The sequence below is a fragment of the Dioscorea cayenensis genome, chromosome 7 (assembly GCF_009730915.1).
Source record: "Dioscorea cayenensis subsp. rotundata cultivar TDr96_F1 chromosome 7, TDr96_F1_v2_PseudoChromosome.rev07_lg8_w22 25.fasta, whole genome shotgun sequence".
NCBI lineage: Eukaryota > Viridiplantae > Streptophyta > Magnoliopsida > Dioscoreales > Dioscoreaceae > Dioscorea > Dioscorea cayenensis.
Genome location: NC_052477.1, coordinates 4,900,228 through 4,956,662, shown reverse-complemented (window position 1 = coordinate 4,956,662; position 56,435 = coordinate 4,900,228). Strand labels below are relative to the sequence as shown.

Sequence of the window (56,435 nt, the reverse complement as noted above, 5' to 3'; positions counted from 1 at the left end):
GTGGTGCAATAACATGTTATATAAATACTTATAAGTAAAATACTAATAAGACTTATTTTACTATATTCGTTTAAAAGAAGAAAATAAGAAGAGAAATACAATATTGATGCACATAAATTAATGTGAAAGAATGGCACAATAAAAGAATACCAAGAGCAAGATCCATATATATATATATATATATATATATATATATATATATATATATACAAACACAACATTCTATAATAACACATAAATATACAGATAATATATATAGATGACTAGAAATCTAGGAACGCCCCTAAATTTAAAAATCTAAAGACGTCCCATAACAACCGTTAGATCATCATCTAACGATGATTGTTGTTTTATTATAAATATAATCTAGGAGGTGGGGTTAGCATCATTAACCGCACCTCTAGAATTAATAATGAAACAACAGTCGTTAGATGGATAATTTAACGAAGATGTTCTAAAAAACATATTGTCTATATATATAAAATTAAAATCCTTCAGAGTGCTTGGCTTCATCCTTTGTAGCTGAGACGCCTGCATGAATGGTTCCTATGCAAAGAAGTTGTGTGCCACTTAATATTATCATCAATGTCTCCATTGCCCTCTGCACTCAACCAATTTATTTATTATTTTCTGATTAAGATATAAATCATATAATAATTTTTTTCAATTCTGAAAATTTTAAAAACTCAAATAATTTTAAATAAAGAATATTATCTTACCAAGCTTGCAGGCCTATCACCAATGCTGATTTCCTTACATGCCAACCTACACAATTTAATAAAAAGATTAGTTTATCCAAACTAATTTCACCTTAAAATAATTGGAAGTTTTTATTTGGATTTTGATTTTATATTTTTTTAGAGTTTATTTAATTAATTATGTATAATTATTAATTAATACTTCAAATAATATTAATAAAAGTTTCAGGTAAAATTCTATGTCAAAACAAATTCAAATCAATTTCAATAACTCAAATTGATTTTTTTTTTAAAAAGAAAGTTAAGAAGAAAAAAAGGTAATTTTGTCATTTAAAAGAAATGAATTTAAACTTTTAGAATATTTTTTCTGAGAATATATACATAATTACTCATTTTCATAAAAAAAAAAAAAATACTTAGTGCCCTATATTTAAAAATTTTAACTTCAAATTCTATAAAAGAAATAAAAAACCCAAATTACCTTTTTCCCTCTCCCAACATACATGAAAAGTAGACATATGGAAGGGTAGTTTGGTCTATTAGATTTTTTTAATTTCAAATTTCAAATGATATATAAATAAATAAACAAAATAATTCATATGAGTTTATATGTAAACATGAACTCTACTTTAAATAAATAAACGATGACATTAACCTGAGTCAAAGTAGAATCACAATATTGAATAGTTCCCCTTCATATTGTTTATAAAACCATTTATTATTTTTGTTTTATATATTTTTTAAAATTTCTCAAAACATTATAATTTTTATTTTTATTTTTATTTTATAAAGAAAAAAAATAAAAATAAAACAATAATAATAATAATAATAATAATAATAATAATAATAATAATAATAATAATAATAATGATAAATGAGTACCCCATTGCAAGGAGAGTGAGAGCCCAAGCAGTGAGAGAAGAAGCAGCGGCGGATGACAAGCTTGATGGCTTCCATTCCAACACATCATAAAGCCCTGAAAATGATGATGCTATTCCAACAAGACCAGCCAAAAGTGACAAAATTACAAAAAAACCAGTGGCCAAATTCCCAATTGGGTAATATATTGGGAATATCTTTGCTGGCACTGAAAGTCCTTTCACTGTCCAAAAAAGAATAAATAAATAAATACATGAAAAAAAACACCTTTTCATATTTGTAGTTATTGATATATATACTTTATAAAAAATGATATTTTTAATTAAATATTTGTAAAATGATGAAAGTATTCTTGTCTATTTCTCATTAAAATTATGTTAAAAAAAAAATTCAAGGATCAACATGTTCTATTATAAAAATTTTAAGTTGATTTTTTACTTAAAAAATATATAAGCAAATAAGAATGTCATACAAGATTATGCATTGACAATTGTCTACTTTTTTCTATAGGGCTATATATGTAACTTTCTTTTCAATTAACTAGTTCTGAAAATAAATTTGCATATATATATATATTAAAATTTTGAAACATATATATCCAGACCCTACATTTTAACCTAAATTTTATTTCATGCAAACCAAGCACTTTAAAGGCATTTCATATATTTCTATTAATTTTTCAAAATGCAAATATTATGTAAGATATATAAAAATAACAAAATAAGACTTGTTCATGCACACCCTCACTAAAACCTTATTGCATATATATTCTTGTAAACAGCTATAATTACACAAACTCCTCTAAAACCATTATTAAAAGAACACTCAATTATTAACGTTTACATATATAAATAATCTTATAGGAGGATATATATTTTTATTCCATAAATACCCTTGTAAACAATTGTAATTGCATAAACTGAATCAAATTCATAACTTTCTCAATATAATTTTTTTTTTCTATTTTGATTATTTGAATATTCAGCTAAACCTATTTTCTTTCTATTTTACATAAACACAAAAATAAAAATTTTCTATAAATACAGATATACCCAATGCATGGAAACTCATTGTCCATGAATACAGATATACCCAATGCATGGAAACTCATCTATATACATGCAAAATTATCATTAAAAAAAAAAAGTACCTGCTTCAGGGGTTTCATTGATGCCATAATTAAGAGCCCAAGCAGCAAGAGCCAAGACAATGGCATACATGAGCAGGTTAATAACAAGGATAAAGCATGTCAAGGGCTTGGTACCTTCTGAACTCATTTTCAATGCTTCCTATTTCTACTTCCATTTCAAACAAATGCATATATGTATATATATACATATACTAAGAGAAAGAGGTGTGATTCTTTAGCTCAAAGAAAACCTAGGAATCACTTGTTGTTCTAATGAGAAGGAAAAGAACTCATCTCCTAAGAACAAAATGCTGAGTGAAGGCATACCCATGCTTGGATGGAAGGATGTAATTTTACCTGGATGTGTGGAATAATTTTTGTTCTGATTTAATACCTATTTTATTAATATTTAACTAAAAAAATTATGTATGTTTAATTGTGTCCCATGCTTTATGTTTTTATTCTTTTGATAATTATATTTTCAGAATATTTAATATATATAATTGTCACTTGTGATACAATCCATAACATATAATTATTTTATCCATTTTTTTATTAGTATAAAATTTAGTGTAGCAGGTGTAGGGGTTAACTACAGTGGAAAAGGTTAATGTGCTCTCTAATTCACAAGGAAAAAGCAAGGCAATTAGGCAAATCAACATTCAACAAATATACAAGATTTAACGTGGTTCGACTTAAAGCCTATGCCCACTGTCAGAGGTGGCTAGAAAATTCCTCTGTAATGTTGAAAGATGAAAAGTACAAGCTTTACAAAGTTTAGATCTATTTGTAGCTTCACAAACAAGAAGAGAAATTATCAAAAAGCTTAAGTATGTCGTACGAATGCTGGGAGGTAGTTAAAATTAGTTTCTGGAATAAACCTTACTGGAGAAAAGAAAGAGATGGAAGGCTCTGAGGAATTAGAATTAGTTTTAAAACCTCCATTTAGCCTCATTTCCAAACCACCTCCAAATAGGGTTTTGGAGGTTTTGGGTAAAATTATTTTTGCTGACCAAAAATACCTTGGTCATTTACAAGAGACTGTCGATATTTAATTTAAAATAAATAAATATATCAATTTTAAGAATATTAAGAATATTTAAAAAGGGGTATATAACCAATTTCCCCTTTTTATAATTGTGGAGAATGAGATATTAACTAAAATGCTCAATGTAGTATTGTAAAATTTTTGTTGTAATGGAAGACAATTTTTTTTTTTTTTTTTTTGGTAAATATGATGCACCTGTTGATAGTAAGTGAAGTATTCATGGACACCATATAATTGTAAAGAGCCTCAACCAATATTAATTAATTTTAAAATATAAAGGAATATTAATTAATATAGCAATTATCAAGGAAGAAGTTTATGTAAACAAAGAGAGAATAATGTAAGTTTCATGTAATTGTAAATGAAGTTACAATTTTTGTTTTTTAAGATAGAGGTAATTTGGTAATATTACTATAAAATCTTACCTCCGATTACCTTCAAACCAAACACAACAAGGTTTTAAAACCTCCATTTATCTTACCTTACCCCAAGCAAGGAAGGGTTTAAAAACTTCCTTTTACCTCCCATTACTTTATTTTACCTTATTTTACAAACCTCCCAAAACCTCCATCCAAGCAAACCCAGAAGCATAAAAGACAAGCATAATCTTTCTCTTTCTTCACTTCTACTAATAATCAAACGAAGCATTTTTGGAGTTGATCTCAAACGAAGCCTCTATTAAAGACGGTCTTGAACATGCATATGTATACTTGAAATAATATACAATACAAAGTGAAAATTTGAAGCCACATTAACAACAAATAACAGATGTGACATAGTAGATCAAAAATAAAATAAAGTTAAAAAACACATTTATCTTTAAAAAAAATAAATTGTTGTCTTTGTCAATTCTATTGAAGAAGATTTGTGAAATGTCCAAAATAAACATTTTTAATATTTTGATTATTTTGTACCCATGAAAATTTTGAAATATATTTTAAAAAATTTTAAATGACAATTTATTTTTTAGTTAAAAATACATAGTCTTCAATTTTAATAAATATATTTATTTAGGTAATCAAAATATTCCTTAAAAGAAAAGGTGTTTGCTTGACAACCCCAAGTTTGGAATTTCTTATTTTGAGAATATTGTAAAAACTTTGATTAAGAAAATGTTTACCATCTTAGATATATTTTCTGAGTTTACATTTGATACTATTGTTATTTAAAAATAATTTATACGTAATAAATTTATTATTAAGAAAAAAAAATCTTACTCTTAGAAAAATATTAGCTAAAAGTTTGAAAAATTGAAATGCTATCAAATAATTTTTTTCGTAGCAAAATTTTCATTCCAAATATCACACACCAAGAATTGGAATCATTTTTCAGTCTCAACATTAATTCTTGTTTAACTGCATGTTTGAGATTCCAACTTTAGAAGTGCCCATGAAGAAGAGAAATTTCACATTTTTCTTTCCTATATTATTATTATTATATCTAACTTGGAGCTAGAACTTCTTTGCAGCCAAAGCCTCGTCCTCTAAAGTAGGCTTCCAAAGAATAGTTGTCTCCGCCAGCAACGAGGTCATCACGAAGGATGAAATAACTAAGCTTTGATACCATATTAGATACACACAAAACACACATATTTCTTGCAATATACGTTTGCCTTATGCCCCACACAAATTGAGCATCCACTATTCATCACTACCTAATAATCATATCACAAAAGAAGTTCAGCTGGAGCAGATTAATGAATTCTCTAATGGGATTTCATAAGGGTGTGTCCAAGAGAATATGTCGTTGCTAGCAGTCTCGTGCTTCTCGTTCAATCTCTTTTCGTTTCCTTATCCGTATGCGCTAATATATATATATATATATATGTTCTTTGTGGTGAAGGGATAAGTTGAGAATAGCCTTCTTAATCACATTATAACCGTAGTCTTCGCGCATGATCTTGGTACTACATAACAACATTTTACAATAGTTTGTATATATTTGCACATATTGAGGAAAAATCAGTAAAGCAAAAGCCATATTGTAATAGTGATATACATTTAGTAAGCCCCAATGAAAGAAATATCAATCAACTTAAGCTGTTGTATTTCTTTTTCTTGATCACTAATTTTAGGATCTTTTAAATTAGCATAAAATCTATCTTTTTTTTTCTTCTTCTTATATTCTTGAATTTTGTTCAAAGATGCAATCAATGTGTTTCTAATGCACTCCCACCATTATAGTAGACAGAACACTCCACCAACAACTCAGCCTATATTTAGATGAAATAACCAACGGAACAAGCAAAATAAGGGAATCAGGATCTTGGTGCTAATCCCTAACAAGCAAAATATGGGAATCAGAGGATCAGATGATTCTGGTGATAATCCCCATTACAACTATGTACACTGAAGGATTAAGCAAGAAGAGAAGAACAACGAGATGAGAGAAAATGCACTAGCGTTCATGATACCCCTTTTCTTAAATGATAATCGCCTTATAATACCCCACTTAACAAGCTTGCCACATCAGCAATGTACAACTATTGAATTATCCATCTGTTCTAATTACATACTAGTATTTCACAAGGGATTTTATGGTAATTCCCCTTTAAATTGCATCAGTCCCTCCCTCTCAAACTAATCCTTGCCCTCAAGGATTCAGTAAGCAAAATTTTGGGAAGTTTTTTTTGCAGATCCGTGTAATACTCCCAGGTTGCTTCTTCAACTGGGGCATTTGACCACTGGACCAACATCCTTACGTCAGCTTTATTGAATCTCTTGACTAGTTGCTGATCTAAAATTGCCTTAGGCTCTCGAATAACTATTTTGTGGACTGAGCAAAATTAGGAAGAACAGCTGATGAAACATCCTGATGGCCCATCTTCCTTTTCAACTGTGATACATGAAAGGTGTTATGGATTTTAGCATCAATTGGTAGCTTGATTTTGTAAGCTACCTTTCCCACATTTTCTTCTACCTCAAATGGACCAAAGAACTTAGCTGCAAGCTTATGATTTTCCCTGAAAGCCACTGACTTGTGACGATAAAGCTGTAGTTTTATGTAGACCAAATCTCCCACTTCATATTTACTATCCAATCTCTTCTTATCTGCCAACAATTTCATTCTGTTTCTAGCTTTAGTTAAGTTCTCTTGGAGAGATTTCAGTATAGATTCTCGAGCCAGCAAGCTCTTGTCCAGTATGTCAAACTTCAAACTCCCAACTTGATAAGGCAAATGCATAAGGGGCCCTTTCCATAAATTTCTTTATAGCTAGGGACTAGCTTTAATAGAGGAGTGGAAGCTGGTGTTATACCACCATTCCGCAAGAGGTAACCATTTCACCCAATACTTGGGTTTATCCCACTCATGCATCTCAAATATTGTTCTAATCATTGATTAACGACCTTGGTTTGACCATCCATTTGAGGGAGGTAAGCTAAGAAATATAACAAATTGATCCCCTGCAATTTAAAGAGTTTTCTCCAAAACTTACTTAGGAATATAGGATCCCTGTTAGTAACTATAGATTTTGGCAATCCATATAATCTATATATGTGATCCATGAATAATTACGCCACCATTAGTGCTGTGTAAGGATGGGTAAGAGCTATAGAGTGAGCATATTTTCTTAATCTGTCAACCACAACCATAATTATGCTCTTTCCTTGTGAAATGGGTAACTCATTAATAAAGTCCATGCCAATTTCATCTCAAATGCCTGAGGGAATTGGAATGGGCTTCAACAACTCATCAGGTACAGTATTTTATGATTTATATCTATGACAAGTATCATATTCCCAAACAAAGTTTTTGACTTCTTCTTTCAATCCCTTCTAATAAAAATAAATGATAATATCTCTTTCTTGGTCACTTCAGCAACTGAGTGTCCTCCAATGGAACTGCAATGAAACTCCAGAAATAATTGTTGTCTCAGCCTTGGGTCATTCTTAACGACGATCCTTCCTTTACTTTTTAATTGATTGTGTTCCCATACATAGTTTGGTTTACTCTGTGAATCTTTCTACAATTGTTCAATTATATGTGCAACCTCAGCATCACTCTTTCAACTGTCCTGAATTCTTCCCCATTTTTTTGAATTGACTATAGAGATGGCTATTAAGCTGAACTCCAAAGACAGTGCATCAACCATAATGTTTTCTGATCCCTTTTTATAAGTAATTTCAAAGTTATAACCCATCAATTTGGTTAGCCATTTTTGTTGTGTCTGTGTATATATACGTTGTTTCATCAAGAACTTTAGGCTATAGTGATCTGTTTTCACTTTAAAATGTCTGCCCAAAATATAAGGTCTCCATTTTTGGATGGCCATTACAATAGCTAACATTTCTTTCTCATATATAGAAAGGGATAAATTCTTGTTGGATAAATATTTACTCATAAATGCAATAAGTTTGCCAAGTTGAGATAGTACTACTCCAACTCCTGAGAGTCTTGCATCGGTCTATAGTAAACTCTTCTAAGAAATCTAGCAAGTCTAGAACCAGGGCACTTGGATGGCTTTCTTCATCATCTCGAATGTTATCATACTAACTAAATTCCTGTCAAACTTGTTTTTATTGAGTAGGTTAGCTAATGGTTTTAACAACTGCCATAGTTCTAGATAAACCTCCTATAATAGCCGACGAGACCCAAAAGACCTCTCACTCCTTAATAGTTTTTGGAATTAGCCATGACATAATTGCTTCACCTTGTGCTTGTCCATTTCTACTCCCTTTTGGCTTATTATATGCCCCAAATAGTCAACCTTCCTCACTGCAAAAGAACATTTTGCTCTGTTTTTGCATACAGCTGTTGGCTCTATAAAACTATAAAAACTGCTTCAAGATGCTTCATATGTGATTCCCAAGTTTGAATGTATAATAATATATCATCGAAAAACACCAACACAAATTTCCTCAAGTATAGCCTAAAAATTTCATTGATCACACACTGGAAAGTCGAGGGGCATTAGTCAAGGCAAATGACATTACTACGAACTCATAATGACCATCATGAGTTCTAAAGGCAGTCTTCATTACATCCTCTTCCTTCATCCTACTATAGTGATATTCAAATCTTAGATCAAGCTTGGAAAAAAAATCTGCACCATGTAATTCATCCAGTAGCTCTTCAATCAAAGGTAGTGGAAACTATTCTTTAATTGTCCTGTCATTTACAGCTTTATAATCCACACATAATCTCCATGTGTTGTCTTCTTGACTAAAACCACAGGTGAAGAGAATGGATTATTGCTAGGTATGATTACCCTTTTTTTCCAACATCTCGGCTATCAAACCTTCCATGATCTACTTCGGGTACACTGGGTATTTGTATGGTCTCACATTAATAGGATTCGTTCCCTCTTTGATAACAACTCTATTATCATAATTTTTGATTGGAGGTAATTCCTGATTCTCGTTGAATATTTGCTTATACTTCAACAACAACCTCTCCAACTGCAACTTCTATTATGTACTCCAAGCTTCTTGTACCTTTGAATGATCTTGTATTGATCTTCAGTCATAATTTATGGAGAGCACAACTGGCTGGAGAAAAATTGAGCTAGTAATTATAAGGCCTTTACTAAAGTCTTACCTTGCATCAACTATAACCTGGGCATTAGAGATCTCCTCAGCACATTTTTTCTATTATCAACATCAAATTCCATTCTTAGTTGTTGAAAATTCCACTTTATTATTCCCAGCTGAACCAACCACTGAATACCTAAAACCATTTGACAGCCTTCCAGTGGCAAGATTAAGAAGTCTATTTGAAATGCTTGCCCTTGAATTTTCCAAACCAACCTAGCACACATCTGATTGCTCTGTATTTTGTTGCCATCAGCCACTATAACAATCATAGGTGGATTACTACTCATCTGACAATCCAACTTCTGAGTCGTAATTGCATCAGTGAAATTGTGAGTATTTCCCGAATCCACTAGGATATGAATTTTTTGTCCATTAATACTTCCTGTGACCCTCATGATCTTATAATCCACCAGGTAGGGAATTCATGCAATTGCATTCAAGTATATTATAGGTGTTAGAGCTTTTTCTTCTTCTACAACTTCTAAGTTTTCTTTATGATCATCTCCTTTCATCTCTTCAGAGAATACTTTCTTCCACATAGACATCCAACTTGTTTAGTTACTTTCACTTGTATTAATGTCCATGCACATACTTTTCATCACATACATAGCATAAGCCTTTTTTCTTTTTGTTTTCATGCTCCTTGCTTGTCAATTCTTTAAAAGGTCTCCCAACCATGTGCTTGTTTCCCCATCCTCCAACTTTTTCCAGTCTATAATTATTCGCCTCCATAATAGGTTTGGGTGTAGGTAAAATAACATTTGAAGATGGATTCTCTGACATGAATTTCCCTTTTTTCTGCAAGGTTTCCATAGCCTTTTCCTGTAATTTGGCTAGATTAATATCATGTTTTAGTGTCTGTAGAGTGAACATTTTCACTGAACATTGAATCTCATCTTTTAATCCATCTAAGAAAAAACTTACAGTATGCTCTTCAGAGAGATATACATTATTCAGTAGCTTATCAAACTTGTCTAAGTAAGCTTGAACTGACCCTACCTATTTAAGATTCTTTAATTTGACCACAAGATCAACATGTAAATCACTTCCAAATCAGGTTAATATAGATTCAATATACTCATCCCAAGCAGGTGGACTCTTACTAAGCTTGTTCCTCATAAAATCACCCAAGTTGGTGGACTCTCACTAAGCCTGTTCCTCATAAAATTTTGGTGCCATTGGACTGTTTTTCTTTCTAGATGAATGAAAGCTATCCTGACTTTCATACCATTTGGAGTTTCATCATACTCAAAGTATTGTTCACATCTATAGATCTATTCATTTAACCTATCCCCATTAAATTTTGGGAATTCAAGGTGTGTAAGCTTTGGTTGTGTAGATTTAACATTTGCAATATCCCTCACTGATCTAACAACAGGGGAAGAACTTGTATTGTTTGATGCTGAATTATTAATAGATAGTTGTAATTAAAGTAACAAGGATCTCACCTCCCTAAATCCTTCCCTTGTCGATCACGTAGTTCTTGCATTCCCTTTTCTTATTTCTTCGCCAACTTTTCTTGTTTGTCTACCATCTTATCTGTTTGCTCCTTCAAATAGGTTCTCAAGGTCTCTTAGATTATTTTAAGCTCCTGACCCTTATCTCCATGGAAGATTAGATCCATCTTTCTCTGATACCAATTGATGCACTTCCACCATTCTTGGCCACTTGCAATGCCAAAATAGATAATAGACAGAACACTCCACCAATAACTCAGTCTATATTTAGATGAAATAATCAACATAACAAGCAAAATAAGGGAATCAGAGGATTGGATGATCCTTGTGATAATCCCCATTACAACTACACTGAAGGATTAAGCAAGAAAGAAGTAAAATGAGATGAGAGAAAATGCACTAGAGTTCCTGATGCCCCTTTTCTCAGATGATAGTCACCTTATAGTACCCCACTTAACAAGCTTGCCACATCAGCAATGCACAACTACTGAATTATCCCTTTGTTCTAACTACATACTAGTATTTGACAAGGGCTTTTATGGCAATTCCCCCTTTAAATTGCATCAGTTTGTTCATCTATCAAATAACATCTCATTTTCCAAAACTAAGTGTATTTGAATCAATAACCATATTTGCTGAAGATAATAATAACAATCTAATATACTTGAAGTTGGTATGACATTCTCAAAGGCATTCGATATTAACTGCGCTTGAGGATGATAATGAAGACTAGAAATAAAGACTTTGTTTGCTTTCCTTATGAATAAGTCATTTAAAGAATGAATTAACATTAAAAACTTTGGTGTTCTTTTGTTGTGTGTACTTCTTTACTATAAGGGCCCGTTTGGTGCTTTGCAATGAAAGGCTTTCCCTGTAAAGTCTTTCCCTACAATTACTTTCCCTACAAATTAACAATACAATGTTTGGTATGTATAATAAAAAATATAATCGAAATGAATGTAAAGTTAATTCCTTCATTTGGTATGAATAGATTTCTATGTAAAGTTATATGCATTCTCAATTTTGCCCTTAATTACTCTAGTTAATAAAATTAAAAACATATATATAAAAGAAGTTAAAATTCTATCACCAAACCATTGCAACATAAAAGGAATTCATTAAAACCATACAAAAAGCCAAAATCTAATTCCAAAAACATAAAATTTTAAAAAAACATTAAAAAAAAATATATATATATATAAAAAATCTAATAAGTGATCTCTCTTGCCCTAGAGTTTTGGAAAGAAAAGAAAAATGAAGGAGTTTTACTCTAGGGTTTTTTAAATCAAGAAAAGATAAAGAAAAAATATTATTTAAATAAGGATAGTATCGAAATTTCACTCGCTTAATATTTTCACAGCCACTATGTAATCCTTTTCACATCCTCTCACCTATGAATTATTTTCCCTAGTCAAAGGGAAAGTAATTACATGAAAACCGTTACTTTGCATTGCTCATATTAAAATCAAACGTGTGAAAGTTTTTCACAGCTTTACTTTCCCTTGTAAAGTTGTTATTTTCCACATACCAAACGGCCCAATGTTGAGGTAAGTATTGAGAGGCTTGTATTCTTGTTTATCCATAACTATTATTATTAACCATCTGATGGATAAATAGAGTAACCTTTTTAAGTCACATATTCTCAGGCTCTCTTGGTTGATTTAAAGGATTTCATGTACTTGTTTGCATTATTTGATAGGGAGGGTACCCACCAAATAATAAGAAGAAGAAGAAGAAAAAGAAAAAACTATTTTTTCTGTGTTCAGTTGGAGGAAAAAGACAATCGGGAAAAATTATGTGGGTGTGTGTGTGTGTGTGTCTTGACAAAGGTGATAAACGCCATCAAAAGAATATAGAGGTATGAAAGTGCACTACTTCAGTGGCTTAACGGTATAATAGGAATATGCCATATGGGACATGTAGGCCAATATATGATGGCCTAAAACATAGCCCCAGATGATATATAATAGACCATAATCCCATGATGGTAAATCTCTCCTACCATGCAAGTTAGAATGATAGAGAACACAGTTTTCCCACATAGGACCCAATGATAAATTTTTTATAATATTTCTATGGTATTATATAGTGTTTATACAGTGCAACACAATACCAAGCCAAGGGGTTTTGATCCCTAGGTTGTACATTCACCATTCTAATGATATACCAATAGATTATCGATGATTCTCAAAAAATTATATTTGCATACAAGTATTTATAAAATTAGTATATTAAAAATTAAGTTACAAATATTATTAAACATATTGCTTTGGTCACCTCACCAATAATCTAGTGATTTAGAAAATATGAAATACAAATAATAATCATTTGGGGTGTGTATGTATTTGGGGTGATTTGTTCAAATTATGAGGCATAATAATGAAAGTAAAGAAGATATTCACCTCAACTAGTGCCAACTAGTGATGTGAGGGGGCATTTTGCTCATGGATTTATGCCTTGGGCGTGGGAATGACATTCACCCATGATGCTTAAACCCATTTGACAACCATGAAAAGAGTGAATAGTGCATTGTCATGGGAATGTGATGCATGCATGTGGGGCATTTTCAATCATCCCAAAATTGGGGGATTTGGACTCCTTAGTATTGAAATCACTATTATACCTTTCTTTTATAATAATAAATAATATTAGTTATTTCTTAATTTAATAAACCAACCATTGTTAAATTATATTAATTGGTTAAAATAGTTAATTACAATTTGAAGAAATGAATAACATATTAAAAATATTAAATAATAATAAAACACATTATTTATTTATTAATTAATATAACTAGGCCTGGCAACGAACCGAACTCAAACGAGCTGAGCCCAGATCAAGTTCAGTTCAAAATTCTAAATTTTAGCTCGAGTTCAGTTCAAGTTCGAAATTCTAATCTCTGTTCAAATTCGGTTTGAGTTCGAAATTTTAATCTTCAGCTCGAGTTCGGTTCAAGTTCGATTCAAAAAACTGTAAATATGCTAAATTCATAAATTTGTAACAAATCACATAAACTTGGAACAAATTACACAATTACTAAAAAAAAGTACTTTTAGAGAATTCATTCAACAACACATTTCTCTTCTTTTCCTTTGAGTGACTTCTTATACAAACAATCACTGGACTTGTTCTGAACTGAGTGTGATGAAATGAATGATACCTGATCAAAAGTTAGAAATCATTAGCAACAAAAACTTTACCATTCAAATTTAAAGATTAAGGATTCAAAAGAAGAACAACTAATTAATTAACGATGATACTTACAATAGTGAAGAGCCAATGAGGGGCAAACTCAAAGTTACAATGTCCCATGTTGTTCATGAAGTCAAGATACGCCACATAGAAAAAAAGACCAAGAATTGAGCTTGTTATGGTGTAGAATCGGATGGATGCATACATTGGAACTGCATAAAAAATGAGCACTAGTTAAACACTTTATTTTAAAGGTGAAGTCTCCATAAATCATGCTCAATATTGGTGAAAATCAAAGAGTACAAAACAGAGTGTACATCAATGAGTGATAAATCTTGAAAGTTTCACAAATTCATCCATCTATCTGCTATATAAATGATTGACAAGTTCTATGACATCATTCCAACAAGGAACCAAGCAACAACTTTCTATACAATGTCATCAAAAAACAAAAGTAGAGTTTCGATTACAAAAGCACACAAGCAAATAAAACACCAACAATCCATAATCCAATTAATAAACTTGAAACTAATACACATGGAAGCATGAAAAATACGAGCCATTTAACAATGTTTTAAGGTTGCAAACAAAATCCCTAACATCAACACTCTAGGAAAATTTCTCACTAAAAAATTCATATATTTCAATTCTCACCCAAGAATCATCAAAAGAAATACTCCCAAAATTCCATAATTGAGCACCTTGACAAATAATCCAATCTTAAAACAATCAAAAGAAGCAAAAAAAAAGAGAACAACAAGTGATGATTGTTCCTTTTCTCAAAAGCAATGCAAGATTCAACCAAACAATATCACAATTAAAAAAAAAAAAATCAAGGTCTCAAAGTTATCAAAAGCAAAACCCTTATTCGAATAAAATCAAGCAAAAACAAACAAGATCCGAAGCATCAAACCCCAAGTATAGATTGTCACACCCACCCCTTCTACCGAGGTAAATGTGGCACCCATCAGTTAAAAATTCCTTTTTAACTGGAAACCTGACACCTCTCAGAAACCAAATCAGAGTTACAAATTACAATTTATAACTTTACACCAACTGCAGGATTCAAATACATAAATACAACAAATATAATAACTCAAATTTGTGGGTACAACCGCTACAAGATCACGATACCAACAAATATAAAAGAAAAGTATGGGACCCACTGCGAGTCTTGGACTTAACCCTCGACTAGCTCTAAACTTGAGCAGGCAATCTAGGGTCTTGCTCCTGCGATTCATGACACATTCGATTGGTCGGGTAGTGGCTTAATAATTTCAAATATTCAAATACGGTATATATATAAAAATATATAAATACCAACTTCTCAAATAATTTTCCAACTTTTCCAAAAATACCGAATTCTAGCAAAAATACATTTTTAAAGAACTTTTTGAAAACATAAATTCATCACAAATCAATATCAAATCAATTTTCTAAGAAAATCCAAATTGTTGTGAGAGATCGCCCTCCTAAGAGCGGCAATGGGCTTCGCCCCTCATCACAACCCAAAATAACAAGTAATATAAAAAATCCATTCTCAATTCCACACTGGAAAAACTCTCCCCAACTTAGCGCCGTCGCGACTAGGGTTTGGGAGCCGCCAAGTCTTCGCACCTCGAGCGTTGGCCCATCGGTCCCATGTGGTGACTCTAGGATCCCGATGTATAATCCAATCGTGGCTCTACGCTCCCACCGATCCGGACAAATCAACACTCGAGTCCCACCACGCCACCTCTAAAAGGCGGCCCGTGGGAACCCACTCTCGCGATGAGTCGAGCCTTAGCCCGCCGTCACCATCCAAACCAACATGTAAATGTAGCAATAATACAATCTGTATAAATCACATCACATGGTCCTTATCCAGGACAAGCATTCACATCACGAAAATAAACATCATTTCCACAAAGCCAATGTCAAAAGTATAACAATGCATAAAACCAAGTAAAAATCCGGATCCACGATACCATTCCTATTCCGGGAATGAAAAACCAATTCCACAAATATTGTTGGTAAAACATTTTTAAAAATGCTCACATGATTTCACAAATCATTCTAAATCAAAAACATATATAACCATCAAAAATAAATACATGAATTGAATAATTAAATCACATATACATGTATTTTTCACTATTCACAAATACGTATAATTATACTGAAACCCGATGTATCAATACGATTGTCGGGGAACATCAACTGCAAGTAAATATACATATATTTTAACCTTATACGCAAATTAAACATGATAAAATGAAATACTTAAATAATTATTTCCAAAAATACTAGTTATTAAACAATTATTTCAAAAATAATAATAATAATTAATATTAAAAAAATAATAGCCACTACCAACTCACCTGTGTCCTTGGGTTCCTTCCTAGATCCGGAACTCCCTCTCAAGACCGAACAACACCCTAATGTAATAATATAATAAAAATAAATAACATATTTAAACTCAAAAAGAAAAATACTAGAAACAATAATAGACTCTATCGGGCCCACTCACTCCAATCGGTTAAAACCCGACCTTGATAGTCCAATTGCCTTTTCGGGTTGTATTTAAAACAAACTCGGTCAGAGCTAAACATCTCGAATCAATCCGAACCAACCTTAATTGCACTCGAACCAAACTTAATTTCACCCGAACCAGACTTGAACCAACTCAATTCTTATTCAAAAATCCATTGAACCAACTTGGTTCAGTCCAAAAACCCTTAACCCAAAAATCAACTCGAACCAAACCCAACCCATCTCAACTTGATTTGATCAAGCCCAACTCAACCAAATCAACTCAACTCAACCAAATCAATTCAACTCAATCAATTCAATCCAACTTGGTTTGATCTAATCAAATCAATTGGACTAACTCAACCCATTTCAATCTAACCATTATCATTAACCTCCTAATCATCATAATTATCAACTTAATTAATCAAACCAAACCCTAATCTCGGTGCTACAGTAATACTACAGTAAATCCGGCAAACTCACCTCCATTTCAAGCAAATTCCAACTCAAATACAAGTGTTTTTCCAACCAAAATTGAAGCAACAACTCTTATTAACAATAACTCATCATTTTTTTCATCATAAATCCTTCTTCTTTCTCAAGAAAAAAATTACATTTCTCAATCCAAAAAATACACACACATACATTCAAGTATACCAACAAATAAATCATCAAAAATACTTTACCAAATAATACTTCATCCATTCTTCTCTCCAGAATCACGAAAGCTTTTATCTCTTCCGATTTCTCTCCAAATCTCTCTCACTCTTTTTCTAACTCTCGGGTTCTTGTAGCAAAATGGTGGAGAAGAAGATGAACAATCATCAAAAAGTCTAGATTTTTTTCTCAATTAACTCTTCAGCCGAAATTCACTTTTTAGTCCCTCAAAAACTTAACTTCTTACAAACCAGTCCCTGAAAAAAACTCACAAATGGTCCCTGGATTATAAAAATAATATTCTCAAAAGGTCCTTTCAAATTATCCAATGGTCCTTGGATTATAACACAATATTTCCAAATGATCCCTTCAACTTACCTTTCAGTCCTTAGTTTTCACAAGCATTTCATATCAATCCTTTTTCTATTACTCTTTAACCCAAAATCTTTTAAAAACTTTTACACTTAAGTCCTTATTCAGTCCCACTTGGGGTTTCTCAACAAGATTACTCTGTAGAAAAATTCTTCTCTGACTCGTAGTAATACCACGAATATATTTTTTTCAACTGATTATCCACGGGTTCGTGGGTATTACAATCCTTCCTCCTTAAAAATTTTCGTCCTCGAAATTTCCTTAGCATACATCAACTCGATATCATCTGAATTTCACTCTACCGGGTCCAAGACCTGTTTCTCTTGTTACAAATCTGCTCAATAGTAAATAATCACACTACAAATCACTATGTATCAGTCGATAAAAAGCATGCCAAACACCTTTCTTTGGCATCTTTAAGTTAACTCATTTTGAATAAAACCAATTCAGAGCAAATATCTCAACACATGATCCCGATCACGATGACACTACTCGACTCTGTCTCAAATGTCAAAACCTACTATCCAGTCCTCAATCCCAATATGCAACTTAGGTTTTAACCCGATTGGAGACTCTAAATACTTCTCTCGGGCCCTTAACTGCTACGTCTAATCACTACTAACCCTCTAAGTCTAGACATGACTTCTAAACTTAGGCTCAGATCACAACCCGTGATCTCTACCAACCAGGGATATCTCAACCTACAGCTCTGATACCAAAAGATGTCACACCCACCCCTTCTACCGAGGTAAATGTGGCACCCATCAGTTAAAAATTCCTTTTTAACTGGAAACCTGACACCTCTCAGAAACCAAATCAGAGTTACAAATTACAATTTATAACTTTACACCAACTGCAGGATTCAAATACATAAATACAACAAATATAATAACTCAAATTTGTGGAGTACAATAGCTCTGAGATCACGATACCAACAAATATAAAGAAAAGTATGGGACCCAGCTGCGGTCTTGGACTTAACCTCGACTAGCTCTAAACTTGAGCAGCGATCTAGGGTCTTGCTCCTGCGATTCTGACACATTCGGTTGGTCGGTAGTGGCTTAATAATTTCAAATATTCAAATCAGAGTATATATATAAAATATATAAATACCAACTTCTCAAATAATTTTTCCAACTTTTCCAAAAATACCGAATTCTAGCAAAAATACATTTTTTTAAAGAACTTTTGAAACATAAATTCATCACAAATCAATATCAAATCAATTTTTCTAAGAAAATCCAAATTGTTGTGAGGGACCGCCTCCTAAGAGCTGACAGTGGGCTTCGCCCCTCATTACTAAACCCAAAAATAACAAGTAATATAAAAAAATCCATTCTCAATTCCATGCACTGAAAAACTCTCCCCAACTTAGCCGTCGTCGCGACTAGGTTTGGGAGCCGCCAAGTCTTGGCGCCCCTGAGCGTTGGCCCGTCGGTCCCATGTGGTGACTCTAGGATCCCGATGTATAATCCAATCAGGGCTCTACGCTCCCACCTGATCTGGACAAATCAACACTCAGGTCCACCACGCCACCTCTAAAAGGGTCGGCCGTGGGAACCCACTCTGCGATGAGTCGGGGCCTTAGCCCGTCGCCCATCCAAAACCAACATGTAAATGTAGCGATAATACAATCAGTATAAATCACATCACATGGTCCTTATCCGGGACAAGCATTCACATCACGAAAATAAACATCATTTCCACAAAGCGATGTCGAAAAGTATAACAATGCATAAAAACCCGATGAAAATCCGGATCCATGATACCATTCCTATTCCGAGGAATGAAAACCAATTCCACAAATATTGTTGGTAAAACATTTTAAAAATGCTCACATGATTTCACAAATCATTCTAAATCAAAAACATATATAACCATCAAAAAAATAAATACATGAATTGAATAATTAAATCACATATACATGTATTTTTCACTATTCATAAATACGTATAATTATACTGAAACCCGATGTATCAATACGATTGTCGGGAACATCAACGGCAAGTAAATATACATATATTTTAACCTTATACGTAAAATTAAACATGATAAAATGAAATACTTAAATAATTATTTCCAAAAATACTAGTTATTAAACAATTATTTCAAAAATAATAATAATAATTAATATTAAAAAAATAATAGCCACTACCAACTCACTCGGGTGTCCTTGGGTTCCTTCCTAGATCCGGAACTCCCTCTCAAGGCCCGAACAACACCCTATGAGAATAATATAATAAAAAAATAAATAACATATTTAAACTCAAAAAGAAAATACAGAAACAATAATAGACTCTCTATTGGGCCCACTCACTCCAATCGGTTAAAAACCCGACCTTGCATAGTCCAATTGCCTTTCGGGTTGTATTTAAACAAACTCGATCAGAGCTAAACACTGCTGAATCGATCGAACCAACCTTAATTGCCTTTGAACCAAACTTAATTTCACTGAACCAGCTTGAACCAACTCAATTCTTATTCAAAATCCATTGAACCAACTTGGTTCAGTCCAAAACCCTTAACCCAAAATCAACTGAACCAAACCCAACCCATCTCAACTTGATTTGATCAAGCCCAACTCAACCAAATCAACTCAACTCAACCAAATCAATTCAACTCAATCAATTCAATCCAACTTGGTTTGATCTAATCAAATCAATTGGACTAACTCAACCCATTTCAATCTAACCATTATCATTAACCTCCTAATCATCATAATTATCAACTTAATTAATCAAACCAAACCCTAATCTCGGTGCTACAGTAATACTACAGTAAATCCGGCAAACTCACCTCCATTTCAAGCAAATTCCAACTCAAATACAAGTGTTTTTCCAACCAAAATTGAAGCAACAACTCTTATTAACAATAACTCATCATTTTTCATCATAAATCCTTCTTCTTTCTCAAGAAAAATTACATTTCTCAATCCAAAATACACACACATACATTCAAGTATACCAACAAATAAATCATCAAAATACTTACCAAATAATACTTCATCCATTCTTCTCTCCAAATACCGAAAGCTTTTATCTCTTCCATTTCTCTCCAAATCTCTCACTCTTTTCTAACTCTCGGGTTCTGTAGCAAAAATGGTGGAGAAGAAGATGAACAATCATCAAAAAGTCTAGATTTTTTTCTCAATTAACTCTTCAGCCGAAATTCACTTTTAGTCCCTCAAAACTTAACTTCTTACAAACCAGTCCCTGAAAAAAACTCACAAATGGTCCCTGGATTATAAAAATAATATTCTCAAAAGGTCCTTTCAAATTATCCAATGGTCCTTGGATTATAACACAATATTTCCAAATGATCCCTTCAACTTACCTTTCAGTCCTTAGTTTTCACAAGCATTTCATATCAATCCTTTTTCTATTACTCTTTTAACCCAAAAATCTTTTAAAAACTTTTACACTTAAGTCCTTATTCTGTCCACTTGGGGTTTCTCAACAAGATTACTCTGTAGAAAATTCTTACTGCAACTGTAGTAATACCCTGAATATATTTTTCAACAGTTATCCACAGGTTCAGGGTATTACATAGATCTTTTGAGAAAAGGAAGAGGATAAGAAAGGAGAGTACCTTGGGGCACGTGGCCAGGGATCACTGACAAGCAAGACGGATGACGAAGAAACCCAAACGAAAAGGGTTTGATGTAAGAGTGAAAAGAAGCATCGGTGGGGGCGGTGAGGCTGGGAGTTTTGTGATGCGTCAGGGTGGGATCGGCGAAGATCTCTCTGTCTCTGTCTCTTCTCTCTCTCTCGCGGAGGAGAACGGAATAGTTTTTACAATGGTTTTCACGCCAACTTTTACATGGATCTTTCTCTAGGGTTTCAAGATGGTGGCGGCGAGGATGTGGTATGTGGGGAGACGGGGGAGTGGGGACTAGGCAGTGGATTTATGGTTTCAAGATGATTTTTTATAATTTCAACCGTTAGATCAAATGATCCAACGGTTAAGAAAAAATACTTTTAAAAAATGTTGTATTTTAAATTAATTTTTATTTTAAAATTAAAAATAAATTAAAAAACACAACCAATAATAATAATAATAATTATTATTATTCTTATTATTATTATATATAATATATGTATATATTCGAACTTCGAACCGAACTCGATCAAGCTGACTCTAGCTTAAGTTCAACTCGTTTATCGTTCGAGCTCGAATTTGAGTTTAATTTCAGTTTGTTATTAAAATAATCGAATCGAACTCGAACCAATATCAAACCGAACTCGAGGTGCTCGCGAACAGTTTGATTGTTTGCCAGCCCTAAATATAACAAACATGTGTTACATTATATTAATTAATTGTAATATTTTATTTTAATTAATAAAAATAAATAAGTAAATATATTGTAAATACTCAATAATAATAATAATAATAAATCATGCTAGCTAATTATTTATTATTTAAAATAACAAATTTATTTTAAGTTATATTAATTAGATGAAATATTTAATAACAATAAATAAAATAAATAATTAAATATATTAGAAATATTTAATGATGATCATGTTGATTATTTACTATTAAATATAAACTATTGTTTTGTAACATGTCATCTTATTTATTTAAAATGGTATAAGTGCAATTTTACTATATTTCTCTCTCTTATTTTTCTCTATTCTTAACTCCTATTTACTCCATCATCATTATCCCTCCATTTCTCCCTATTCTCATTCCCACTCTAATGAGTACATCACGCTCATGCCAACTACACCACCTATAAATAGTAATACTTCAGCTAGTATAAAAGAGGAAGCATATCAAGAACCAATTATACAAAGCCGTGCTAAACAAATCCAAAACTAAGTGAACACTAACTTAAGCTTATTTTTAAATTATATTGATATGGTGGTGTTTCCAATTTCTTCTATCTTAATTGTACCTAGGTGTACAGGAAGTGAGGACATAATTCCAGACTTAGTCAAACAAGAGGATAGCAAGAGAGAAGCATTTGGAGTTACGTCCAAGAAGAAAACTGTGCCTATCTTCACTAGCCCCTCGTAAACAAAGAGAGATGCGGTTTTCTTTTACAACAAATCAATCCAAAATATCTCTTTCCTAAACCAACCCAATTTCTGGAAGGAAATAAAATCAAATCCCAATCAACCGAGAAATCAAGTATTCATAGATTAAAAAAAGAGTGGAGAGATTCGCTTGCCATCTTCACGTGCGACAATACTCATAGGGTACTATTCCCATATTTAGATTGATTTTCTAGCCAATTTTATTTTCCTATTTTTAGATTGTTTTCCTAGCAAATTTTTATTTTCTATTTTTAGATTGATTCCCTAGCCAATTTTAATAAGATAATTTTCTTGTATCCCAAGTTTAAGTCGTCTATAAATAGCCTTATACATTTTTTTTTAAGGACAAAACTTTGATTATTATTCATGAAATAAGAGTTATCTTACTGCCATTGTTCTTGTGAGTTCTCCCTGATTCGCGAGAGGAATGTTTCGGCGTTCTCCCAATTTGTGCTCTACGCTCTTGGGCATCTTTTGTGGATTAGTTTTGGTTTGTGGTTCAGCTATTGTTCGGACACTGTGTCAAAGTTCTTGAAGCTTCGTATCGTCTCTCCCCAACGTACGGGTCGCATCCATCCGTTGTTGTTCATAGCTAGTTATCCCTCAACTTGGATCCTACACCATGAAGATCTAGCCATCATCTAGACCTCCTTCTTCTTCTCCAAGTTGGAGCATATCACACTCCTCCCTTCGCATTCCTATTTCGCAATTAAAACGAGTAAGAGTAATGATGTGAGAGGGAGTTGATACCTAAAACTGTCGGTAGCTTGATAAATAAAAGAATTACCATTCTTCTAATGTGAAAGTCATATAAAAAAATATTTTTAATATTGAACTTTATTTATTTATTTATTTATTTTTGAGTAAAGTGAATAAAAAACAAATTTATTAAAAAAACTGAACATTAATAAAAAATATAATACAATAAACACACATAACAAGATAACAAAATAAACAGAAAAAACAAAGAGAGAAATTACAACACAAGAACTAAGAGCCAATTACCAGATGTGAAACTTTCATGAATACATCAAAAGAACACATGAACATAAACACACACAAAAACAAACAAACAAACAAACAGTTGAACTAGCAATGTCCACCTTGGAGTAACAAGGTGCTTGCTTATACTGCAAGGATGGAGTGGCTCACTCCAAAGGGGATGTGGAGTTAAGATATTGGCAAGTTCTTCTAATCCAATGCTCAAGAAATCCAACAAGCATTTGAGGTTTTGAAGCAAATCACTTGGAAATTGCTGGCATAGGTCTTGATCTGCAAAAATCTAAAAAAGAAATATATAAATAGTGTTAGTACTGCCGGGGTGGTTTGTGGGTTTAGATAACACTCAAACACTCAAGAAAATTTCACACAAATTAAACAAAAGAAGACACTTGAAATTAATAACCCAGTTCGGTATCCACTTGCCTACGTCTAGGGGGTCAAGTCTAGAGATAAATAAACCACTAAAATAGGTGAAAATACATGAGTACCAACATTTTGTTACTCACACTCATAAATAAAGATCATTATCATCTCTAGATTGTCTAGTGCACACCTTCTCTCTGACTTCGGTGTCACAACTAATCTCAGAGCAAGGTAGCTTATATAGACGCCTCAACATCCCAAATATAGTCCATCCCTCTTTTAGAATCTCCGAGGCTACTAACTTTAGAAACTTTTCAAAATTAGTTGTTGCAACTCCTGTCGTAACACAACTTGCAACATGGCCCTGACTGCTGACTTGACTGAGTTCTGGTTCCATTGCGAAGCGACCTCAAGACCCATCAACCTTCCGGTAATGGTTAGTTCAAGTCGATGCAGTCAGATCTCCTGATCCTGACTACCAGTAACTAGCCTACCTCCTCAGTTTCTCACCACTCTGTCCTCTCACAAGGGGTGCACGTCTTTGTACATCTTCATGAAACTATCCAAAATTAATCTTCAATTAACCCAAGTTTGTCCTTCTAATCTTCCCAAAAAAAGATCTTCAATCAATCATGCCAATCATACCAACGATAGGCATGTTTTCAATCATACCCTTAATAGTCTCCAATCATACTTATTAAGGTTTTTTCAAATCATAACTTCAATAACCTTCAATAACCTTCAATAACCTTCAATCATACCATTGATAGGTATTTCTATAATTAAACTCCATCCATATTTAGTATCCAATCAAATCTCTCTCAATATGGTCTTAATATGATCTTGCCTTCAAGTTGTAACACATACCAAAAATAGTTTCACCAAGATATTCAAAGATATTTGCCTCCAATCCAAGACTCCTTGCCATGTCACCATATTATATATGTCATAATGATTGCCACGTCACTTTGTCTTGGTATCAAATTATGCCAATTAAAGTGCATTTGCACTAACAAATAGCTTTGAACAAACTGAAGAATAAGGAAGCACATTCATCATAAAGATCCAATGACCTTTTGAGTGTTAATCCCACAAAAAAGCATTATTAGGTCTTTAGTGTTGGGAGAGGTCTAGGTCTCGCATAATGCCTCATGGCATGTATGCAAAGCAAGGATTTGCCACTAAAAAAATGGCAAATGCGCTGTGAGAAAAGATGCGCTTGAAGAAAAGTTTATCTTTTGGTCATAATGTGGCTATAAGAACCCCATAGGAGAATTTTGTGTTTTGAAACTATAACCGCATGAAACTACGTTATAAATAAGAGATTTGTATGTGCACCATAATTCAATTATACTAAAACCATTGAATATATAGCACCTCACACTATAACAATGTCATAATAATATTGTGTTTTATTAGTGACATGGTGCAAAATTATGTGATCTAAATACTACACAAATTATTTTACCATATTTATTTAGAAAAAGAAAATAAGGAGAGAAATATAATATTACATTAAAGAAATTGATATGAAAGAATGACTAAATAAAAGAATGACAAAATAAAAGGGCAAGATACGTGTACACACAAACACAATATTTTTTTTTTTAAAATAATAGGAGACATGCATCCTTTTTTTATGAATAAAGCCTGGATTTTCAGTATATGTACAATACAGAATAATATAAGAATCTCGGGTGAATAGTGCATGAACAGTACATGAAACAGTATTGTCAAAGGAGGGATTTGAACCCATGATTTATGTTCACATATTAAATATAATATTTATATTTGTATTTATATTATATATAAATATAAATAATTAAACTCAATTTAACTCTACTGGGATAAGGGGGCACGGGCTTTCCAAAAAATAAGTCCGGTTAATTGATTTATTAGTGTGGGCTGGTTACAGGTTGGATCAGTCGGATTTGGGCAGATTGATAAAAAAATCTTGTAAAACCAAATAATGGCTCCCATTAGGATTGAATCTGTATCCTCAACTAATAATTCATTTGACCAGATTGATTTTTTTTATCTTGTAAAAACCAAATAATGGCTCCCATTAGGATTGAATCTGTATCCTCAACTAATAATTCATTTGACCAGATTGATAACCTTTTCAAAAACTAAGTAATGGCTCCCATTATAATGGCTCCCATTAGGATTGAATCGTCATCCTCAACTAATAATCCATTTGACAATGCTTTAACTAAGTAGACTAAAATTCATTTATGTTGGGGATACACACACATATATTACTGCACATGAGGGCCGACAACTTCCCTAACAACTTCCCTAGAAGAAGTGTTAGAACCAGATGTAATTCTTCTTACCAAATGTTTTAGTACTATAATTCCTTATAAGTTCTTATTAATTATTTTTTTTATAAAAATTTGCATTGCTTTAGTTTATTTGAATATTAGTGGAATATTACTTAGAGTTATAGATTGCTTTCTCTCTTCAATATTTACACATATTTATTTTCCTAAGTTTGTTTTTCTACGATATATTTATTTTTTTTATGTTGCTGAACAATTGTGAAAAATTGAGTTAAATGCTCAATTAACTTTGAGTCTTACATAAATGGAGGCTTTATATTGTTTTAATTGCATTTGTTGTAAATCCCAAATAAAAATTAAAAGGTTTGTTTGTCAATTTGAATGCTTTTATTATGAGTTCTAATTAGGATATAATTATGTCGGCTTTGATAGCACTTATACTCAAGAGGATATTTTGATAGCTAAATGAATTAAGTGCAAGACCTCTTATCTGTTTACAATTTATTTTATCTTTTTTTTATTTATTTCAAATAATTATCATTTATTAGGATTTTTTTTTAAAACTTAAATTTTTTTTTAAAAAAAAATCCCATTCACAAGATCTGTTAAATGGCAAATTAAGTGCAAGTTATTTGTTTTTTCAATTATTTCGAATTATTTATAATTACTGTGATTTATTAAAAATTATTTTTAATTTTAAAATTTTTAAAATTATTTTTGGCTGAAAAAAACTCAGATGAGTTTTATGCAAGTACTTTACCACATCTTTAAATTATTTGCCATTGATTTATTAACATCACAATTAGCACAAAACCCCATTTGAGTTACTTTGCGGTTTATTTGTTTTTTTTTTCTCAATAATATAATAATAATACAATTTAGAAGTGTTTAAGCAATGTTATCAAAACCGGCCCGGACATCGACCCGGTCTAGGCTTCGGGTCTCGGGTCAACTGGTTCAACCGCCGGGTCATTCGGGTCAATGCCGGGTTAATAAAATTATTTTTAAATATTATTTTTAAAATTATAAATTAGTTTCTAATTCTATAATAATATATAACATTTATTTATTATTTGTTATCAAATAAATAATTTGAAGGGATAAAAAAATAAATTGTAAAAAAATACATGACAAGCATAAAAAGTTAAAACCGATACATAATAAAATTTCAAAAATTCAAGCTCTACATGACATATCAGACTCAACCTAATATCAAACTCATTCAAATATTCCATACATAGTAAAACACAACACTGATATTATTTGAATCCATAGTGAAATTTCAAATTTAATCAAACCAACTCAATCCAATACATAACAAAAAGTTACAAAAATTAAAGGATGAAAATGTCATTTTATAAACAAGCATTAACCCGCTCGGGTCATTGAAACCGCTAGGGTCACTGGGTTTAGCCGGGTCACACCGGGTCACACCGAGTTGATTACATGTCCGGTCTAATTAGAGACCCGGACTGGTTTAGTCACCGGGTCACCGGGTCAACCCGTCGAACCGCCGGGCCGGTCCGGATTTGATAACACTGTGTTTAAGCCATTTTTTTCTTTTTCAATAAAGAGAAGGCCCCACTCGTTCAAATCCTCTTGGAAACGACTTTTTATTTAATAATAAAAAATAAAAAATAAAACACTTCAAACCAGGTTTGGGCAAAAAAATTTTAAAAATCCTTTCAACCCATGTGTAGTGGTGGATTGACCCTGTTGACTTGGTGGTTTTTGAAAAGTTCGTCGGGGTACATGACTAAAATGTCTACCGTGGTTGACTGGGTTATTTGCAGCTGAAAGTCCTGCATGAATAGCTCCTATGCAAATAAGTTGTGTCCCACTTAATATTATCGTCAACGTCTCCATTGCTCTCTGCACTCAATCAATTTATTTGTTTCCCATTAAGATGTTAAACATATAATGAAAAAAAAAAAAATAATTAATTCTCAAAATTTAAAAGACTCAAATAATGTCAAATCAAGAATAGTATCTTACCAAGTTTGCAGGCCTATAACCAATGCTAATTTCCTTGCATGCGAACCTACAAAATTCAATGAAAAAAATTAATTGGTTTGCTAATTATTTTGAAGCTTTTTTTTGTTTTTTTTTGTTTTTTTCTATTAGTGCTATATACATCAGAATATGTGGATTAAAAATTAATCATTCAATTTATATTTTCTGAGGATAAAATGTTTGAGTTAGGAGCCTACATCCATAACCAATAACACATGACTATTATTACTTTTAACGTATCTTTTATAAATATTTTTTATTTAATTTCTAACTTGAAGTGATATGTAAGGGGTAAATTTTTTAGTAGGTTACTAAACTTTGGTTCATTTTCACTTTGATCACTGAACTTCAATTTGTATCAATTTGATCTCTCAATTTTAATTTGATTTCACTAGGTTGTAAATCAAGAGATTTCGACCTCCAAATGAATGATGTAGCTGTTTTTCGATGACATGGACACCTTTAATAGACTTAATAATGTGTCATGGGGAAGACTGATTTAGATTTTTAGATAGCCATGTAATCAATTAGGGGTTGAAATTCTTGATTTATTGTCGGTTGAAATCAAATTAAAGTTAAGTGACCAAATTGATATAAATTGAAGTTCGGTGATTAAAGTGAAAATAAACCAAAGTTTAGTGACCTACTAAAAAATTTACCCGATATGTAAGTAAATAAATAAAATAATACATATGAGTTTATAAGTAAACATGAATTCTATTTTAAATAATAAATAAACTGAGTCAAAGCTGAATTATTGTATTAAATAATTCCTTACATTATTTATAATACCAATTTTTTGTTTTTTATTTTTTATTTTTTCCAAAACATTAGATTTTTTTTTTAAAACATTGATGAATTAATAAATTTTATTTTATTTTTTTGAATAAAAACAAGGGAGTACCCCATTGCAAGGAGAGTGAGAGCCCAAGCGGTGAGAGAAGAAGCAGCAGCAGATAACAAGCTTGATGGCTTCCATTCCAACACATTATAAAGGCCTGAAAGTGATGATGCTATTCCAACAAGACCAGCCAAAAGTGACAAAATTACAAAAAAACCAGTGGCCAAATTCCCAATTGGGTAATATATTGGGAATATCGTTGCTGGCACTGAAAGTCCTTTCACTGTCCAAAAAATAATAATAATACATCACATTACATGTTTAATTACTAATATACCCTTATAAATATTTATGTAATTCTCAAAATAAATTAATGAAATTTTTGTACATTGACCAAATTATCCTTAACAGTTTTTCTGGGAAAGGAGGAAAAGGAGGTGAAAATTAAGGATTGATATGTCTTGTTGTAAAATTTTAAATTGATTTTTGATATAAAAATGTACAAGTAAACGTAAGTATCACACAAGATTATGGAGTACATTATAAGGATATGTTAACAGTTGTCTACTTATTATAGGGGTATACAAATAATTTTATCTTTAATTAACTAGTTTTGAAAATAAATTTGCTTTTTTTAAAACCATAATAAGTGTTACACATGATTATACATTATAAAAATACCCTTGTACACAGTTATAATTACATATGCTCCTTTAAAACCATCGTGTGTGTGTGTGTATATATAGAGTGGTGCCATCCTCTAAGTGCGTCCCTAGATTTGAAATATAGGGATATTGTAAGGATGATTGTCAATTCAAGCACAATACATAATAATAATTTTACATAATTTTCTATACAAGTAATTAATAACAATCAGATGATAATCTAACCGCTATCATCAAATATTTTTACAAAGCGATGACTCTAAAGACATCCACAGTTGATATTTTGCCCCATATATATATATATATATATATATTGACAATTGGTCTCTTGCCATCAAGTTCCACCTCCTTAACATCCTCAGGTGTAGCTGGAGGAGGCGGCAAGATTGACAACACTTCGTTGGAATCCAAACGTGTGGACGGGGTACACATGCAAAGATCACACACGTTAGCATGTGTTCCCCCGTTATCATTGAATATTGTTGATGGCCCTATGCTATTAGACTCACATGTGAGCTCATCAACCGGGTGTGAATTACACTTTAGACTTGGGAAAGATCATGGAGAAGACTGACGGCATAATAAACAAAAGGCACCGGTGTTGCATGCTACCCCTTTGTGTTCAATGATAGGTTTATGCCCTCAAATACCAACGAGGATATTTGTATTAGGGCATTCCATCTGTATTATACATTTTTATAATTGATAATTGTCATTTATTTTGATGTTCATATAAATCTTGTGGTGTCATTTTAAATAGTTTTGAATATTATAATCCTTGTTTATTAAATTAAATCTTCTATTATTTATGGGATAAAGAGAATGACACCAGGAGGTTTAGTACTTGTATACTTAAATAGTTCATAAATCAGAGAATTTATAATTGGGCATTAAAAATTGGTAAGGATTTATATGGCATATACTTTGATGAATAATTCTAGTTGAACAATATAGGATAGTGGAAGAATATGTCATAAAAAGATCAATGTGCTTAGCGTATTTGAACATGACTCAGAATAATATAATCACATGGGTTTTTCTTTTGATTGTCAATAATTAGGATTGTTGGTTATGATTATATGAGTGGACCTTAATTAGACCTAAAATATCATGATCACAATGTGCTTGTGGCGTCTAGTCTAATACTAGAGTAGTTAGGCTTAGTTTACCCTTTGGTAGGGCCAACCTCAAAGTGCAACTATGTTGGCCAACTGGTGATTGTGAGTGACTACTGAGAAAGAATTTATTTTCTCGGAAATAAACGAGTTAATATCCTATGCAATTATGAATAGATGAGATTAGAATGCCTTGGCCAAGGTAATCAAACTAATCGTGTGAGACACAAAAGGTAGTTCAGTAATCTTACTCTAATATGGTTATTTGTATATGATTGAGTTTAATAAATTTGACAATTGCCATGCATTTCACTTAGTTGGGAAACAAGAATGAAGAGTATATACACATATGGTAATTATAATCGGAAAGATTCGTAATGATCTACTCATTTGTGTTGATTGGGTTATAGTGTGGGGATATGGGGCTAGCTAGGTGTCACCCACATTCTTTGGCATCCTTCAATTATCAATTGAAACGAACTTAGAAAGTCACACTTAAAAGAATTAAAAATCAATCTTGATTTGAGTGTAGGGGTAAAATTGTCAATTTATAATTCCATTTCATAAAATGAAATAAAATTGTAAATTGGTCTAAGGTTTTGTCTTAAATTTAAATTTTGATTTGTAGTTGAATATTTAATCAAAATTATAAAGACTCGAAGGAAAAATTGGCTTTGATTACTTTAGAACTTGTATTTCTATTAGGATTTCATAATAGGATACTGATTATCATATGTTATGAAGTTTCCATAAATATGACTCCTCTCTAACCCTGGATTCAATTAACTCTTTTCTCTTGTGAGATTAGTCTCCTAATCTCTCCTTCTCTCTCTTCTTTTCTAACCCTAGTTGCAATTTTGGAAAGTAAGAGGAGTGTTTTTGGATTCTAGTGTATGATCTAAAGATGTGTTTTTGGATTCTAGTGTATGGTAGAAACAAATTGGGCATTCTCTAGGATGGCTCCTAGGTAACAAGCTGATATCAACTGGAACATAGGCTTTGGGATAGAGATAGAGTGTAGTAATGTTAATGAGAACATCCTCCCAAACATGTTTTGCGACACATCCAAGCCACCACCCATTAGTGGGCTAGCCCTAGGGTTCTAGTGGTACTTGATCATGGGGGTTTGGCAAATGGTAGCTAAAAGAAATGATGATTTGCCTATTTAGATGATTAGACTAAGGAATATTTGGGAAAGGAGAACCCTATGGGAGACAAGGCCACTAAGCCTATTGTTCAACCTAGCGGAGTCTCCCAAGGCCTAGAAACTAAGATGGTAGATAATTTAAAATCCACTTCTCCAATCTTAGACTTGGAAGGGTATCCGATCTTTTGTCAAAGCTATCATCTTAAGAATCACATCTTTAGGGCAGAACAGAGCGTGTGCTAGAAGAAGCCACTTGCCATATTGAATGAAAAAAGTGGGGTACTTAGCTCCTCCTCGTGGTCTTCCAAGGAGAAGGTAGCATCGAACATCTCATACGAAGCCCTGAAGCTAAGAAATCAAAGTTGGAGGCCCCTCCAACACTTGTTAATGTAGTTTAGAGTTTAGGAGACTCAAGATCTTGGTGAGACTAGCCTTGTTGAAGCAACCTTACTCCCTAACTTTGGTTGACTCTTACGTTGTTCTAGTCTATTTTGCCTAAAGAATTCCATATCTCATTTCCTTTAGGGTTTAGTTCAACATTAGTGTCTTACTTCTTTTAGGTTTTGTTTCTTTCGTTTGCTTCCTTAGTGGAGTTGTCAAGTTTGTATTGTTTTCCAATTGTGCTTATCTTGTTCTAGGTAGGTTAGTCCTTCTATCGTTATTATCTTACCTTTTTAATATATTTTGTGGTTTATTCATTTAAAATAAATAAATAAATAAAACTTTCCCAATAGATTTTTCTTCTTTATTATTTTGATTGCCTAAGTATTCAACTAAGGCTATTCCATCAATCTTCTCCGCAGTGCAAAAATTAAACTAACAATTTAGATATACACGGAAAATAAAAACTTCTATGCAAATATGTCCAATACATCGAACCTCATTGTCAATGGATAAAGAAATACCCTTTAAATGTGAACATATAAAGAAATACCCTTTAGATTACTATGGTCATCTGCGAACCTCATTGTCAAATATATATATATATATGAGGTTGCATCATCTGTGAACATTAGATTCTTCATCTACGAATGTTCGCAGATGACCGTCTAATTCAAATCCAATGGATTTGATTTTGGATGCATAATAATTAGTATGCTTATAAACAATACCATAGTAAAATGTGGCATGCACAATATTTTGATCTGAACCATCAAATCATGATCGTAGCAGTAACTCAATTGATCACAAGCGTCACAACTCATTTCTATTGGCACACAAGCAAAAAAATTTAAAAAAAAAAACACAAACACCCACAACCACCCATTTGCCTCTCTACCTTTCTCTATCATTACTACTGTTGCCAATTGCAGACGTTCTATGACATATTATGTATATATGTATATATATGTGCGTGAATTTATATATTTAAAATTATTTCCAAACAAGAATTTAAAGAGAGAAAAAATACAGAAGTAAAATGAGTACCTGCTCCGGGTGTTTCATTGATACCATAATTAAGAGCCCAAGCAGCAAGAGCCAAGACAATGGCATACATGAGTAGGTTAATAACGAGGATAAAGCAGGTCAAGGACTTGGTACCCTCTGAACTCATTTTCAATGCTTCCTATTTCTACTTCCATTTCAAACAAATGCATGCATATTATAAACAAGGAGGAGGTGTGATTCTTTAGCTCAAAGAAAACATAGGAATCACTTGTTGTTCTAATGAGAAGGAAAGAATAATCACTTTTTTAATAATAAATGACAACAAAAAAAACAAAAAAAATGAAGGTACCATGCTTGGATGTACGGATGTGCTTTTACACGGATGGAATAATGTTGAATTGTGTATCTATGTTTTGTGTTTATTCTAATTTAATTTCGTATGTACTTTTTCTAGTGCTTGCCTTTGATCATTTTGATCTTGTATGTTAAATATGACCGTAACTTGGGATATGATTCAAAACATACATGATTACTTTATCCAATTTATTTTATTGATATAAAATTTAGAAGGCTTTGATTTATTCTGAAGTAGTGGGGAGGTCAATATTCTAAGCTGACTTCCCCTAATGTTTATTTCATTGAATTAAAGAGGAATTTGGTGCTTTATAATTGAAATGCCTCATTATATTTAATTGATGGGAAAGTGGTTGCTAGAGTTGGTATATGTTAGAAATTTTGATTAAATTAATACAAAAGTAATATCCTTGTGTTTAGTGTGAGATGGCATTCTTGAGAATTTTTTTTTTTTTGACATAATGACAAAAATACTTTTATAACATTTTATTTATAACCATTTATTAAATCTTTTTAAAATTAAAATAGTAATCAATTAATCTTCTATACATATTAAAAATACATGCAATACATTTAGGTGCATTAATCCAAAATTCTATGAATACAATATTGTAACATCATACACAATAATCTTTTATACACGATAATAATCGATTAACCTAGGGTTGATGAGTAAATATGATAAAAAGACTAATGACCCGTTTGGATCATGGATTGTCTCCTTGGGAGTGGGAATCGCATGCACCCATGAATCTTTAACCCATGTTTGGTAACTAGGAAAAGCATAAATAATGTCTTGTCATGGTAATGGGACTAATGCATGTGGATGAGTGTAGAGGTGGGCACGGGCCGGTTAACCGGGCCCGACCCGCAGGGTCCAGTTCACTGGAAGCCGGACCCAGAACCGGCGGGTTTTTGTAAATAACAAAAACCAATTGTCATGGATGGGGTTTGAACCTAGGACCTCTCACATGGGAAAATAACATTAACTAATTGACCTACAAACTTTTGTTGATTTAGAATAAAACATAAATAAATATAAAGAAGTTGCAAAATATTTTTTCAATTTAATCCCAAACAACAAAAAATTTAAAATAATTTATAATAACTTAAAAAAATTTAAGACATATCAAAATAATTTTAAAAAGGATGAAAAACGATGCATTTTTAATTTATTTATCTATCAAATTAAATTATTAGCACACATTTTTAACTGCAACAAAATGTATATATCAAGTAGTATTCTTATTTTAAATTGAAGTTATCATCAACTTATTTATTTATTATAATTAGGGTTTGATCTAGATTTTACTTTGGTCTTTAACAACAGGGTTATTATTGTGTTTATCATGTTGTCATTGAAAAAAAGTTACAAATCAAAATAATATGGTGTGAACCATTATTTAAAGATATTTTTTTTTTACTAATATATTTTTTTTATAAATTGATATACATAATTTAAAAACAATTTTTTGTAATTTTATTTTTTATTTTATAAATTGAAACAAAATAATCTAATATATATGTGACAAATAAGAGTGCGCTATTTAAAAGAATTTAAGAGTGCATATGTAGGGACTTAGTGCTTATGAGCCAAAAGAAGATTAACAAAGTAATTATTTTTTAAAAAAATATTTATGAAAATTTATTGTTTGATACTTTGATATTTAACTAATTGATTTGCATAATTTTTTAATTTATTATATGGTTTCTTAATTTTTTATAAATTAACTATATATGTAAAATATTTTGATCCATATCCTACATCTATCTATATATAATTCTTTCCAATGAATATTAGAAATAAGTTGTAGTTCAAGTGGTTGGGTTTTTGCTATCCAAGTTCAAGATCATGGGTTCAAATCCCATGACCAACATGTACTTGGTATTAAAACAAACAATAACATTAAACCAGGTTTGACCCGGCCCGCAAGGCCCAAACCGGGTTTTGACCCCAACCCGTAACCGGGCCGGTTACGGGTCATTGAACCGGCGGGCCGAGTCGGCCGGTTCCCACCTCTAGATGAGTGGCACTCCTTGAAAAAATGGGGGGTTTGTCTATATTACCCCTCTATTTATATTTAATTAATATTTAAAATTAATATAATTAATAAATTTAATTATTACAATTTAAATAAATAATTATTAAAAATAATCATATTTAAATTATTTTTTATAAGTGATTTTTTATTTTTAATAATTAATTATATGTTAATAAAAAATTATTAGTTTAAATAATTAATTATAATAATTTAAATTAAAATTTTAAATTGTTATAACATATATATATTGATTAACATAATAAATTAATTTAAATATCATTATTTTTTAACTATTATTATTAATTATTATAATTAAATATATTAATTAAATATGTGAATTAATTATATTAATTTTAATTATTTGACTATATTAAATTAAAATAAATAATTATATTCTAAATATTTAATAATAAATAATGGTAAATATTTATTATTAAACATAATTCATTATTTTATACAAATGATTTTTTTTATACAAAAGAGTATAAATGTAATTTTGATCCTATCTCTCTCTTACTTTTTCCTATTCCTAAATGTAATTCATTAAACATAATTCCTCTTTTCCCTTATTCTTATTCCCATTCCTCCCTTCTTCTCATTCCCCCTTTTCCATTTCTATTCCGCAATCCAAACGGACCGTAAAAGTATTTTGGGCAAAACAAATGGTTTCACATTCCATTCTTCATGGGGATCTCACTTTTACACCGTAAGAAAATCACTTTGCCTTAATTTAAAAGAATAAATCTCTCATAACAAAATTGTTTTCAAACGAAAGTTTTTTAACTAAATATAGTTAAGTAATATCCTTACATTATTTTCCAGGATGTGCCAATTTTCCCATCTTCCAAACATCCAAATTGATTTTGAAGTATCTACTTTCAAAATATTTTTTTTAATCTAAATAAGATTTCTTTTGTTTCCTATAAAATAAAAATTAAATTATTAAAATTATATTAATTTCCAACCACTTGAGAGATTTTTATGCATTTCTCCTCTTTAAACCACTTCAAAAATAAATCAACAACTGTGTAAAACAAAAATTGACAAGTTGAAAAAACTTTTTTTTTTTTGAAACAAATTACTGTATTTATCAAATCAATCGAGGAAGATTGGTGAAATGGCAAAAATTATTTTTTAATGTGTTGATTATTTTATACTTACAAAAATTTTGAAATATATACTTTTAAATATTTTAAGATGAAAGTTTTATTAGTTAGTTAATAAAAAATATATTTATTTAAGTAATTAAAATGTTATTTAAAATTGGTCTCCTGGAATAACTTTTCGTATTTGGCTGACAATACCAATTTTAGTATTTCTTCTTTGGAAATATTATTAAAAACCTTGAACATGGTTTGAAGCCTAGTATCTAACTTGAAAGTTTAGCTTTGGGACGAGTCATACGTAAGGAAAATTTTACCATCTTAGATATATTTTCTGATTGGTTCTATTGTTATTAAAAAATAATTTATACATAACAACATTTATTAGCTAAAGGGTTTATAAATGTCCCGCTAAATGCAAGAGTGGTAGTGGTTTCCAGTTGTGGATCAGACTAAATCAACGGGTGAGGCCGCACAGTCTAAATGATCAATTCTCAACTCATGCACTCGCCTATAATTAAATACAAGAGTGGCAGTGGTCTCCAGTTGTGGATCAGACTAAATCAACGGGTGAAGCCACACAGTCTAAATGATCATTTCTCAACTCATGCACTCGCCTATAATTAAATACACTTCTCCTATTTGTAAAAAAATAAACAAAAAAAAAATCATACCAAAAATTGGAATAATTTATCAATCTCTACATTAATTCTTGTTTAACTTCATACTTGGGATTTAAGATTGCAATAAACACCCAAGAACATCGACAAATTATTTTTCATTCATGACTCATTGTTCAATAAACCTCGACAACAAACAGCAGAGATGCTAACACAGAACAAAGAAAGTAGTAGTAATAATAATAACATCAATGCAGATGAGAAATTTCGGTTTTTTTTTCTTTTTTTTTCATCAAACTTGTAGCTGCAACTTCTTCGCAGCCAGCGCCTCGGCCTCTAAAGTCGGCTCCCAAAGAATAGTCGTCTCCGCCAGCAATGAAGTCACCACGTACGGGTCCATGTTTGATGCCGGGCGACGATCTTCCAAGTAACCTTCGAAAATATAGAGAAAGAACTCACAAAGAATGAACTAAGTTTTGATACCATATTAGATACAAACCAAACATGTATCGCTTGCAGTATACCTTTGCCTCGTTTCTCAGTGTCACGGCCCACACGAATTGAGCATCCACGATTCGCCACTCCCTGATAATCATATCATAAAAGAAGTTCAGTCGGAACAGATTAATGAATTCTCCGATGGGATTTCATAAGAGTGTACCCAAGAGAATGTGTCGATGCTGGCAGTCTCATGCTTCCCGGTCAATCTCCTTTCATTTCCTTCTCCGTACGCGCTAATATGTTCTTTGTGGCGAAGGGATAAGTTGAGAATAGCCTTCTTAATCACATCAAAACCGCCGTCTTCACGCATGCTCTTGGTACTATATAACAAAATTTTTCAATAGTTTGTATTTGCACACATTGAGGAAAAATCAGTAAAACAAAAGCGATATTGTAATAGTAATATGCATTTGGTAAGCCCCAATGAAAATAATATCTCTATCAACTTAAGCCAAGGTATTTTTCTTTTCCCTGATCACTGGCTTTAGTTTTTTAAATTAGCATAAAATCTATCTTTTTTTTCTTCTAATGTTCTTGAATTCAGTTCAAAGATGCAATCATTGTGTTTGTTTATCTATTAAGTGTATTTGAGTCAATGACCAGGTTTACCGAAAATAATAACAACAATCTAGAATACCTGTAGTTGGTATGACATCCAGCACCATTCCAGTCACCCTATGCATGAATACAAGTACAAAACATTAGTACTTCCAGTTGATACAGAAACATTATTCAAATGTTGGATACTCGTACCTCTATCGGTTTGGGATCAAGGGAGAGCACAACCCCAGCTTGTTCAGTGATTCTCTGTAAAGGAAGATGATTCAAAATTCCAAATCTTTTAGAAATCAAAAGATGCTATTTTTTTTTATTCTAAGCCACTAATTTATAACGTCATGGCATCTGATGTGTCAATGTTGGACGCCAAAATGGAAAAAGTTGCCCACATGTGCATCCACATCAGATACCACGGCAGCATAAACGAACACCTCAATGTTTACTGTATGGTATCAGTCACTGTGATGAACAGAGGAATTAAAACAAACATTTTTTTCACCTGCTTTTGTGAAATAAAGCTTTTGTCGTGTTCATCTCAATAAATCAAAGAGTTAATGGAGAAAGGAATCAAATGAATTACCTCAAGGAGATATCTTGAGCACCATATATGGTCTGCTGCATCAATTCCTACACTCGGTCCAACTTGATACTCCCACTGCAGAGTGTATATAAGATGCATGAATATAACTGAAAAGTGCAACTCTGTTTATGGTAAAATATCCGGTCAATAACCAATTTTATGTAGATTTATAATGTATACAAACAGATGAAAAAAATACTCAACTCTGATATGAAATATAGGCGCTTTTTTCAATTATTTATTCATCTAAAATTCTCTATATGAAGCTAAAAAAAAGCTTGAAAATGAAAAATGAAAAGAGAAACGAAAACTGAAATGGATAAGATAGGAATGCGGAGAAAGGAAAAGAAAATTTCACCTGCCCAGGCATAACTTCTCCATTAGTTCCGCTAATGTTGATTCCAGCATACAAACAGGCTTTATAGTGAGCATCTGAAATGTCGCGTCCAAATGACTTGTCGGCCCCTGCTGCACAGTAGTATGGACCCTGGAATGTTTCAATGAAATCATAATCTACTTAGACACATATTTAATTGACAAATTGGTTAGCATAATGTACTGAGCTACATCAGACTTATATATAAATAGATATACAATATTTTCAATACGTACTGACAAAATCATAATAGATGACACAAGTGCAAAAATAATAGAAAATTTTATACAATACACATTTTTAGTTTGTTAACCATATAAAATGTAATTTTAGCATTAGAACTAACAATAAATGTACCTCTATATAAAAACAAAAAGAAATTAAGCAAATATCTTCAAGAAAGATAAATTTTGAAGATAGACAAGGTGCTACAAAACAAAATGCAACAACTTCATCCCATTACCATTTTCCACTAAGCAACATCACACTCTTTAACTTTAACCAAGAACCATACAATATATATGTGTGTGTGTGTGTGTATATGAAACAAACCTGAGGACCAGGATATCCTCCAACAGGCCAGCCAAGAGGCCACTTTACATTTGATTGCAGTAATGTGTACTCCTGCTCAATGCCATACCTGCAAGGTTTAAATCAACTAATGTTATGAAAATGATCATCTATTTAAGTCTATAATTTTGGTATATTACAAGCTTACTGAGTTAATTTTCATTATACATTCATCTGACAGCATCATATACATTCTTTTTAAATAAAAAAGATGACATTAAGTTTGAAAGAGGCATCTAGTTGTACTTAATAAGCTCCATGATTAAATGATAAATTACCATGGGACTTCGTTGGTAACTTTCTTCTCACTGAAGATCTGAGCAGCCCGGTGACGTTTGTTGGTAGGAATAGGTTCTCCGCTTGGAGTATATGTATCACAGATTACCTTCACAAGAAAGAAAACCATGAGCATCTCTGAAATATTGCATCAAATGAATGTGTAAAATTCATAGTATATAGCATGCATGGTTTACAGTTTAGATAAACTAACCAGAATATTGTTTCCTCCCCGAAAGGGATCCTTAAATATAGCTTGTGGGCTGCAGTAAATATAAATGTTGAGCATCAAAAATCAAAAATTATTTTTACTAAGAAAATAAAGAGAATCTAGATTTTCTTACTATAGAATGACTTCACTATCTTCTCCCGGAGCTTGTCCGGTGCTCGAACCATCATAATTCCACTTCGGAAGCTCTGATGGATGCTCCACAGGTTTTGGGATTGTCTGAATAAGTCACAATTCAAAGAATTTTTCATCTTAATGGAAGAAAAACAATAATGGCATCAAATGCATGACATCCTAATTTAACATTCAATCTATTCAAACTTGAGAGAAATTTAAAAGCATATTTCTCATACCCGTGATTTGCTGCGGATGTCAATGCCAGTTCCTCCAATCCTATCAAGAATGTTTTATCTCAGCAATAAATCAAATTCCTTAAACTATTTAAGAACAAAATTATGCTATTCTTCCATTACTTAGCATTAGCACATGTTTAGTTGCATAAATGAGTTAAAAAAAGAAAAAACAGAATGCTTTCAGTTTTTTAGCTTGCATATCGGAAAGAAAATTTCTCCACTAAAAGCATTTATTTATCTCTTATTTTAATGTCCAACATTTTTTTATGAAGAGAAGAATTCAATTCACCAATAACCTCAAACATAGAAGAAACACGGAATTGATATTTAATCATTTTTTTTCCTTTTGATTTTTGATTATAATCGAAGTAAGCACAGCACAGGAAGGTAACATACCAAATGTACTCTGCAATGATTTTTTCAGTGAAAGGGGTGATGTCCAAATTAAGCAGGTCCTCTAGTCTTGACACAGTCCCATTGCTGTTTTCTGACTTCACAGCAAACACCCGGAAACTAGAAAGCCCCTTCTTGGTCTTGGCCTTTTGATTATTCAACAGCAGAGATTTCCACATCTTTGCCGGCATCAATGACCTAGTTTGTGGGAGGTTGCATGGAACTCTCATTTGGGAACATTGCATGGAAGGCACCAGCATCTGAGCCATCTTCTCCGGCTATCCTTCTTCAAATAGCAAATTTTTAAGCACTTGAAAACAAAAAATACAAATATGTGACAGAAGAGAATGAAAATCATCAAAGCAGTAACTTTGTGACTGATGATCCATCAAATATAAACACCAATGCTCACAAACTGAACTTCACATGACCAAAGAAGCAACTTGACAACAGTTCATCAGAATCAGGCAGCAACCATGTAATTTACATGAAACACACATGAAATGAACAATGAGCATCACATGATCAAAGAAGTAACTTTGTAATATACATCAACAACACATGAAGAAAACAGTCACAGAATGTTAGTCAATTCATTAACAACATTTGTCTACACATGACATGACCCCCCACACTCAACTACATCCAAAATACAATCAAATTTCCAAAATCATGGAATGAAATGCACATACCTACCACTCACCAAATGAACAATGAACATCACATGATCAAAGATATACCTTTGCAATATATATCCAAGCAATTACATTCAAAACAAGGAAAAAGCAACAGCATCTGCCAACTCATTAACAACATCTGTCTATTCATTACCTCACACCACTAAACTACATCAAATACATTGAAACATCAAAAATCAAGAAATGAAATGCAGTTACCTGAAAGAAGAGACAGAAAGAAAGAGAGAGATGTGCTCTCTTTTCTCTGATCTCTATATACTGAAATGGTTAGGAGATAGGGCTAGGGATTTTGGGTGGAGGAGGTTTGCCCTTTTGCAGCAGTCACTTGTTTTTTTTTTTAATATATATATTTTTTTCTGAAGATAAAAAGATTATTTATAAAATAAAGAAATACATAAATGAAAATAATTTTTTTTTTTTTTTTTAAAAAGGATCTTTGTTGGGTTGTTGATAAAGTTGACACTGGACCAAAGATTGTTGCGGATGATTTGTTGATGATTATGGAAAGGAACTTAGGAACAAAATTAGGGTTTGTGATAACATCATCATGTTTGTTTGTTTTATTAATTGTTTTTGGTTTTAATCAGATACAAAGCATTCATTACAAGAAATTACAGTTTTGATCGGGTACAGCTTTTTGATCGGGTACAGCCGTACAGGCTGTTTAAGAAAAGAGCCAAAATTATCTGTTATGCTGAGATGAAGTGCTGAAAGTACAAAATTTCTAATTTTTAATGGTTTTTATTATATATTTATTTATTTCTACTTTTTTATTGGATGTCATGAGTGTTACTCATTTTTCAAACCGAATAATTAAAATTAATAATTTTTTTAATCCTTCCATACATAAAAAATAAAATAAAATAAAATTTCCAAAATACCCTCATTGCTATTTTAACTTCTACCCCTCAAACTAGCAGAAAAAGTTCATAACCGAATAGCGTTGAGTACACTATGAAGGTGTTAGTGTAAAAAGTTTAAGATTCAAATTCAAATATTGATCTAGCGGTGAATAAGGGTGTAATCGATCAAGTTTAAGCAGAGAGGCGAACTACTGAAGCTCAAGCTCGATTGAAAGCTCGTTGCTCGATACTCGACTCGAATTCGATTGAGTTTTGTTCTTGTAACTCGAGCTCGACTCGATACATAAATCGAGCTACTCGAGCTTGCTTGATTAAGTTTGATAAAAGCTAATGAACTCGGTTTATTCATAGATATTATTATATTTGAACTTGAACGCAATTATATAAATATACTCGATTAAGCTCGTGCACACTCGAGTCAAGTATTAAGATGCTTGAACTTGGCTCGCTTGACTACCCGAGGCTAAGCACGACTCGACCATAAGCGAGTTGAGTTCGAACTTTTCCTGAAACGAACTTGAGTAGCTTACGGGTAGTAATGTATCATTTGCACCCCTAGTGGTGATAACCCAAGTTATAAATGTAAGTTTACAATCAAACCCAATGACCTTGACCATGTATAGGCATGATTAATTTTAAAAATATATACACTTATTGTGAATAATTAAAATTAATAATTTTTAATCCTTCCATAAACCCAAAAAAGAAAACCCAGAAAATACCCTCACTGCTAGTTTATCTCCCACCTCCCACTTTTTAACTTAACTATTGTGCAAGTTTATATAAAAATTCTAGGCACTTAAATGTAAAAATTCCTTGAAGAGATTTATGGTCGGTCAGTTATGATCACCTCAAACCAAGCAACCATTTATCATTTTTTTTAATATATAAAAATATTATTTTAAAATTATTTATTTATTAATTACCACATGTCTGTTATTAATGATAAAATAAAGTAAATTTCAAAATATTTAATTTTCTTTTTTTTAATCAACATGTGATCAAATAATTAAAAAAATTTTCACTAGATCAAAAAAAGAAAGAAATTATACCCTTAAACACAACGCTATAAATAGGATAAGTTTAGTATAATCGTTAACCTTGGTTCTTGCCTTATTTGTTATGATGTTGTCCTCTCATTAACGAGGAAAAGCAACAATACATTTAATTAATTAATTGATTAATTGATTGTGATGTTGATTAACCATCATTAAAAATCATTATTAACTAAATTTAAAGTCATTTCAAATGCAAAACATTTTGTACCTTGTGTGAAATTACAAATTTACAATTACAAGTGCCAAAATGTGTTTTATGCGTTTCGTTTGTGTGTGTACATACATAGGACTTTTTTAACCTCCATGCTTTCCAAATTTTAACTAATTGTGCGTATGTCTTTCAATACAACTAAATATCATATATATTTTTCAAAATTTATTTATTTTACATGTATACCACTTTGACCCATATATTCTATTAAAATATATTATAAATTATATAAATATTAATTTATAATAAAAAAATTAGAATTTTATTTAAATTCCTAAATTACCATGGAAGTGTTGGTTTTTATTTAAATATAATAAATAAAATGAGCTTAGCTTATCTTTAGCAAATTAACTCAATGCTTATTCGAAATTTTTAGAATTTAGACATAATAAATAAAATAAAGTTAAATTTTTTTTAGGATGTGAGGCCCTTTATTCTCATGTGATATTTGTTAGAATCAACCAATAAAAAATAATGGATAGTAAATAGTTTTAGTTACTTGAGTTTTCAGGTGATTGTAGGTTCATAACTTTCAGCAAGTCCTTCGCTAATGTTAATTACCTTAAACTCAGTCATGAGAACCTCTGATTAAGAATAAGTGTGAATAAGAGACATATAGATAAAACAAAATTATTTTTATAAGTCTCATAATTAAGTTTCACAAATACATATATGTAACTAGTGTCGCTAAGACTAAGAACCCTATCTTTTCCTTCTAGTTTTGGGTTTGCATTTGTATTATTACTTGGATCTCATATTGTGATCTCTCTTTGTTTGTGAGTCACAAACTCGATCTACTTTGACTTTGATATTTGAAAACTTCTACTTTTCATGTTTGTAATGTCTTCAAGTCTTTAATTTGTGAAACTCTTTGCTTTCATATCTTGGAACCTGACTATTATTTATTGTTCATTGAGATTACATTGTTAGGCCATGACTCTCTCATTTCATCAAATCACTAACTTAGAAGTCAAGTTTGGTATTGTTGCCCGTTATAATTTTTTTATGCAATTTCATTTTTTGAAAACAAAACTAACAAAAATATGTTTTGCACCTTTATTTTTTTTCAAAAATTTTGGCAACAATTCTCATGTTTTAAAAAATAGGAAACAACAATTTTATATTTTCAATCCTCTCTCTCTCTCTCTCTCTCTCTCTCTCATTTTAGTTTTCAAGGTTGTCAGACCGGGCCCGGGCATTGACCCAGTCAAACAAAGGGTCAGGGGTTGATGGGTTCAACCGGGGTTAATAATAAAATATTAAAAAAATATATTATAATAATCTCTCTCTCTCTCTCTCTCTCTCTCTCTCTCTCTCTCTCTCTGGCCTTTCAATTTTCAAGGTTGTCGATCGGGCTCAAGATCGACCCCTGCCAAGCCCAGGGGTCAGGGGTTGATAGGTTTGATCGGCTTAAACTAGGGTTAAACCAGGGTCAATAATAAAATATTAAAAAATATATTATAATAATTAATAATGATAAAAATAAAGTGAAAATGGCCAAAAACACCCCCAAAGTTTGCAATATGCACAAACGCAACCCCTAAATTTGCGTATCCCTAAAAACCCCTTCCTTTTAAACACAATGTTTTTCAAAACCCCAAAGCATGTAACGGTGGTTAACAGAGTTAGTTTTGAATTTTTTGGACGAAATTGTTCATTGCATGGGAAGTCGTGCCACCATTTTGAATTTTTTGAGAGGAAGTGGGGATTTTTCTTGGGGTAATCCCAAGAGACAACTATTACTGGCACCGTTTACGTTTTTTTCTCTTTTCGTCTCTTCAGTTTTTCCCTTTCCAAAGTTGTCTGTGCCTAGACATTCTCTGTAGAACCAGAATTTCCCTTTCCACCAATGTCTCAAAGGAAAAGTCCTTCTCGAGTATTTGGCATTTCATCAGTTTGCAGTCTAAGGTATTGAGCCGAGGTGGACGTCGATGAAGAAGTTATGATTATGGTTTTATTTATAAACTATTCTGTTATAAAGAGAGATTTTTCGGTTTTGTTTTGTGGTTTTGTTTTTCTTGGATGATATTAAAGTCTGCAGGGTGATTTCTCGGTTAGGGTTTTGTTTTTTTTACATTTTCATCCGTGTACATGATCGAAAGAGATTTTTTGATTGTTATGCTGTGTAATGTTTATAATTTAGGTTTCCCTTTAATTTGATATGGTTGCAGTTTTAGAAATGAGGTTTCTGTTTAAGAAATGAGGTTTAGTTTAAAAAATTATGTTTCCGTTTAAAAATTGTGGTTTCTGTTTAAAAATTGAGGTATCTGTTTAAGAACTGATGTTTCCGTTTAAATATTGAGGCTACAGTTTAAAAACTTATCTTTCCTATAAGATGTTCTGAATACTACTTAATGTAATGTTATTGTCGTAGGCTTGTGATTATGATGGTAAACCTAGTTAATGGGTGATGCTACTTAACACCGGTAGAAGAGACCGTGGCTGAATTGAAAGTTCACATAAGTGGACGACACTGGGAGATCATTTGAAGTACACCGTTTGCAGCATTCACTGAACTGAAACCTATATTCCAAGAGAGGGCCCTTCTTGATTCTTTGTTGTAAAGATACGATGACCATACTAATAAATTTAGGATCAGGGCAAGCCTACTGAGTTTCAGGCCTGAAGATGTGGCTCTCGTTCTTGGTCTGCATTGCGGTGGAGACGTAGTTATATTTCAGAAGAAGAAAACACGCTCAGCTTTCGAAAAGAGGTATTTATCAAAAACGTACGAGAGACACATAGACTACATCAAGAGAACTCTTGAGCAACTTGTTCGGCAAAGGGGAGAAAAAGAAAATGTTGTCAAACTCCTGATGGTGTATCTCATGGGTACAATCCTCTTCCCAAATACCTCATGCTCGGTTCTAAATTAGATCACTGATTATGTCAATAATCTACCTGGTATGGGGCTATACGCATGGGCGCAGGTGACGCACAAGTGGCTTATGGAGGATGTTCCACAAGCTGCTACTTGAGTGCAAGCAAGATGCGTTAGGAAGAAGACTAACACGGGGTACCTTAAGGGTTTCTCAGTCACACTAAACATCTGGTTTTATGAGCTGACCAGCACCAGGAAGAAGGTACATTTTGGTAAGACCCCAAGGATGCTGTGTTATGGTAAAAATAGTTACCGGAAGCAAGCGTCGATAGGAACCCTGTTGTCATCTCCCGAAAGAAAGGAGGTAATAAAATCATGAACAATGTGTTACAACTGTCTTGAATATTGTTTTAGTTTAACAATATTAGTTTCTAATTAATTGTAGTTGTTAGCGTTTAACAATAGTAGTTTCTATTTAAACTTATTCTTTAGTGTTTAAAGTTTTGGTTTTCTATATAAATATATGCGATATCATTTAAATATATGAGTTAACTGTTTAAAAACATTTGTTATTGTTTAAATTGAATGATTTCGCTGAAATTGTGTTGTTTAGATATCTTTGTTTGGGCCATCCGCCGGGAGGATGCTATTGCTCCTGAACAACTGGCTCGTAGGCAAGATGAGAGGCCAACCTCTTCCGTGCACACTCGACGTCATTCCCCTACTTCCAGCCCAAGCTGCACATGCATTCCTCGACGTCGGAGAAGCCCCCCTACCCCGCCCGATGCCAACAACCCCCTGATCGAAACAACCCCCTCCCCCCGATCGTAAGAGCCTATGACTGCAACAGTCTCCCCGATGGCAACAGGCGATGATGTCACTGCACGTCTGTTGCAGGCATGCCAGATATTGATAACCAAGTTTCCTCGTCTTGTTACTCGGGTTGAGGTATTGAAAGGACGATCACAATCGAATGTGTTGTCCCTACAAATAAATGAGATACCCGTTTGAAGGGGCTTACGAAAAGAAGAAGATCAATAATGTCTCTCCCTCCACTGGTTAACGATGAAACAATAGCAGCACCATCAGTTGATCACCTACAAAGGATGTGTCTCTGGTTGATGATGTCGTCATGCCTGATCAGATCATTGAGACTATTGCCAAAGAAATCCTCATCTCCATTGAACTGGCGGAGACAGTGTAGCATCGAAGGTAGACACAATCTCTCAACAATAAGAAGCAGCAAAGGATGTGTCTCCGGTTGATGCTGTCGCATGCCCACGCTTGACAAGATCGTTAACTCTATTGCCAACGAAATCCCCATCTAAGTGGAACTGGCGGACGACACCGGTACATCAAAGGAAGATGCTGCTGGTGATGAATACCAACAACCGTCAACAATTGTGCCACATGATGCACCCAAAGATACTGTTGATGAGGGACAAGGAAACGTCAATGAAAAAACAATGATTACTGTTAACGTTGACAGTATGGTCCTTGCCAACCAAAAATGCGAACAAGTGTGGAAGGACTTTATTCCCAAGAAGAAAAGATACCCCGGACACGCGCGCCTCAACTAATTTGAGCAGGAGTTAATAATGATCTTCTTGAACTACTGGATGGACTCGTAAGTATGAAGTTTTTATGTTATAATTTAGATATATATATGTTACCATATAAGAAATGTAGTTTCCATTTAAATATTAGTGTTATTATTTAAACTTATAATTTACCGTTTAATTTTGTTAGTTTCCATTTAAATATTTACATTATCATTTAAATATATGTAGTTTCTACTTAATTATTTGTGTTTTAGTTTAATTATATTTGTTACCGTTTAACTTCAGGACTATCGTCTAGAAGAATGACTCTGTTAGCACTACACGAGCCAGCCTATACACGTTGCTGGATGAGTAGAAAATGGTGACAGACGATGTGATGGACGCGTTCGTATGCATAATTCAAAACTAGCTGAAGAGAGTACCATATCCATATAAAATTCGCGCCTCCATCACGCGATCACTCGCACTGTTTATGTCCAAGCTGGAGAACGCGTGTGACACGACTCTCGCTATGATCGGGGATGTTGCGCGTAACCTACATGATGTTGACATAGTTATCCTCCCAATAATCATGAATGACCACTTCCATGTGGTGGTTCTTGATAACGATAAACAGGAATACATACATTATTCTCCATGCCAAAGTGAGAAGTATGACAAAGACACCAAAGAAATGGTAAGTTCTTTGATAAGTAGAGTTTGATGAATAGTACTTTCATAATATGGATTCTAACCTCAAATTGTATATCTCGACCGCGGAGACTATTCGACTATTGTGTCGATATGGAGTTTGGTGAGTCGGTGACTCTATTGTATCCAATAATTCACGACACTGACACCCCAAGATAAAAACGAGGAAGTGTCGACTGCGCCGTCTATGTCATGCGGTTTATCGAACAATTACTTGACGATGAAAAGCTATTACTACCGTAAACAGACGTCCCTTATTTGAGATTAAAGTATGTTGTCTGCATATTTAAGGAAGGGAGTGCAACCGGCATCACTGAGAAAGGCAATTCTTCGACTGTGGTGAAATAGAGTTAATATTATTTTGAAATGTAAAACAATTTTGTCATTATAATTTTGCGTTATTCATTCTTTTCCACTGACATGGCAAGGTTTCTCATGTAAATTTACTTGTGTTCGTTTAATGTCTGTATGCTTGCCTTTCTTTGTTTATCTTTCAATTTTTCTATTTAAATGTCATTGTTTCTGTTTAACTTTTAGTGTTTCGATTTAAATATCAATGCTTATGTTTAACTTTTAGTGTTACCCTTTAATGATAAGAGTTTTTGCTTAACTTTCATTGTTTATGTTTAAATATCAAAGATTGGCATGTAAATAAGATTGTTGCTGTTTAAATTTGTGTTTATTTACAATGCCTAATCGGTGACAGTTTTATTGCAAGATCTACGATTGTGACCCGAGGCGTGGCAGCGGCTGCAACATAACTCGCGGACCTCAGACGATTGCCTTCACGGACCTCTTCCGTCTAGGATGCTTAGGTTGCCTTCTCGTAACAGGCGGACGCAAATACAGTTCTCGATTATCGTCCGTAGGCTTGTCATGGTAAGGTATGGGGAAAATAGCTTTCTCATACGCCAATTTGTAATTGTCGACGGCGAAGTAGCCACTAATAAATCGATGAATGTTGATTTCTGTCTGCATTATTGCAGCGCAAGCGTGCTTGCACGAGATACAGAGTTGTTGCACTGATCAATTACTTCATAACGATCATCGACACAACGACCAACACGAAGACTTTGGCTTTCCGCAACTAGTACCTCTACCTTCAAATGTATGTTGGGGCATAAGTAGGTCTCCCATTTGTTCATTTGCTCACAATGGGTGCATAGCATGCGCATTAACTTGAACTTGTATGACGTAGAACACGTATACTTAAACACTTTTAAGCTAAGACACTGAAATTTAAATAGAAACAAACATTTTTAAATGATAACAAAATGCATTAAGAGATTACCTTTATAATCAAACATAAACAACATTATTTAATCGAAAACAAACAAGTTTAAAGGATAAGAATCATTTTTAAGCATTAAATAAAAGCAACATTCAAATACCGTATGGAGTTGACCTTCTTTGATCCACTCATTGAACAACTCTGCAACATTTGAATGCATCTTGCCCCGACGTTCACCTCTAAACAGATAATGCGACCAATTTTACATATCTAATTTATGTATCAACCAGTGATAGGCTTCGGGTGATGTAGCCTACAGTTCATTCACGGTATCATCAAATTCTTTAGCCATGGATGCCCACACAATAAGAAAGTTTATGGACTAGCACTCCTCCTTTAATGCCTTCCCAAGTCTAACATTGGCTTTCATAAAATTGGCCTCCAAGTGTCGAAGGTAATATGCATGTGGGGAAGAAGGGAAGGCCTTTGCAATGGCATACACAAGGCCCTTAGACCTGTCCGACACAAATGTAATTATCTTTTCATGATCTCCTTCATCGCATAAAGCATCACCTAACTTCGAAATGAACTACATCCAATTGGCATTAGTCTCGTTGTTGACAATGCTAAAGGCGACGTGGAAAAAACCATTATTTCCATCTTTGTCTGTGATACTCAATAGAGTACCCCGATATTTTCCAAGGAGATGGGTACCATCGAGAAACAGTAGCATCTTGCAAGCCCTCTTGAATCTAATGATACACGCACAGAAAAAAAAGAATGTATGTTTAAAATGCTCACCGTCTCTTTCCACAATCGCAATGCTGCCGGGGTTTGTCTCAACCACCTTATCCACGTACCAAAGCAACAAATTATAACTGGAGATGTCCCTGCCATCGAGGATCACCCGGGCATACTCTTTACCCAACCAAGCTTGCTTGTATAGAATATGGACACCATGTTTTCGTAACATCTCCTTCTGAATGTCAATGGCCTTGTACAAGCGCTGCTCCTTAAGCTTCTAAATGACTCGTACGCTAACTCATTTTTTTGGATGCTTTTGGATGTGACACCAGTCCAATTCCACCACCACAAGTGTATGACGGGTGTATTGTCTTGATTTTGAAAGTATTCTTATTATATTCCTTTGATGCATGAAGGCGTCATGGATAACCAACGGCAGCTCATTTTACAGTCAACAGGTGTTTTTCATTCTTTATGAATTTGAAGTCAAAATTAAATTTGATAGCAAAATTTTGAAGTACGTCTCTGAAATGGTCAACGCTTACAAAACGTTGTCCGATATCCAACGACAACACCTCAGATTGATCTGACGAGGAAGGAAGGCATGACACACCGTCAGGGTCACCATAAGGTGGAACTGTACGTTCGCAGAATCCGAATTCCTACCGGTATTTCAGTTTAAGCGGAAAACATCAATATTTTAAGCAGAACATAAAAATTTAAATGTAAACAAGTGGAAAGGAATATTTTTAAAGGGAAATTGGACAATTTTAAATGGAAACTCGACAAATTTATATGGGAACTAGACAATTTTAAACGGAAAGTGGGACAGGAAATGGATACCAGAACAAAACTTATGGTTTTGCTTTGTTTTATTCAGAAACATATTTTTTTAAGCGAAAATTGGAATAATTAAATGAAAACATATAATTTTAAGCTGAAACTAGGATAATTAAGCAATAATTAACTTCTACAACTATATAAATATAAAACGTAAAGGAGAAGAACTTTACAACAAGAAGAATTTGTTTTCAGTAGGATGTAACAATGGTACATCATCAGTTTCAACAACTAGATCGACTTCAGCGCATTTGAAGATGGAGTACATGTAACACATGCGTTGGAAGTCAACCTCGTTTTCTATCGAACAAACCGTTTTATATCCATTGGGTGTGACAAAGTTCACCCTGACACGGGAAACATCGAGACCCCATCGCTCGCATATCTCCGATAACACTAATTCTTAAGAAGTCAACGCTATGAATACTAGCACTCGTTCCTCCCCGTTATATCTAGTAATAGCACAAAAACTTTCCATAATAAACCTGCACTTTTATAAATTATTACTCTCTCTCGCAGGATGATCAAAGTAAGGGCAATGAAGAAATTCTCACCTTATCAGGCAACCGGCAAAACTCGAATCGAACAGACCAAATGGGGAGGAATTGAAAACTCCAACAATCCAAGGTGATGAGTCTTCCAAACTTTGTTTGCGAAAACGAATGCAAAAATAATACAATAGGTATGCAAAAAGGTTTGACATGATGTGATTGGGTGGTTTTTTCCTCACCAATTTGAAGGGCAAAGAAGGAATTATACAATATGGACAATACCCGAGTGACCTACAGGGGCAAAAAGCAAGTGAAACAATAACGGAAGGGTTGTCCGGGGTATTCAAAACATGTAGGGTTGTTTGATAAGATTTGAAATTCATGAAGGGTAAACAGTAATTTTACCTAAAAATAATATAACCTATATTTTTATAATTTTTAAATATGATAATTAACATTAATTAAATATGATAATTAAAACTTTATTTACATATATCTTTTCTTTAATTTTTAATATGTCTAAAATACAATTAAATTTAATATTTAAAATTTTAATTTTATATACTTATTTTGAAAAAATATAAAATATTAAAAAAAACCCCTAGTAATTCTAATCATATTTTTCTCACCCCTAGGATTCCTACGGGACTCACAAAATAAATAAATAAATAAATAATCATGTGCACAAATTCATACACACACTCTCTAGCTCTCTCTCTCTCTCTCTGGCCAGATCCTCACTTTCTCTCATATCGGCATTATATTCTTTTTTTTCCCTTCTCGCAACCGCTCCCTCACCTCCTCTAGCCACCAGCTACTCCATCACCTCCTCTTGCCACCTCTTACGGTAGATTTGGCCAGGTCAACCGGTTTCAAGGTTAACCGTCCGGGTCACTCGGTTTTTACCCAGGTTATTTCAACACTGAGTCGAAGAGGTAGCCGGACCAACCTCATGGCCGGTTCCTGGTTTTTCTAATCGAATTGGCCAGGACGGTCCGGGTTTCACAACAGTTTTTTATTATTTTAAAAAAATTTTAAATTCTTCTTTACAAATTAATACCAATATTTATAAAAATTTATTATTTGATCCTCTAATGTTTTACAAATTTGTTCATATAATATAAAAAAATTTATTTTTAAGAAGTATTTGTGAAAATTATCATTTGATCATCTAATTTTTATAAATTAGGATACACCATATGAAAAATATATATTTTTTAGAAAAATAAACAAAATAAAAAAATATGAAATAATAAATACAGTAAAAAAATGCACAAACATCCCATCAAACAAAAAGCTAATCTACCACTTATTCTTGATGTACTTCTCATTTTCTCAACTACAAATCCCCAAAAAAAAAATGAAAAAACTTATGAGTTATTCTTTAGTGTGTGTGTGTGTGATGGCTGTTTAATTAAACAAGAGTAACAGGAAAGACTATGGGAAGAGGGGAAGATCAAATAGAGAATAGAATCACAGCGACAAAAGATCAGAGAGAAGATGAAATAGAGATTGAGAATAAGAAGAATTTCATTTATTTCTCTGCATAATCCAAAACAACTGCTTACACCATATATTTATAGACTCAAGACCAAAAAGATCATAATAGCATCCTAACCAAATATATAAAAGAGATAATGATAATTAAATATAACTAAATTGGCCTAAACTATCTCCTAAATACCAAATGTATCCTATCAATATCCTCCCCCATCTATTAGGATTCCCTCTCTAACTTCCTCTTCAGCATTTGCAACATAAAAATTTATCTTTTCTTGCTTTTATGCCTAGGTACAAATTTCTCATCACACAAAAAACAAAGGCCTTTAGCCCTTTTCTCATTTAGTGTTTTAGCTATCATTGATTTAAATTTTTTTTGGGGTGGAATATCTGATGCGAATGGTTCAAAAGGTGTTGGGGTAGATGGTGTGGGAAGAAGTCCGACAAATAGTAGAGTTGGTATAGAGTTGCTAACGCTAGGTAGTGAAGTTGATTTAGTTGGATGTAGGGTATGAACATTAGGATTGTTGGAGGTAGTGGTGGTAGAAGTCACTTTGGGAAGTATCGTTTTAGGAAATAACAGGGTTCTGTAATGCCTTAGGGTCACCAGTTTAAACACTCGAACAAACATTTGAAGGTCAATTAGAAAACCAAATACAAAAAAAACTAATAGCCTGCAGTTTTTGAATCTTCACCCGTGCGTATAGCACATCAAATGCATCAATATATTTTTTCAAAGTATTAGTTTGTCTCAAATTATGCAAATCTGAGAGAGGATCATCATAAATGGGAGCACCAAAACGTGGTCCTATGTTTTCCTTATAAAATCCCTATCATTGTAAGCACCCAACCCTCGAGTTCGAACATATCCTTAATGCCATTATAAGGCGCTCCATTGCAGTTGAGAGGCTACAATCTTAACCTTCATATGCGGCCGTGGAAATCATCTCCTTTAAACTTAGGAAATTCAAGTTTATGAGAAGACACCAACTTAATTGCAGTAGCTGTATTTGGCCCTTGTTGCTACACGGTGTTGCCAGTGGACACCAGTTCACGATATTGGATATTGAGCTCTCCAATCAAACTCTCGAGTTCTGCCATAGATTGGCTCAATCTGTCTTCTTGTCGCCATTCCGCCCATCATGGTCAAAGGATCGTATACCAATTGATGCGTAGAACCATATAAACAAAAGATGAGAGAGAAGATGAGAAATAACTCAGAAGTAGAATTTCATTTATTTCTCTGCATAATCCAAAACAACTGCTTACACCATATATTTATAGACTCAAGACCAGAAGACAATAATAGCATCCTAACAAGATATATAAAAAGAGATGATAACAATTAAAAATGACCAAATTGGTCTAAACTATCTCTAAAATACCAAGCATATGATATCAGTATGAAATGTATCTGTGGAGAGTTTGGAATCATTGGAGACTATGGAGTTCGGAGCAAACAATTGAGAAGCACATCTTCTTTCAAGTCATATAAGATAATTCTCTCTTTCTCACTCTTTTTTTTTTTTTCTCTAATTTGTTATGCTTTGGGCTTTTTTTTCTTATTAGTCCCATAAAAAAGTTAATATTATCTAAATGGCCATAAGGTCATCAAATCAATGTCTAATCAGCAGATTGGTAATGACTGGGCTACTGACTGGACTGTTGACCAGGTATTTTAAAAGCAAAATCACTGTCTTTTTACATTTTAACCCTCCTTTCTTTTATAATTATTAAAATAGCTTATTTGCGGCTTTGTTAACCCAATTTTTTTTAAAAAAATGTTATTGCTTTCCTAGCTGCATTATACAACCTTGAATGCACCCATGCTGGCGTCTTGGTACTATTCATGTATACGATCATGCAAATAGCCAGTCAGCATGATCTCTGGATGCATTGTATGGGCTCATGTCCGGGCGCACATGTGCTTTAGCGGTTCTCTAGCTGTCTTATACAACCATGGATGTGGTTGTATTATGGCGTGTATGACTCCTAGGTTATGTTGTGCGGTTTCCAATGCTGACATGTACACATGAGGGCACACAACATGCTAGGCATTCGACGCTTGAGACCGCACAACATGCTAGGCAAGCATGCAAGTTTACACCTGCATAGGAGGCTGCACAACATTATAAATTGGGCTAGTAGTCATACAGGCTAGAATATTGTCACATACAATATCATATAAGGCAGCTAGAGAGCCGTGCAGGCAAGTATGGGCAGCACAAGAGGTCATACAATGCGTTTAGAGAACAGTGTGGACCGCCTGTATACGTGAACAATACTAAGGCACTGACATGCACCCACAAACGAGGCCTTAAAAGGCAGCTAGGAAAGCAATAATAATTGTTTTTTAAAAAAATTGGGTTAACATTTAACAAAGCCACAAATAAGCTATGTTAATAATTATAAAAGAAAAGAGGGGTTAAAATGCAAAA

General features: G+C 32.8%; 3 protein-coding genes across 3 annotated transcripts; all 3 read right to left on the bottom strand.

Annotated features, from left to right (window-relative positions):
• Nucleotides 1-204: 204 nt before the first annotated feature.
• On the bottom strand, nt 205-2,877 carry LOC120265662 (membrane protein PM19L-like). The gene is made up of 4 exons (XM_039273614.1): nt 2,728-2,877; nt 1,581-1,800; nt 720-765; nt 205-601 (listed from the first exon to the last, which is right to left on the bottom strand). The coding sequence occupies exons 1-4, from the start codon at nt 2,852-2,854 to the stop codon at nt 485-487; spliced, it is 510 nt and encodes a 169-aa protein (XP_039129548.1). The 5' UTR covers nt 2,855-2,877; the 3' UTR covers nt 205-484.
• Nucleotides 2,878-27,751: 24,874 nt separating this feature from the next.
• On the bottom strand, nt 27,752-33,518 carry LOC120265738 (membrane protein PM19L-like). Its single transcript, XM_039273694.1, has 4 exons — nt 33,373-33,518; nt 29,081-29,300; nt 28,159-28,204; nt 27,752-28,035 (listed from the first exon to the last, which is right to left on the bottom strand). Exons 1-4 carry the CDS (start codon nt 33,497-33,499, stop codon nt 27,811-27,813), a joined length of 618 nt encoding a protein of 205 aa, XP_039129628.1. The 5' UTR covers nt 33,500-33,518; the 3' UTR covers nt 27,752-27,810.
• Nucleotides 33,519-37,595: 4,077 nt separating this feature from the next.
• On the bottom strand, nt 37,596-42,309 carry LOC120265448 (glutamine synthetase leaf isozyme, chloroplastic-like). Its single transcript, XM_039273362.1, has 14 exons — nt 42,185-42,309; nt 41,292-41,574; nt 40,896-40,935; nt 40,658-40,761; nt 40,528-40,576; nt 40,316-40,422; nt 40,020-40,107; nt 39,450-39,578; nt 39,092-39,166; nt 38,707-38,760; nt 38,591-38,628; nt 38,114-38,273; nt 37,977-38,037; nt 37,596-37,884 (listed from the first exon to the last, which is right to left on the bottom strand). Exons 2-14 carry the CDS (start codon nt 41,555-41,557, stop codon nt 37,745-37,747), a joined length of 1,311 nt encoding a protein of 436 aa, XP_039129296.1. The 5' UTR covers nt 41,558-41,574; nt 42,185-42,309; the 3' UTR covers nt 37,596-37,744.
• Nucleotides 42,310-56,435: the final 14,126 nt, after the last annotated feature.

Coding starts and splice junctions, on each gene's coding strand:
- LOC120265662 (XM_039273614.1), bottom strand. CDS start 2,854: ATGAGTTCAGAAGGTACCAAGCCCTTGACATGCTTTATCCTTGTTATT. Junction 1,801..2,727: donor CAATGAAACCCCTGAAGCAG/GTACTTTTTTTT, acceptor TTTTTTGGACAG/TGAAAGGACTTTCAGTGCCA. Junction 602..719: donor GTGATAGGCCTGCAAGCTTG/GTAAGATAATAT, acceptor GGTTGAGTGCAG/AGGGCAATGGAGACATTGAT.
- LOC120265448 (XM_039273362.1), bottom strand. CDS start 41,557: ATGGCTCAGATGCTGGTGCCTTCCATGCAATGTTCCCAAATGAGAGTT. Junction 40,423..40,527: donor GGGGAGGAAACAATATTCTG/GTTAGTTTATCT, acceptor TTTCTTGTGAAG/GTAATCTGTGATACATATAC. Junction 39,167..39,449: donor GAGAAGTTATGCCTGGGCAG/GTGAAATTTTCT, acceptor TACACTCTGCAG/TGGGAGTATCAAGTTGGACC.
- LOC120265738 (XM_039273694.1), bottom strand. CDS start 33,499: ATGAGTTCAGAGGGTACCAAGTCCTTGACCTGCTTTATCCTCGTTATT. Junction 29,301..33,372: donor CAATGAAACACCCGGAGCAG/GTACTCATTTTA, acceptor TTTTTTGGACAG/TGAAAGGACTTTCAGTGCCA. Junction 28,036..28,158: donor GTTATAGGCCTGCAAACTTG/GTAAGATACTAT, acceptor GATTGAGTGCAG/AGAGCAATGGAGACGTTGAC.